This window comes from Prunus persica, chromosome G7 (genome assembly GCF_000346465.2).
Source record: "Prunus persica cultivar Lovell chromosome G7, Prunus_persica_NCBIv2, whole genome shotgun sequence".
Taxonomy (NCBI): Eukaryota; Viridiplantae; Streptophyta; class Magnoliopsida; order Rosales; family Rosaceae; genus Prunus; species Prunus persica.
In genome coordinates this window covers 10,299,853-10,371,297 of record NC_034015.1, presented here as the reverse complement: position 1 = coordinate 10,371,297, position 71,445 = coordinate 10,299,853, and the positions used below count along the sequence as shown (strand labels likewise).

The window sequence follows — 71,445 nt, the reverse complement described above, 5'->3', positions numbered from 1 at the left end:
AACGTGCACCAACATTCAGATACGCGGACTCACAAAACGCACACAAACCTTGCCACATGTAAACTAAATTAAATAAATAATAAATTGATTTATAATCGGTCCGGTTCGGTTTAGGACAGTTTTTAAAACTCTCAAACCACAGCTGAACCAAACCTAACCGGTTCGGTTTGGTTTTTCAAAATGTTGACTTTTTCTTTGGTCAAAACCAAACCAAACCAATCCAATATAATCGGTTCGGCCGGATTGACCGGATCGGCCGGATTGATGCCCACCCCTAGTCCCTACTAACAAGGAATTTTTTGTGATCCATATCATAAAGTTTGTAACCTTTTTGACCTGTTGGATACCCGATAAAGACACAACGATGAGTACAAGAATCAAATTTATGAGATGGATGGACAACAGTAGCATAGCTAAGACAACCAAAAACACGAAGGTGAGAGAGAATAGGTAAACGATTATAGAGAATCAAAAGGACTTTTATTAGATAATAAGGGAGTGGGTAAACGTTTTATAATGAAGACAGCGGTAAGACACATTCACCCCAAAAATGTAATGGGATATTGGATTGAAAACGAAGAGCATGGGTGATATTTAATATGTGGTGGTGTTTGCGTTCTACCACACTATTTTGTTGTGAAGTATAAATGCAAGAGAGTTGAAACTCTGCCATGTGAGAGAAATAAAGGTTGCATGGAAAGAAATTCAGAACCATTGTCAGAACGGGTTGTTTTAATGGAGAAATTAAATTGAGTTTGAACAAAAGCAATGAAATTTTTGAGAAGATATTGAGTGTCAGTGCATCTATTAAAATCATCCACAATAATTAAAAAAAAAAAAAAAAGAGCACCGCAATGAGATTTAATGCATTGCGGCCCCCAAATATCATAATGTAATAATTGAAAAGGAAACTTGGAAGTAATATTACTTGAAGGGAAAGGAATCCAAGTCTGTTTGGCCACAGGATAGACATCACAAGTATTGTCAAAAGGAACAGAAATAAAAGGAAACAATTTATGGAGGAGTTGGAGACGAGCAGGTGATGGGTGGCCAAGCCGTTGATGCCAAAGATGAGAAGACGGTGGGATGTGACAAGAAATTGGTGATGGTGAAGGCGGTGACATGTAGTATAGACCACCACTTTATTTACCTCAACCAATCATCTTGCCCGTAATCAAGTCCTGCAAGACACAAAATGTGAAGACCCATATTTTAAAAAAATATGAAGAATAAATATTTGGCTACCTATTTAGTTATATATTTAAATTGATTGTACATATAGTTGTTTTACCATTTTAATAATTATATGTATTTTATTATATTAAATATGTATGTAAGAAGCATGAGGTGGATAACATAAGCTGGAGGTGGCACCATTCCTTGGTTGCTTAAGGGACGTGTAAACACATAAGGTTGTTGTCTTGCTATCCAAGTGCTATCTGGCTTTACTTCATCAAAATATTATCCTAATACCAAATGTTAGCACTTATCTCCAACCTCCAAACATACCAACCAATGATAGAAGGATAGTTGCCTTGCCGACTTTATTCTAGTATAAATAGGATTACAAGTTGTTTACTACTACAAACATGCAACGTGAGAGAGAAAGAGAGAGGTGATGAAATTCTTGGAGGAGATATAGGGTTTAGTTTGTATTTTCTTAAATTGGAGCAATGATTTGGAATCGAGGTAGGGATTTTTGGGTGACATTTTACAAAGATTGATCTAATTAAATTTCATGAGCAATATATTATGCATGATATTATAATTTGATTAATATTGACATGTTCATATGTTATTGGTGATGGCTGGAATTCTTGGGTTGATAAAGAAATTATGGAAAAGAGGGTAATGGGAAGGTTCTTTTGTGTAGTTGAGTCTAACCATTGTAGGGACCAAGTCCAGGCAAGCCCGTGTGCACAGTAGATTAGGAAATCGGAGGTATAATTGTCGATTGGGTGATTTGGGCTTGGAGATCAATGGTGTAAACAAGATGACTAGCAAAAAGGGAATTATGGGATAACTGAGATGGGTGTTAGTTTATGTAATGGGGCATTCGGAATCACAGTGGTAAAATGCATGGTATGGGACATGCAGGTTTGCTTGCCCTATTATATAAATTAACGGGTTGGGTAGAATTGAAGAGCATTCATGCATTATCATTATTATTATTAATATTTGGCTGTGTGATTGCATGTCACTTAATTTAGTTATATCAATCTATTGTGGTAAGTCTCATGTCCCTACTGAGCGGTGGTTGCTCATCCCTCACTTGTTTAACTTTTCAGATGAATAAGTGGGTAAGACGAGGACTAAATCAATTATGGCTGAATTAGATGAGAGTAGTAAAGCTTTATTTATTTCTTGTACAATTATAAGATTTTGGAGCTATTTTTATAAGAGACGTTTATTTTGAACCCATGTTTCGGTATTTATTTATTTTATTTTAATTTTTATTTTCTCATGCACCGGGTGCGGGGTTTTCACATACCCCTGGTTCGGGGCGTGACACAAAAATCAGGAAATAAGATGATGCAACAACGCAATGATTTAGTGACTTTACTGTCAGATAGAAGATTCAAATTGAAAGATGGAACATGAAGAACTTCTGTGAGAGTAATGTCCTTGTTAAAAAGAATTGTGCCTATGGAATCAATGGGTACAGATGAGCCTATAGGTAAATTAACGGAGGGTACATGTGAGGGATTTTTGTCAACAAAACAAAAGGAGTCAGATGTAATGTGATCCGTAGCTCCACTATCAAGAATCCAAAGATGAGAAAAAATGGAATTAATGGAAGGGAGAGAAGGATTAAACAGACCTGCCGCATTAGCAAAAGCAGTGGAGTTGTCAGATAATGAAGGGGTGGAAAATTTTACCATAGCAGCTGTAAGTTGTTTGCACTGTTCATCAGTGAGCCCAAAGAGAACAGATTCCAAATTGGAGGCCGACTGGGTCGGTGGCATGGTGTGACCCATTGCCATTGGACCGCTTGGACTAGTGGAAGGGAGCTGACTGGCCTATTGCACTGAAGAGGAATTGGCGTCCACTTGATGGGCTGTTGGTGTTTGTCGCGTACTAGAATTACCACCATAGTTGCACCCAGAGATACGGTTGCTGCCAGAGTTACTGCCAGTCGAAGAAGTAGCTTTTCTGTCACCACGATGAAGTTTGTGCCTGGGTGGGTACCCGTGCAACGTGTGACAGGTTTCAACAGTATGGTAGTCGCGATCGCAGTAACTACAATGGAGAGGATTGCCGTTGGCGTCATGTCTGCGAGATCGATTTTGAGAAAAATTATTACTTTTGGTATTTCGGACGGCTGCAGCAATGGAGAAGTATTCAGTTGTGGATGAGCCAATTTCTCTTTGTTTCTCTTCTTGAGTAATCAAAGAATATGCTTTGCAGACACTTGGGAGAGGATTCATAAGTAGAATTTGACCACGCACTGTGTTATAAGAATCATTGAGACCCATTAAAAACTGCATGATGTGATCTCGATCTTTCTATTCATTCTATGTTTTCATACCACCGCAAGAACAAGTAGGAGAAAGATTATAAGAAACAAGCTTGTCCCATAAAGCCTTGAGTTTGGTGTAATATAAGGATACCGACATGGTTCCTTGAGTGTGAAAAACAATCATCTTTTGGATCTGAAAAATTCTTGGAGCGTTGCCTTGGGAAAATCTGTCTTCAAAATCTTGCCAAATTTCTCTTGCGGTTGCTGCGTAAACCACGCTATCTGCCAAGTCAGAGTCAACTGAATTTAATAGCCAGGAAAGAACCATCTTGTCACAACGGTCCCAAAGAGTGTAATCATCGGACTTCTTGGTAGATGATGGTCGTTCGATGGAGCCGTCAACGAAGCCAATCTTGTTCTTGGCAGTGAGGGCAATAACCATGGAACGTTGCCAGGTTGCATAATTGTTACCATTAAGCTTCTTGGAAACTAACAGAAGGCCTGGGTGATCAGAAGAGTGAATAAAAAGAGGGCTGGAAGACTCCATAACCGAATTTTTGTCGCGGAGGAACTTTCTTTCTCACCCATGAAAATAAATCAAGAGTCACCAGGATGGTGCTCTGATACCATGTAAAGTGAAATATGGAGAATATTTTCTCTGTTGAATGAATAAATCGTACAGGACAATACAAGGAATATAAAAGATACACGAGGAGCTATGCTAAGTAACTAACTAATCTAGGCTAGAAATCTGGTATGACTCACATAACATGGTGTTGTGTGCACTACAAGTAAATACATAATTACAGAAGTTAAGGGATTTCTTTCCTAACAGAAATGAAGACAAAGCTCAGGCGTTTTGGTTACCTGATAAACATCTTTTGAGGCCATTCTACCAAACATTCTTTGAGGTCCTCTCTCTCTCTCTCTCTCTCTCTCTCTCTCTCTCTCTCTCTCTCTCTCATGAACATAATTTTTTATTATCTTTCTTTTGTTTCTATTTTATAGGGTGCCATTCAGCGCGGTGAAAGGTTTGAATATGGTTATCGATCAAATAAAATCCCGGCATGGTTGAGCCGTCGGAGTACTGAATCCACCATAACAATCCCTCTACCTCTTGATTTAGATGGTAAGAGTAAATGGATAAAACTTGCTCTGTGCTTTGTTTATGAAGCAGCTCAGAAGCATGATAGTTTGGAAGATGTACCAGAATTTGATGAGGAACTGGGAGCAAACTTCACTCGCAATCACCGTATTGAACTCTATACAACTGAAGATCCTCATGAACGTCCCCAAGTAATTATTTACCACGACTGCAATTTAGCGGGACCATTTATACATTGGTGCTTTATACCACGAAGTGACCTTAAGGAAACTTCGAATAAACGCTTGATCCGAGCTTCAATTACACCTAACAGCCCAGGGACAAAAGTGACAGGGTGTGTGGGGTGAGCCTAATATACTTGGAAGATGTCCCCAAATTTGTCCAGAAATTGAATAAACACTATCTTGGCTATCAGCATCAACAAGAAGAAGATGGTATGAGAAGTATTCCGTCGACAAGCGGGGTTCAAACTCAACAAGCAGTACACGAATAAGAAACTACTACTTCAACCAGGATTGTAGGTCAATTGAGAAGAAACGTGGTGTCATTGCTTGAAAAACTATTTGAGGTTCTCTCTCTCTCTCTCTCTCTCTCTCTCTCTCTCTCACACACACACACACACACACACACACACACAAAAAGAATGACGACTGAATTACTGATATCATGAGTATGTTTGTCTCTAGGGATTACAGCTGGGCCTTCCGCATCTCTATGATTATGGTTTTATTTTTCCTCTACGTGAAAGATTACAGTGGTTTAGTAAACAAAGCAGCACGTCTGCATGCACAGTAAACTTAGCTCATCCTCAAAATCTGCACAACGATGAGAAATGGGCAGGACTTTCGCTATATGTTGTCTGCAGTCTGCCCCCAGGTGCTTCACTCACTACTCGCACCTTCTACGAGATTCATTTGTATACCCCTATTGAAGCTGTGGGCCATAACCAACTGATGCATCGCCTAATGGTATCTTCTCCCTTGGATGACAATGAGGGGTCACATCGGCTCCTTATTGTTCATCTCCAAGGTTCACAAAAAGTGATCTCCATCAAACTCCAATCCTTGTGGCGGGAATTTGATAATTTACTTATGAAGGACAACGAATCCATTCAAGCATTCTTCAAAAGTTTCTAGTTGTTAGTTTAAGGGAGAAGAGGTTTAGAGAAGGGTTGGTAGTGTTTGGGACAATAGCTTAACTTGGGAAGGAAAACTTTTGAAAGAGTAACGTAGTAGTTTTATTTTATTGATTGAAATAGGAAAGGTACAACGTTTTAATACTTGAGTTGGCTGATGGCTAGAGTTGGACAGCTGTAGTTTTTTAGCTTGATTACATTGAGAGGCTATAGGCTTATTTATAGGAATACTTAGTCGGCAACTTTGCTTTGGACAATTCGGTTGCACAGTAACCGACTTTTCCAAAGTCATTTCAGCCACAAATTGTCTTCTAATTCTAGATTTCTCTAGTTATAATACATTATATAATTAGTAGGTGTTATAAATCTAGAGAGAAATTGGAGAGAATTGAGATATAGAGAAAGTATAGAAACTGATTTCTATTCATTCAATGTTTGTTTCCAATCTCATCTGTGTCTGTGTATTACAAAGAGAAGGGTGAACCATTTTATAGACAAAGCTCCTTTCATTGGAGGTGGGCTCCACCTTATTATTTACAACACTCCCCCTTGGAGACCACAAATGATACGGAATATGCCTCGTTAAAAACCTTGCCAGTAAAAACCCAGTGGGACAAAAAACTGGTCGAAGGGAAAAAGAGTACATAACCATGCGTAACATAAAATTCTGTGTATATTGACACGCGTGTGACACTGCCTCGTTAAAACCTTGCCAGGAAAAACCCAGTGGGATAAAAACCTGGACGAAGGAAAAAGAGTACAATGTGTAAGGTCTTTCTTGACAGCACGCTCCCCCTGATGCTTGGCAAAATATTTTTAAGCCATTCTGTTGATTATCTTTCTGAATATCATAGTTGACACTGCTTCTGTGAGTCAATCTTGAGCGACACTGCCTCGTTAAAACCTTACCAGGAAAAATCCAGTGGGATAAAAACCTAGATGAAGGAAAAAGAGTACAGTGTATGAAGGTCTTTATTAATACCACGCTCCCCCTGATGAATATCTCCCCCTGAAAACTTCATGACTAGCTTTTTCCAGTAAGCGACCATAGAGATTTCCAGAGTCTGCATATCTAATAACACTTGGGATATTTGTAAGTTCACTCAAAAAAAAAAAATGCTCGTATATGGTATTATGCTGAGATAACATCAAATATGCCTCACATCATCCCAAAATGATGGTGGTGGAGTTGAGCTCTATCTGGAAAATACAATGTCCGGTCCAATATACTTCCGGAAAATCCTTAGAGTGCCCAACGGATAATCCTCATAAAAATGCTTCAATACTTTCTTAGTATAAGCAAGAATCTCGTTGGCATAATGCTCGATCTTTAAGTCGAGACAAATATTTCTTGAACTCTTCAAGAGTTTCAATACGTTGCAAACATATTATAATCAATGTACTCATTGATGCAATTTATGCGTATTTAGAATTGAGTACAGGTTTTGTGCTTCAGGCACATGTCCTTCAGGGACTTGCTTCATGCAATTTCAATCCTTTCAAGGATTTTGTTTAAAGGGATTAAACTTTATGATACATTATATAGCTTTAACCCAGCTATTTATACATCTTTAGGGAATCACTACTGGTGATATGCTCTGTGCATTTAATAGCCTCTAAAGATAACATGTTGGTCTCCGTAAATGTGCAATAAGAAGGCACAATTGAATCTGTAAATATGGAGAAAACCCAATATTTCTTGTTTCTGCCAGAAACATTGTGTCATACAAAATAGGTATATTCCCTTTTATTCTGAACACCCAAGTATAACTTTCAGTATTAACATCTTTTGGGGTTCGTACTGTGGGTTTGTTCTTTCACGTTCATTCTCATCTATAATGGAATTGCCTTATTCTATTTTGGCCAATGATATTGTCGATATTTAATAATTGAACGTGGTTCCAATCAACACAGCTCATTGATGATTTGAGTAGCTACTCCAAAACCAAACATTGTCATTCATCAATTCATGATCTCATCATTCTTATTTGCACGTGCATGCATCAATTATAAGCATTTCTTTGCTTTTTGGGTACTCAAGCCACTTCATGGGGCTTTTATTATGTGAGAATGTGGATTATAACCTCCAATGGAGCGTTATTTTACAGTAGGGCGTGGATAATCTCTATTTAGAGAGTTGGAACATTTAGAACCCATATATCTGTCATGCTGCAAGCATGCCACAGATTAATACATACATGTCAATTAATTTCTGGGACTTTAACCCATACAATTTGCTACGCATTAGGCGTGCACAATATCAATATTGACATGTCAAAGGATTGTTCTTTCGGGACTTCAATCCACATCATTTGCTACGCAACAGGCGTGCATCATATTGATCACTGCTATACCCATATTCTGTTCTTATGGGACTTTAATCTGTGCAGTGTATTATCAATGTATCCAACTTGTAATCTGTAAAATTTGCATTAATAATTCATGGATACATACAAGCCATTCTTTTGGAACAGACTTATCTCCCCATTTGGTTACCTTTCAAGATATAATATCAAATAAGTATATAAGCATAAAATAACACAAGTATTTCTTACATCCTTAGGTGGGAGAAACTTTTCTCAAGTATCATTCAAGCTCGTATCGGCCCAGTAAATATAATGTAGCGCTTGATGATCTAGTTATATCCTGCAAGAGCAAAATCACAACTCTTTTCTCTGTAAATAACCCTCAGAGTTAGGATCACTTCATGGATTTTTTTTTTTTCTTCAGATGTTCATTCTAAAGAAATAAAATCTCTTATGAACAGAGAGTTACAAAAAGAGAAAAAATGCAAAAAAATTGTGATATTGATTGCAAGAGAAGGTAAGCAATCAGGGAAGGAAGCTGGTGGGAGCAAACAACAAGCTCTCATTTCTTCTAGTCTAGAAGAACTTCCGGAGATTAGAGCATAAGGTTGCCTTCACAGTTCCCTGATGTGGCGGAAACGTGATCAGGGATAGTCTCGCTTCCTGAATGGATGATCAGAGATAGTCTTGCTTCTCGGGCATATTGAGTGCTCACTGATAAGAAAAATAAGTAGATATCGCATCACTAGGTATGGAGAAAACTGGATGTCTTCTGCAAAGAAAATTTCGTTAGTAACACATTTATACACAAATAAGAGGAATAGGTAGAACCGGTGAATTTCAAATTAACCATAAGAAAATTGCGAGATTCTCGGGGTGCTTTTGAAAAAATAGCTCCGTGAAATCCGCAAAGCAAGATCGGCTTTTGACGAAAATAATACTTTGAAAACGCCAAAAGTGCCGACAAACATTAATGGAGGCCACGTAAAGTTTTGGAATCTGGGAAAGAAAAAGAGAATATGGGGATCCGAAAAGATATTGGGATCCTGAAAAACTGTAGCCATATTTCCTCCTATAGATATTGCCTTTGCAAAACTTGATTGGAGCAACTGCGTTTCAACTTAACTTCCTTCATTTTCTGAAACTTTAGTTTTCTTAAGACTTTCTTCGAAACCTTCTTAAAAATGGCTTCCTCTTCTTCCTGCCCAAATTATTTCAATTTAAATGATACTCCCACAACAACTAGTGACGCCAAAGTTTGGCGTCCATCCTTTGTATCCCAAAATCGTCATCTCACAGTTAATGATTCTGTGATGATGAATGATGCTACTGCTGTCATAGTAGCTAGGAATTTCATTACTCCAATGGATGAAATGCTGTTAACAGGGAGGTCTGAGGAAGAGGCTATTGATGACTCAATGGCTTTTAGCATTCAGAGTGCTGCTTCTGTTTCTAACATGGCTGATCGTTTGCGTGCTAGAGCAAACGAGGTTGAGAGGCTAACAACTGAAAATTCGTCTCTCCAAAGGATGCTTCATGAGTCTCAACAGGAGGTTGAGAAACTTAAAGGAGAGAATAATGCCTTGTTGAAACTGGTGAGTTCGTACTCTGTTGATACACTGAGAAGGCTAGACATGCTGCAGGTCTCCAATGAAAGAATTTTAGGAGACCACGAGAGGCTCATGGCTAAGCTTAAGAGGCGCCGTCCTCTTCCTTCAGAGGCTTCCAGAACATAATGTAATTTTATAGATTTTACAGGGCCTGCACTTTCATTGCAGGTGGGAAAAATCTATCTGTTATATGCTCCTTTCCTGTTATAATAATTGCGCACGTTCTTAAACTTGCACCTGTGGTTTTTATGTCTTTTTTTTTTTTAACGTCTTTTCAAAATGACGGTTTGGAACCTTGTGCCTTATAGGTTCAAATAACCACATCGACTCTCCCAAATTTCATATTTCAATGTATGGAACTTTTGGCCTGGGCTAAACACAAACTCAGAATTTATTCGCCCTTTTCAAATGGACATGAAATATGAATGGAGTAAAAGCCACGCTAATATCTCATATATTTGGGTTCATGAGCTTCCGGCCCAGATATAACAAAATATGTAGGGAGCCTCAATTCATCATTCTCTTATGCCAAAGAAATATGTGGCGTACCACAATTTGCAATAATACCTCAAGGGTTGTCCATTTAATTGTTGGAACTTCAGGTTCTCAACACTGTTAGATTTTGAACCTCAAGCCAAAATCACATATTCTCATGGTATGGACATTTTTACAATTTTCTGTATATATTTCTGGACTTCAAGCCCTTACATAATTGTCCATATCTTGAGGAACTTCTGGCATCTCATTTAATTGCTCATCCATGAGTTTAAGGAACTGCAGGTTCCCTTTTGAATATAGTGACGGTTTACCCAAAATGGTTAATATTTATGTATACGTCACTATTCATATATCCGATACTATTCATTAAGTCATGAATACGTATCTATTCATATGGACAGTACATTTGCCAGTACAGTTATCATCCATGTGTACGGCATTATGAAACAATACGGTACTGTTACATCATTAAGGAACCCCAGGTCCTTATTTACATGTCAGGGATCAAGGACCCTCAAGTCCAATCACATGTTTACAAATATAGTACCGGAGAGACTACTAGCTCTCATATTAACATCATCATCAAGGATCTTCAAGTCCTGATGTAATTGTATGATGAGGATCAATGAACTTCTGGTCCTGATCTGCATACTGTAAAAACTCATCATACAACACAATTAATCCATAAAATAAATTGCTGGTAAATAAATTACTGGTATGGACGATAAACCCGCACCATACTTTAAATAAATGTAAATGTGCGGTAAAATAAATTCATAAATTAAATTGCTTGCTGTATGGACGTTAATCCCGCACCATACCTTAAATAAAATTAAATGTGCGGTAAATTAAATTCATAAAGTAAACGTGCTTGTATGGGCACTAATTCTGCTCCATACTTTTAAATAAAAGTAAAGGCATGGGCGATAAACCCGCGCCACCCTTTTAAATAAATACTGTTGTATGGGTAATAAACCTACACCATACAGTAAATAAAATAAATGTGCGGTAAAGTAAATTTCATAAAGTATGAGGGTCAATTCCACATCATACTTTAAGTAAAAGTAAATTTACGATAAAGTAAAGGTGCTTGTATGGGCACTAATTCTGCTCCATACATTTAAATAAAAGTAAAGGCGTGGACGATAAACTCGCACCACCCTTTTAAACAGATACTGTTGTGTGGGTAATAAACCTACACCATACAGTAAATAATGTGCAGTAAAGTAATTTCATAAAGTATGAGGGTTAATTCCACATCATACTTTAAGTAAAAGTAAATTTGCGATAAAGTAAAGGCAATTATTGGTGGGTTCTTATCAACACCACGATCAAATAGTATAATATTATTATACTGATATATTAGTAGAATATCACGCATGTTCCAGGCGAATCCATGCCCCTCCTTTTTCCACTGCTACCATTGTACCTGCACCAATTGGTTTATTAAATACTGTAGAGAAATAATAAAGTAATAGAAAGCATAAAGGGCGTAGAGCTTATTGGATTTTTTTATTTAAATTTATTTATTTTTCTTTCTTTCGGTGGGTTTGCTGTTCTCAAAAACAGGCTTTAGCACTTTCTGATATGGTGCTGCTCTCGAAGCCTCTTGCGTGCCCATACTCAATTATAGCGGCTTAGTGCTAGCTCACGTGATGTTCCTTTTGTTGAGCATTGAGAATAAAGAAAGTGATAACTGAGAAACTACATGGTAAGGCCTGCTGTGATTTTCATCGCAGTCGGAGCAGGAGAGGAGAAAGTGTGAGACAAGCGGCACGCCAATGGCTAAAACGAAGAAGATTGACCATGAAATACCAGTCCTCCATACATTGGACTGATCCACGAAAACCCATTTGAGGAATGCACAAAATCAAAGACGTGTTGAGCTGTTACCATCTCTCTCTCTGAGTCACCGGGTCGAGTTCGAGGCAAAAAAAAAAATGCCGAGCAGTTCACTTGGGTCCTCCTCCTCAAAGCTCGACCGAAACCAGACCATCGAAGACGACTTCCTCGGCGCCAAGGTGCTATGGGAAACAGGGGCCAGCTCCGTTAAACTTGCTCTGCACCTCCTCGCCGTCGCCGTCGCCATCATCTCCTTTGGAATCGTCTTCTTCGCTGTCGTCGGGAGCCCCGATCAAGGACGAGCTGTCCGAGGAAGCCTCTTCAGACCTCGGCAGCGCCTCCACGTTCTGCTTCACGAAGAGACGGCCGCGGCCATCCCCGATGGAGAAGGCGGGGCCCACCAAGACATCCATTCAACAGAGGTTGAATGAGACTCTGAACTTGTTGTAAGAGCCATGGAATGAAGCAGAACATTGAACTCTCTCTCTCTCTGCAACTTCAACGTCCTTGGCCATTAATGGTGTGCTTATCGTTGAGGACCCTATCGAGCACGGAGGGATCAGAGAAGACAACGAAGCCGAAGCCCCTGGGCCGGCCAGTGGTCTTGTCGCGCATGATGACGGTCTGGGTGACGTCACCGTACTGGTTGAAGTAGTCGGTGAGCTTGTCCTCTGTGGTGTCCCAGGCCAGCCCTCCTATGAACAGCTTACCTTCGTCTGAGTCCATGGCTGGCTCTCTGTGTGTGTTTTGTGTCTTGGTCTTGTTTCTGTTCTCTGAAACGAGAGAGAGAGAGAGAGAGAGAGAGAGAGAGCTTTGGTCTCAGCTGCCAATAGTTGATGGAAGACAGAGACTTGGTGGCTTATTGCTCTGCTTCAATTTTCTATTATCTCCCTCTGTCTCTCTAACACGGAGACATACAAGGAAAGCTGAAGAAATGGCAAGAGAGGGAGGAAGGTAGGGGAAAGAATCTGGGTTTCATCAGAGATTTCAATTGGTATATTTGAAAGCGAATTCGTGTTGATAACGTGTTATAAATCTAGAGAGAAATTGGAGAGAATTGAGATATAGAGAAAGTATAGAAACTGATTTCTATTCACTCAATGTTTGTTTCCAATCTCGTCTGTGTCTGTGTATTACAAAGAGAAGGGTGAACCATTTTATAGACAAAGCCTCTTCCAATTGGAGGTGGGCTCCACCTTATTATTTACAACAGTAGGATGTTTCTAGTGACTTTAACTTGTCAACTTCTCTCAATTTTTCTCGATTATTCTATATTATTTAAGACAGAAATATGCATTAATTTTAGGATGATACAATTCCAAACAAGAAAATCGTTGCGAAAACTTTACGAAGCCTACTTATACCACCAAAATACAATCATGTCGATGCCGCAATAGCATAATCGAAAGATTTTATCTACTCTTGCTTCACATGAACTAATTAGTTCAGTGGAAGCACATGAAAAAGATGAACAGACAAATCCGTGGAGCAAGCTTTTCAATCCAAAGTGAATTTCAAGGACAAAGTAAGACAAACAAAAAGGAGTAGAATCCAATACAATGGATCGACCCTTTCATTGCTTTTCCACAATGAAAATAGAAACCAACTGATTCTTATAGTTTATTGGTATTCTCTTATTCATGTTGGAAGAAGTCTCAAGTTTGCATCTCTCCTCTAAAAATAATAATAGTAAATGTTACCCTATGGTCTAAGTTGTGCTTTGAAACTATGACTTAACGGTTGATTTGGTTTATCATTTTAGCACCATGACATGATAAAATTTCATAGGTTAGATTTTTCTGTACACATTCATCTTTAACAAAAGAGACAAGCTGGTCCTACGAAGTAGGTCTTCGAACCAAAAGGAGAAGGGCTTAAATTTTAGATTGGGTATATGACATAAAAATGTCACTAGAGGCCCAAAGTTGAGCACTCTTTGGGCCCTATAATAGAGTTTGGATCCTACCTTATATAGATGATAAGTTATTTCTGAAATTTCAATCGTCTTTATGGCTTTTTGGTGTGCTTGACTATTCTCCCTTCACCAGAAAATTTCTTGGAGATGTCGAAATATGCACATTTGTTAGTGCTAATTATGCGTTCGATTAAATGTCTCCAAGAGACTTTGTCCACTATGAATCTAAGAGAATTTTTATTGTTTAAATTCTAAAGGTATTTAGTTGTATAATTTTTTTTGTGTGGAACTTTTAACCTTTTAAATATTCTCCATTTTCTAAAAAAATTCTGACTCTGCCTGCACCAAGTCCATAGCAGCTGCCAAATAGAAAAAAGCAGGCTAGTACCTTCCATATAGCTGCACAGCAGCATGTGAAATTATGTGTGAATAGGACCTACCCAAACTGAAAAGCACCAACAACCAAATCTCCCACTTGCCCTGTGTGGCCTCATTCAGTACTCAGGGTCCCCCACTGAACTGGTAGCAGATTCATACTTTCACATGTATATGCTGCAACGGTCCTCACTGCAGAAGTTTCTCATATGGGCCATCTCCAACTTCCCTAGATAAAATACCTATATGATGCCCCAATTGCCCATGCCCCCATGTCCCTAACACAATTGGCAGTTTATGGCATGTATAGATACTTGGACCTTATAAAATTATAACCCTTGGTTTCTTTGCCCCACTAGACCAAACCAACCCTGCAAATGAAGCATATATAGCACTGTGATCCAGCCTAGGGACTGTTTCGGAACCCACATGAGGCTCCACTTCAAACCATGACAGCTATGGACTTTTGGTACCTTGCCCTTTTCTATTGGCAAATACGCCTCCTCCCCTGGAAATAAGAAATCTGTCAATTACAGTTTGACATATTTTTATTTATTTATAGTGAAATAAGGGGAAATTTCGACAAAACAACAACTAAACACCACGCATGGGTCGAGACCTAGCAAGACTAAGCAAGTCATCCACCAAAAGACCCAAACAGGAGCCTAATCAAAAAAGCAAATTTCCATGTTCAGATTATAACTCCAGTTTGCCAAACAATCTGCAACATAATTCTTTCTCTGTAAATACGGACAAAGTGACAATTTCCAATTTGCCTCCTGAGATCACAACAACTATGCACCAAAGCAGCAAGAGGATGACATTGCAATGAATTGATTTGTTGAACAAGTGAGACAACAACAACAACATTCATTTCAATAGCAAGGTTAGTGATACTTTTCTCAACAACAAGCTTTAGATCAAAATATAGGCTCCAAACCTCAGCCTCCAGGATATGACCTTGGGCCAAATTCACAACAAAATAATTTGACATGTTTGTAAAAAGATAGTTTGTGTGTTTTATATAAATTATTTTTGTATGTGTGTGAAACTGTAATTTTTAAAAGCGAAGCAGTGTCATCTTTTTATTTTAAGAGCTCATTCCTAGGTCAATTCACAACTGAAAACTACATTAACGGCCATTGTTAAATATTCTGGGAATCTAGATGATAGAAACGTCCATCGGCACACTTCTCATCTATCTTGATAATTGTTTCAAGACTGATTTTCTCTAGAATTTTGTCCTTGATAGAATAAATACTCCAATACTTCTTTGCTGCGAATTTGAACCACTCAAAAGCTGGTGGTGGCAAATGACCGCTACGTGATGTCAGCCGCCCACCAATAAAACCTAGCTTTTAAGATTCTACACGGAATTATTTGGTGGCTCGTCTCTAACTAGATTTCAATCTATTAACTATGTTAAATTGTTATCCAATTTAATAAGTCTGATCCTATAATTTATAAGCTTACCAAATAATTGCTAGAACGTTAGTCTAATTTAATTGAAATAGTCTAAGTAACTTGTATTAAATACAAGTATTGAAATACATTCTTGATCCCTACGTTTTATTCGGATTTTCAATTTTGTATTTTCAAATTAGGTCAATTTATTCCACGAGTTTTAATTTGTTAACAATTCGGGTCATTTTTGCTTGATTTTGTGCCCTCACAGATCGAGCAAATTTACGTCAAATGAGACCAAAATTGTTAACATGACAAAGCACAAGACCAAATTCGTCAATTAAACATGGGAACCAAAATAAAAATTCACATGGGTCAAATATGGCATTTAACCCTAAATACGATGTCGACATAATTGGAAGTGTTGGGAAATTTAGACATCATGTTTGTTAGATTGCAGCTGGTTGATAGTCACATATGTATATGTAGGTGGCATTGTGCATTCTAAATCTAAACAAAGGGACTTCCGAGATACATCCAGTCCAAAACCCTCTGGAAAGTTGGCGACTTATGGCAATCGTGTATCCACAGCTGTCCACCAAACACCAGCTAACTAATTTGACCGATTCTCCATTCAAAAGAAAAACTAAACAAGCATATTGACCGATTCTTCCCGACCTTTATGACTAAGCGACCCATTCTTGGAGCTGTTTTGACTTTGTCATTGTATCTAGACACTCTTAAGTCCAACCTCGTGTTTCACTAATGTACTATGCCCTTGCTGTTCTTTTTCGAGTGGGGAATCTAAACACGGAATCTCGGATGCAAGGATTTTTGCTCTTAATCATTTGAGCTACAAGATACTTGCAAATATTATGAATTCCCAATTGAATACACCTTTATTAAGCCACCGTATTGTAGTAATATGGTTAGACAGGCTGCTTTCTAGGTATTAAAAATGTCATGATTCACCATTACCACTAATATTACGGTTGCACAGGCCGAGTTCTAGGCATGAAATATGGTATGATTTTGTTACGATCAGTCGCGCCCATGTGACCGGGCAAGCTTTCCTTCATATACTATCTATTGCTTCAAAGTATTCCTCTCTCCTTTGTCCGACCCCATGATATTATGGAATCCCTGTAAAACCCTCGTGTATGATGTTGGCAGCTACAAAGAACTAACTGCATCAACCTGGTTTAGTCTGACTAAATTAAATTCGGAGTAGTTTTCTAAACTGGTAGCTACAACAGTTCAGAGTAATGTTTAAGGCATCCTCGCGGATGGTTTTCTTAGATCGATATTCAAATTTGCCGAACAAAACCATAAATCAGCTCTCATTTGCCCATGTGGGGTCATTGTAATTGTTCAACATTGCTCCAAGTCTAAAGTCATCTCTGTTCTAAACAAGCAAAGAATGGGGAAAAAAAAAAAAAAAACCAATCTATGCGATGATCTGACACAATCATATATGAAGCTTCATCACCACTTTTTCTTTAAGACTAAAATTGAGAAAGATTTGAAAATACGAATAAAGAAATCAAAGAAGTCGGTCGCTATCTGGGTTGAAATATTTGGCTCAGTGATTGATACAAGCCAAACCATCCAAAAATGAGTCCATGGTATAAATGTCTAGCCCTCTAGTCCGTCCAGGGGCCCCTCCTTTGAGGGATGACACATCCAGCACAATCCTGCTAAGACAGCGTAAACGTGTAAACAAGCTGAATATCTTATGCATAGAAGAAACTAACAATGAAAAAGATACTTGCATGTTCGTAGATGCTTTTCCCATTTCCGGAGTTTTAGAGTTTATGATGATTCTGTGATCAATTTTGGCTACTGAATGGTCCATAGGCAGATCAACCACTTTAGGAGCTGAAATGGAATTTTTAACACGTTAAATTCAATTAAATTAATTGCATATGAAACTAATAAGAACCAAGTATACAGTAGGACTGAATTGAACCATTTCTTACATGATTTAGGAGGAGCAGTGACAGTTCCATCTAGCCCCAAGAGTTTCTACAAAAATGAGGGAATATGTTATCACTAAGCAGTAAAAACTATCAACTGATAAGGAAATTAGTAAATATTTAACATCACTAGAAGCATTGGTGAAATTTTAAGAAGGAAGGAGCATATACCTTAAGACTCTTGTAACACTCTTCCAGGTTATCATTATACAGCATATGATCAAAGATGCCTGACGATTGCCCTTGCTCAATCTCAGCCTTGGCATTTTTAAGTCGCTTTAGGACCTGTTCCTCTGTCTCAGTTCCCCTGTTTAGCATATTTAAGCGTACTCAGAATTGGCAATGTGGAAGAGGAATTTGAGAATGAGAAAAATAAAATGGCATCTCAAACTACCTTGCACGAAGGCGCTTCTCAAGCTCCGCCATTGAGGGTGGACATACAAAGATGAAGATAGCTTCCAGTGAACTAGCCCTCACGGATCTTGCACCTTGAACATCAATGTCAAGAATGCATCTCTACATAGAAAGCAAACAACATTACAGAATGAATAACCACAAGAATCTCAGTAAAGAAAGCAGTGCTTGTGAGAGAGTGCCACTAACATAATTTAACAATATGACGGCGAAATCTAAAATACATAAAATATCCTCATAAGCTTTTCACAACTTTGACCATGACATTAAGGATTATATGAATTAGCCTCTAATTGTATCCCATAAACCAGACTACAATCTAGAAAAGTTGTTCCAAATACAACTAATCATCATGCAGATGCTTTGATTCACCACATGACAGATCCATATAGCAAGTTTGACATGATAAAGAAAACGACCAGGCTCCAACAATAATCAAAATAGAAACCACTGATCAAAGAAAGTTACCTTCCCATCATCTGCTACCACTTCTACTGCTTCAACACTAGTTCCATAGAGATTTCCATGCACAGAAGCAAACTCAAGGAACTTCCCATCTTCTATCTCTTTCTCCATGGCACTTCGCTCAATGAAATGGTAATGGACCCCATCCTTCTCCATAGCTCTAGGAGCACGGGTTGTGTGGCTCACAGAGAACCCAAACATGGAGGGATATTCTTTCATGAGCATGGATATTAGTGTCCCCTTACCTACCCCAGAAGGACCACTAATAACAATTGGCTTCTCAGCATAGCCCCTCACACCCTTACTCCAGGCAACCACGTCAGTGCCCAAAATTTTCTTCTGCTGCCTCACATATTGGGTGTCCACCTAAAACAAAACAATTTTAGATTTCAGAATAACATAGTAATCATCTAAACGTAATACGTGATGGACAGAATGGTGTTAACTGAACAATTCCACTTTATTTAACAGCAACAAGGACAGGAGTTGTTTTGTTCTCGCATCAATTGAATATAATTCTATTTCCAAACTTATTGTTTGAAACTCCTACTATCATTTGGTGCAGTCTCATTTTATCTTCCATTGTCTGTCTCAAACTTAAACTATTACTAAATGAGACGACATTGTGACATCTTTTATTCTGTTCAAATGAACTCTCCCTTATCATATCTGAATAGTTTCACAGGTACCCACCTCAAGGAACCAAGCAAAATCGTCTGGGGTGGAACCATTCTTAGTAATCAATATTCGGTCTTCACTTAAAAGCACTGCTGAAAGGCCCTTACAGGTTTTGGGTTTTGTTCCCAACACAGTAGGATATATCCTGCAAATTTAAACCAGATATCAGTAACAAAATCAGACAAAAGCAATTCAATACCAAGAGTCATACACTTACCATTCACCAGTAGATTGGTCAAAAATCTGAACTCCAATGGACAATGGCGATTCCTCACAGGCTCCACCAATCACATACTGTCAAAAAATGCATTGGCAATATGATTGACCTGGTGGTAAATCACTGAAGAACAAACAGGGACATTGGATGACAAAATCATATTGATATGTTAAATATCATACAGTTCTGTTGCCCATGAGAATGGCTGTTTCACCGCCTTTGGATTTTATATCAAATCCATTTCCATATCCCTTCTGCAGCTCATCAACAATGAACGCTGGGGCTTCTCCCTGATGACAACAACCAAAATCAAATCACATCAAAGGAACCATCTTGCTTCACATGCAGACATCATTTCTAATTACATTCCTGATAAAAGTTAATTTATTAACCAATATTAAGTATAAACTAAGGATGAGGTGCTTACCATAGAGAAATCTGTTCCTGCAATTCTAGATTCCCCCTGATCAGCAGAAATGGAGAGAGATGAGAGTAATTCAATATTTTCTGGATCTAAGAAATATATGAAAAGTTCAAGCCAGACGAGGCATAAAAGGCAGAGATTGCAACTAAACGTCTCTCTATTGCATTTGGAGAAAACAAAAACAACAAGAGTTTGAGCTGGAACCAGGTAAATACGATAATGAAGTTCAAAATCAAAACACAAATGCCCATGTCCTAATCCAAGATAGAAATACACATACAGAAAAGAACAAAAATCGGGGAAAGCGATGCAACAAAAATACAATTGTTGGTTTTTTGTCCAAATCTCTTTAAACCCATAACAAAAACAAAACCAAAACCAATTAGGAAGAGAGCAAAGAACATCAAAATGCAAACAAACATAAACCCACCTCAATATAGCTAAAACATATGGATCAAACCACTAACAAAGGGTTAAAACAACATTTGGAATAAAAGAAAAGGCTGAAAATATCAAACAGATTAAGACCCAGGTACCTTTGTGCAAGCAGTAATTGCTCTATAACCAAAAATAAAAAGCAAGCTTATTTCGTGGCAGGGGATGTATTGTTCAGAGGGCCAAAGAAGGATTTAAAAGCCCACTTTGGGTGTATCTTTTTCAAGCTGAAGTTTTGTGAAGGCTTGCAATCAAATCAACACGAACTTGGGATGGAAAAAATCACAAGGGTGGTAGAATAAGTTGCAAGATATCCCATGAAGCATTCTCATATTTGTAGCATACAAAAGAGGGAATCTTTAGTCCAATAGTCCTCCCTAGGAAGAAGTAGTGGGGAGAGAGAGAGAGAGAGAGAGAGAGAGAGAGAGAGAGAGAGGCAGAGGCAGCAGAAGAAGAAGAGAGAGAAAGAGAAAAGGGGTGGCCTTGTGGTCGCATTCAATTCACGACACAAAGAAGACCTGCTTTCGTTTTCTTGTAAGGTGCTTATGAAGTTTCTTCCCTTCCCCACCACCGCTACTCGTCCTGTTTTTCTTATTTTAATTTTAGGTCTTCAAAGTTTTTTATATAACCTTTTTTTTCTTGGGAGGAAAAAAGAAATCCCTATTTTTTTTTTTAAATATCCAAAAATAGAAAATAAGAAAAACCCCATGGCATTGGCATACATATGCAACATGGTGACAAAATTCTTGAGTGAATGTGAAGCAAAGGCGTTGAGATCTTTATTGGTGGGATGACACGTGTAGTGTTAGAATGATTAAAAGAGTGACTCGTGCGACTGGATTCTATGTGACAAAATTGTTCCTTAGCATTTGCTTTTGCCAAATTGTTGAAAAACAATAAGAGAAATAGGGAAACACCTAGAAACTTGCTTGGCAACTTTTTTATTTGCATCCAATCCTTGAAGGATTGAAGGATTGCCCCTCACTTTTAGCTAAGAAATCAGAACAGAACTTGTGTCAAAATGCTAAAAAACCTAGTTGTCAAAACTTAGGCAAAGAGCATAAATATTGTGGTCACATTGGCAACAAGAACACTTAAAGGGCCAAAGAAATTGAAATGGAGTAGATAGAAATAGCTTGAAACCACAAAGCACATGGACTATGACTTAAATAAAAAAAATACAAGTGATAGTCTAAATTATAATAGGGAGAAGGATTTTTCATACACACTATCACGGTGTCATAGATGTTCGAATCTAAGACCATTGGTCTTCAAGTAAATGTCATTTTCTACTAGGTTAGACCTGTTGGTGCACATGGACTATGATTTTGATCTCAATAATAGAATGAAAATCTAACTCCTCATTGTTGGGCACTTAAAACTGGACCACGCCATTTATTTTGCTCTATGTTGATTCATTTGGCCTATGAGGTTTCAATTTATTCTTATTTGAATTGAAGACACACACTTAGCATTCATCTAACCAAACTATTTTTTCATATCCTAGCTATCCAAAATGTTAGTAGTGGTCTTTAGATTTAGGCTTGTTACCTTGATTTTTAATCCTTATTGGTCATTACCTTACTCTTTTTTTTTTCTTTTTTTCTTTTTTGGAATGAATGAACATATCATTACCAAACAGAGATTACAAATAGCCCATTATAAAGTCAGAAAAAGAAAGACAATGGCTTTAAAAAATCTCAATTCCAAGTACAAAATATAGGACCAAAAAATACAAAAACCCTAGAATCAGATTCAGACCCTATAAACAAGAAGTCACCATTGCTTTATTTAAGGAAGAAGGAGAAACTAACAAGTGGGATATGTAGAGCATGAGTTTGGAGAAGCAAGCCACCAACAGTCATCATACTCAAACGATCTAAGTAAGGGTCAAAGTTGACCATTAAGACAGGGACCACATCTCCATAGCAAAAATTCAAATTTGAGGATGTGTTGTAGGGGAGAAGCAGATGCAGCAAGCTAGTAGATGACCAAGAATATCATAGAAAGAGATTAGGATTTTACGGTTTCAGATTTCATGGGAGGGGGTGAAGAAGGAACTGATGTGTGGGTGAGGGGAGGAGAGGAGGAGGTGAGAGAGGTGTGACTACTGAAGTGAAGTTGGAGAGGAGATGCAAATGGAATAAGGAAGGACATATGGCCAAAATTTGGAAACGCAGGGAGATAGGGCACATCAAAACAAACAATGAGGAAATGGAAGAGGAGAAGTCACACCAAAGGTGGCAGAGGTGCTTATCCTGGTTGGGGTAAGAAGAACCCTACAATTTAAAATACATTTTCTTATACTTTTACTCTTAATTCATTTTCTTATCCTTCCTCCCTTGCCACTTACAACTTAAAATAGAATTCTTATTTTGCAGTAAAGCAAACTTGCAAAATTATTCAAGTTGTGAAATGCACGTAGTGGCATCATTCAAACCCAAGCTAAGTGGACATGGTGCAATGAATCTTTATAATTTCATAAAGTAGAGTACATGTTATGGGGCCAAGATCAAACTTTCTTCTTGTTGACCAACTCTCCCACCCAAGAAAGTGCAGCATTTTATTGTAGATAACAAGTCGGCAGATCCCATCCTTTACGCTAAATTGTCAAAATCAGTACGACCATTTTGCTTGTTCGTCAAGTTGAACATCATGCAACGCACACAATATCTAAAACACAACGTTTACAATAATTTACAGAATTTTGTAAATACAGCTTCAGCAAGAATACAAAAAGGACGTCCTGCTTCTTGTATTTATATATCTTATTTTAGGTCAGAAATGGTTTGGTTTGGTCAAAAGAATTGAACCTTTTTTGTGCAGCATGAGACTTGGTCTTTTGCTCTTTGGATAATGCTTTGCTAGAGCAATTTTTTATTTTTATTTTCAAATTTAAAAAAAGGAATGATCATGGGATTAGGGTTTCTTTATTTGTCTCCCACTTTGTCTTTAATTAATGAGCACTCTTATGTTTGGAGTTTTATAGAAATGTCAAATGTTTGAAAGAAAAATGTAGAATAATTTATCTTATAATGTTTCTTTCATTTGAAAATACTATGATCTTTGAATGTAACACTTGGGCTAAGAAAAAGAAATGAAAAAATAAATAAATAAATGTTGAAATGAAGGATACCCTTTGATCAAAGTGGGACTTTGGCCAAAGATTGTTTCAAATATGAGGACAACATGTGGATTACTGGAGATTATTTTCCTATAAAGCAGTAGGGCCTTCTTCCAAAGTCAGATCCATTCCCTATGCTCTCATGAGATTCAATATTTTGTTGTTGTTGTTGTTAATGGTTTGTAAATTCAAACTCACATGGGCTATAGGTTAGACAAAATGTAGGACCGTCCCTGGTTTGAAATTTTATGATGTTTTTTATCAATAGGGAAAAAAAGGGTTGGAATTTAGAATTCCATTCAAAATTAAAACGAAAGTAAAATTAGACCAAGAGTGTTTGGGCCACAGATATTCAAGTGGTTAACATAAAGAGATACGGCTATATTTACGTAATTACAAAGGAGAAGAAACTTTGGAGGAGGATGCAATATGGCAAGTGATAAGGCCGAGCTTCTTTTTTTTTTTTTTTTTTTTTCCTGGGAGAGATCTCAAAAATCATGTCCCCCCTTTACAAGAACTCCTACTCTATTTATAGGGAGAGCAAATAATGAATTAATTTACAACCCGGCCACCTCGGCTCGGAGCCGAGCCGATTGTGTCACGTCAGATCTGTTAGACAATCGGTGGTCAGGGTTTGTCCACGTCCTCTGCTCATGATGACCCTCTTACATTTTCCACTTAGGAGGCGAGCGTGAGCAGAGTAGCCTTTGCATACGGTGCAGTCCCATCTGGTGAGGTAGCGATTCAGGCAGTTTACACCTGGCTTTCGAGGGGACATGGACACTCTTTACGAGGTACGGCGGGTCTGGGGTTAGAGGGGTCTTGTAATCAACGCGATTGGCTTACATCCCTTCGATCTTCCTGCGATAGCTCGGAGGCTGAGGCCCATATGTTGTTTTTATTGGGCAGATGGACTCGGTGAGTGCTGAGCGTCAACAAAGAGTGCTTAGTAAATTATTTAACACAAACTAAAAATAAATAAAAATCAGAGCTAGCACATGACCAAGATTGTTCTTAACACCCGACATTAGCGCCTATTTATTTGGTGCTTTATATATGCAATAATCACCCACATAGGATTGCAATACCCACTTCTGAAAATTTTATAAAGAGAAAAGGCATTGATCATGACAAGAATAGTTTTATTTTTTCTTTTGTTTTTTTCTGATTAAATTTAATTGCTCTTTTATAGGGGTCTAGCCCTCATCTCTTCCCTATTCCCCATTCAAGTTGGATCGCTTTCAAAAATCTTTTTGGGGGAAATAGCACCCAATGGCCAACTTGGCATGACCCCAGTGGCCAACTTGACATGAAAAGCACATAGACCTTTCTCCAAATGATCTAGATAAAGCCACTGAGGGTTTTCAACTTTAGGACTTTTTTCTCACTGTTATTAACTTATTATTTCATTCCAGTATTGGAAATTTTTCCCAAATTGTCGGCCGAAACCAGATGTACCTAAAATCATTTGACAAGATTTGCACGATTGATTGCTTAGAAGAAATTCTTGGATGTGGTAATTCACCCAATTAACACACTTACTGAAATTCTAAAATTCTTAACTCCAATACAAAACATTATATTCGGTAACTACTTTATAATTTGTGTGAATTTTATAACATTCATTCAAGCATGCCACGTAATTTTACCGTTAGCCGTACATAAGTTTTTATTGCATAGACCAAATAACTTAGAAAGATTATCCTATGTGACAGTAACACCAAAGTCAAATGCCATGTAACTTACAAGTCCAAAAAATTATAACACCAGATCATTACCACTGCGCTAAAAAAATTTCATGAACTTTACACACTAATTTATTCACCAAATGATCCGGCCGTGTTTTACTTATTCAATTCTGAGCCTACTCTGAACCCCATATTCTTATAACAAAGAAAATAACATTACTTATATCACCCTCAATTTTCCAAAAGCACCATTTGCAAATCCCAGATTTCCATGGTCCATTAGCACTTTTCTATGATAATTAGTTTTGGAAATGAAGTATTTTGTTCCATGATTAGAGCCATTCCACCGAGCAGCCCAAGCCCGAGGCTGGGGGGGCTACGTGAAAAACCCAGTTCCAGCGGGCCAATCTTGCCCGGGCTAGGAGTGGGATCCACGAAGAAGGGCTGGCACGAAGGCCAGTTTCGCCAGAGCTCGAGCCCGAGAAGGGATGACGTCATGTGCGACGTTAGCGCGCAGTTTCAAATTTTTTTTACTGTGGCGCGTGCAATGCACGCTCCAACAGTTAAAAAAATTTGACCTGGCGTGCGTTGACGTCAGCCCTACGCAATCTCCAACGGCTAGAAGACATGTGTCAAGGCTTGGGCGCTCCGATCTGCTTCTCCTCCTCTAATCCAACGACTGGCATTTTTTTGACAATAAAATTATGAACAAAAATCAAAAAATTTTATTAAAAAAATCAAAAAATTCTGAATTTTTTTTGCTATAAATACCTATCAATACCCTTCACTTTCAACACCAATCCTCATACATTTTCTTCTACTTCTACTATTATTCACTCTTTACTCAACATTTTCCTCTCTTTCAAATTGTATTTTTATTTCTTATCTTTATGGCTTCTTCTATCGAAATCGGAGGGGCGTGGAGCACCATGGAAGATGTTTTTTTTGTCAGAGTCTTGGGTCTAAATTAGTCATTGTCCCATGTCAGGCAATGAGATGAAATTTTGTCATATGTGGAAAAAAATTCATGCCGAATTTTGTGAAAAAAATCCGGGGTCTACTCGAACGGAAATGGCGTTGTCGAGTAGGTGGAAAATTCTCAATAAAGAGTTGGCAAAATAGAGAGATGCCTTAGCAAAAGCGAGGGACAACCATAGAAGCGGGGAAAATCTTAGTAGCAAGGTAAATATTTTTAATTTTCGTTTTATTAAGTTTAATGTCCTAATATATATATATTTAATGTTTCTTGCATTTTCAATATTTGTTAATATTTCTTGCATTTTCAATATTTTGTTAATAGTTCTTGCATTTTCAATATTTTGTTAATATTTCTTGCATTTCCAATTGTTTCTTAATATTTCTTGCATAAATAATATTTTATTCATATTTGTTGCATTTCCAATATATGTGTAAGGTTAATTGCATTTCCATTAATTTTTTTTTAATGTTACTTGCATATCCAATATATTTTAAATATTTCTTGCATTTTCATTATTTTTTTGTTTAATAGACGATTCAAGCACAGATGTGGTTTAATGCAATTGGGCAAGGCAAAAAAAACGTTCAACCATCATGAATGTTGTGAGGTGGTGAAAAATTACAAACGCTTCATAATTATTCCCACGGGTCTCGCCGTTATGTTAAACAAGATGCCACTTCGTGATTCAACAACATCGGATTCACCTCTCGATTCCACTATGAGTCAAGACTCGCCTGTCGAAAAGGAGCCGAGGCCCATTGGCCGAAAGGCTGCGAAGGCGAAGAAATGGAGTAATTTTAGTAGTAATACATCAAAATTTTTAGACATAGTGCCATAAGAATTGAAATGGAGCGGAAACACCAAGAAAATGAGATGGCAATTTGAGCAGAAAATCTTCAAGAAAGGGAGTTTTTGCTCAAAGAAATCATTGACAAGAAGGATCGGGAAACCATGGCTATGGATACAGGCCATATGTCCCCTGAAACAAAACAATTTTGGAAGCTAGAACGAAGGGATGTTATGAGAAGAAGACTTTTCCGTGACGATGAGCCTAGCAATACGGATTGGTTAAATGATCAAAACCATTAAATTAGTTGGCATACCTTATATTTATTTGTATTTTTCATGTTTTGTATTAAAGTTGTTGTAATTCATGTATTTTATTTTAGTAGTAGTAATTCTTAATGACTTGTATTGGCTTTCTTTATTTAATAAACAAAGCATTCAATTAAATACCTTTTTATTCAACATATTCCATACATCAAACAAAACATAATTAAAAGGAAAAACCACAACCAAAGCATAATTAAAAGGAAAACCACCTCCAAAGCATAATAAAAAATAATAAAAAACTACAACCAAAGCATAATAATAATAACAAACCACAACCAAACCATAACTAAATAAAACCTAACCAAAGCATCTATGTTCCATCAATCACCGTCATTGCCTTTCATCGCCCATAGATGCTCCATCAAGTCAAGTTGGCGCCTTTCATGAATATACGAAGATTGCATATCTGTATATCGATCTACCATACGACTCATGAAATAACCATCCCTAACCAACGGATCCGGCTCAAATGGTTCTCCACTTGGCCCCATGGGCCTTTCATAAATTTGTGTCAAGGCCGTGTTCATGGGATCCTATTCGTGGACCTCTGCAGCATCGTAATCATACTTATCCTCCACAATCATGTTATAGAGAATGATGCAAGTCATCATAATGCTTTTGAGGACCTCCTCATTAAACATACGGGCCGCACCTCGAATAATCAACCATCGAGCTTGAAAGATGCCAAAACACCTTTCAACATCTTTCATGTATCCTTCTTAATAGGAAGCAAATAATTTTTGCTTATGGGATTGGGGATTCGGAATGGATTTGACAAATGTGGTCCACCTCGGGTAGATGCCATCAACTAGATAATACCCCGTCTGGTAGACTGTATTGTTGACTTGATAGGTGATATTGGGGCCTTAGCCTCTCAAAACATTGTTGAAGATCGGAGATTAACCCAGCACGTTGAGGTCATTTTGGGATCCGGCAACTCCGAAGAAAGCATGCCAAACCCATGTATCGAAGCTAGCAACGACTTCAAGGATGATACTTTTTTAGCCTTTTCTATTTCCGTAATCTCCTTGCCAGGCAGTTGGAAAATTTTTCCATTGCCAGTGCATACAGTCGATGCGACCAATCATGCTTAAGAATCCTGGAGCTTCGGCTTTTTGTAAAAGTCGTTGGAGGTCCCTAGGAGTAGGCCTGTGCAGGTACTCCCGAGTGTACAGAGTTTCGACTACATCACAAAATCTTACCAAGGCCTCTAACATAGTGGATTTTCCCATCCGGGTAATTTCATCCATCTGATCAGCAGATGAACCATACGCCAACATTCGTATAACAGTTGTAAACTTTTGCTCCGGAAGAAGTCTCAAAACCCCAACAGCATCACACTTTTGAACAAAGTATGCATCATAATTGCAAATATCATGCATGACTTAATTGAACAAATGAGGTTGCATTCTATATTGCCTTCGAAAATCAACATCAGAGTACAAAGAGGTTTTGATAAAATAATCTTTCAAAAGATTCTTACCCCGAGAATGCCTATGTTTGTCCACATTCGGGCCACAACTGACTTGTGAACCACAACAGTGACCTTAGTTCTCTTCATCAAGAAAAGCCACTGCTATGACAACTTGTTCATCCTCTTCTCTCTGCAACCTTTGCCTTTCAGCTCATCTATGACTTGTCTGATTTGTTTCTCGCTCTTGCCTTTCCAAGCATCTCCTCAAATCTTCTATTGAGAATGAAGTATGAATTCTAAACTTTGAGAAATGAAAATATAGAAAGATGTGGTGTGAGAGGTATGAGCTGAGCCTCTGGTTTTATAGAAAATTTTGGCCAGATAGAAATGCCACGTGGCTTGATTTGATAGATGAAAATCTTATCTGAAAATTTGAATTTTGAATTTTGAAATTCATCCGAAATTTGAACCCAAAAATTTTATCCGGATATTTTATCCGATTATAAATAGTCTTAACACGTAGGAACCTGAAAATATTATCCGAAAATATTATCCAAATTAATTATTAAGGTAAACAAAATTTGTGAAAAAAACAAAAAAATGAATAGTAATTGCCCTTTGCCATGACAACGGGTGGAAAAGGAAATGGCTTTTTGCAAAGGCAACCACTATTCACGTGAATAACGGCTACCCTAACACCCCCTTGCCATGACAAAGGACAAATAGGTGGAGTTGCTCTTAAGCCCAACTATGGAACAAGGCTGGACTTAAGTGGGTCAATAGTTGGTCTTGGACTTTATTTAATAAAAGCCCAAGGCAATCTTTATCTAGACTGTGGGCTTGGCCAGAATTTCTCTGGAGTATTAATCATAGTGGTGCTTCTAGTAAGCTTGCTTGTTGGACAAGAAATAATATGTGATTTTGTTTTTTTTATTTATTTTGAATTACTTCATTTTAACCATCATCCTAAAAGTTCAGCAGTCTTCTTCTATCATCATCCCAACGGTGGAGTCCTGCTTGAAGTTTTCTCCGTCACACCGTTGTCTTGGTGTGTTGGTACGATTTTCAATTGATGACCAATCCTAATGGTGATTTTTTTGTAATCTTAATTACTTTGATAATTCCAGAGTCATTGAGCCACCAAAATTCCAGAAACTATTGGCACCCAAAATCATCTGAAATCACAATGATAAAACCCAAAAAGAAATCAATCACATTGAAAATGGCTGTGGGTGAATCCCATAAAATTAGGTCGTAGAAGTGAATTTGATAGAATATGTTTTCTACCTTAACCAAGTATTACCCAGAACACGAATGTTATTCAATAAATTATGAGTCATATTACAATTCTCTTCAACACCACTTTCAGCTTAATGAGTTCCCTTAATAAATCCATGGTGGCAAGGGTTCGCCTTAAGTTTTTGAGAACCCGGGGCGAAAGTAAACAATTAGGCCCTTTTCTAGAGTCACAAATCTACAAACACGAAAAAAGTTATTTCCTTTTGATTAGTTATAAAATGGTGTAAATTACCTCTTGATTGATTTCCATTGCAAAGCCCCATTCCTCGAATAAAATTTAGATTTTTGAAGATTTGAAGTATGAGAATCAAAAGAAAATGAGGATGATTATTCAACAAGTGTAAAAGAGGTCTCGAAATTAGAAGAACCGAGTTTGGAACCGGAAGAAGTGACTTAGAAAAGAAGAATAAGAAAGATTTATAGCAGGGAAAAATCTACCATGGGCCGAGAATATTGGGTTACAATTTTGGGCTTTGAAGTCCAACTTCTGGGTTTAGGCTGTCATGGACTCAACTCACGACCCATGATGTCTTTGGGTTGAGGCCATTTTACCATGGTCGTGGGCTTCACAGCTCAACCATCTTTATCTTGCTCTTGGGCTTGAAATTTGTCACTTGGGCCACAAATGTGGCTTGAGTGCCAATGCCACATCATCAGTTCTTGTAGGGCCTAGGTGGAAAATTTCAGGTATAAACACAAAGTTGAATATAGAAATATGAATCTGACTAAAATACCTAATGAATTTTAGCAATACTTTGTTAAGAAATAGATACAATAACATGTAATCCTTGAGAGCCGCATAGGGGCAAACCAGGTGCTCCATAGAATGCCCTAACCAATCTACACAAGTCTTCAGTAGCACTAGGCTCGTGATGCTTCTTTGTTTTAAAAAAGGCCTGACCACAATGACGACGTTTAAGCCATGTCTTTTTATTATTTTTTTATTTTTTTAAAAATAAAGTTCTTGAGCCTTTCTCCTGAATTTTGCTCAAATTTAGCCCATAAATTCATAAATGTTAGTTTTTTAAAAAGTTTCAAATATAGTAAAAAACTCACTTAAATTGTCCTAAATTAAGTGACCCAAAATCTGACTCAAGTCACCCAAAATACATATTCTTATCTTTTTCTTTTTCTTTTTTGTCGAAAATACAGATTCTTATCACAACCCTAGTTTATGAAATTCAATAGGAGCAATTATATATCAAACAAAACTTCCAAGTTCCATGGAGTCATATATAAAATCTACATTTGGTAATCCTAGAAAGTTGCAACCTTGCTCCATCTTTCTATTTTTCTTATATTAATAAAAAAAAATTGTTTTGGTTAAGATGGATTACGTGGAAAATACATTTTTTTTGGTCGAATAAATTCAAATATAAGTTTATGACACTATAGGATTATCATTTCTCTTAACTCCAAATTAAGCAAACATAATCTAATTAAAACTCCTAAAACCTCGTTCCATATAACTTGCTACACTTGTGTTATTTTAGAAAAAAAAAGAAAAAAAAAACAGTTTAGAAGGAAACCAAATCCTATATAAACATGGACCGAAACACCAATTCTCCATGCTCAAGGCTTTTTACACCTGCAATTTTCAAGTATCTTCCTATAATAGGCTTCCTAATCTTAAATTAGGAGCTTCGCATTCGCGTAATCGCCATGGGAGAAAACAATCGGTTCATCAACGATCCGATTCCGGAACAAGTAGATTTGTTCATCAACGATCCAACCAACGATGCATATTTTAATTCTCTTCCATGTGGCTATCGATTTGCCCCAACTGATGCCGAGTTGGTTTCAAGCTACTTAGAGGGGAAGGTCTTGAACAAGGAAATCCCCAAAAACAGGTTTCTTGACCTTGACATCTCCTTGTATCATCCTAGAGACCTCACTGGTTAGTTTCTTGTGTCTTCATCTATATGCTCACTTTAGGTTAAAAAATTTTATATTCTTTTTCTTTTGCAGTGAGACAACTTTAACTTTTCTTTTTCTTTCTAGGGCGCATCACTTTAATTAGAGAAAGTGAGTGGTATTTTTTCACTTCTAGGAAACGAAAGTATCCGAAAGGACAACGGCCAGATCGATCAGCAGTCGATGGATTTTGGAAGGCAACCGGAAAAGCTCAGGACATCGAAGATAGTAATGGTAAAGTAATTGGGTCCAAAAGGACTCTAGATTTTTATCAAGGGAACCATCAAGATGGCAAGAGGACAGAATGGAAAATGCATGAATACACGCTCGATGCTCCTCCTAATGAAATAAGCAATACTCGTGTTACGCAGGTACGTAAGGAAATGTAAACGTGTGTGCATAAACTTTTATTTTATTTTATAATTTTAATGAGTTATTTTTGCATATAACTTGATTCTAATTAACTTTACTCTTGTACGTTTTCTTTGCAGCTGGATAATTGTGTTTTGTGCAAGATTTACAAGAATAACAAAGGCGGGAACAATGACTCGAGCACTACACAATCTGATCAAAGAGCAGAGCCATCTACAAATGTTGTAGCATCTCAAGCTTTTCCAGACCAACAAATCCAGCCCGTTCATCAGCATGATCAATATCTTGTTAGTCAATCTAGCGGTGCTTCTTCTTCCTCCACTGCAAACAAACGACCTCGTGGCAGGCCAACCCCAACAATATTGAACACCTACGTTGGAAACCCTACATATTATCCTCACCAGCAGTACCCTTTCCAAAATCAAACGTCTGGCAATCCTCCGGGACCAGTCCACAACAACTATCAAAACCTCACCCAATACAATCAAAACGATCAAAACCTCACCCAATACGATCAAAACGATCAAAACCTCACCCAATACGCTCAAAACGATCAAAATCTCACCCAATACGATCAAAACGATCAAAACCTCACCCAATACGACACGCAGTCTGCCAATATTGAGAGCCATGTTCAGCCAAGGGAGTCGTTTTCTTCTCAACCTGGATTTTTGCCACACATGGAGACTTCCACGTATGCGGATCAAATGCCACTGGTTGATTCAAGTTCTATGCAGTTACCTGTGCATGTCAGGCTATATGAGCAACTACTTGCGGCTAGAAACAAGGATGGTGATTTCGACAAAAGACTAGAGCATTGGTATCATCATCAACAGCAGTTGTTTAGGCAAAACCCTAGCAGTACACCAAATTGTAAATTAGTCTAGGTTAGAATTTGGTTGGGCGGATTCTTTCTTTTTGGCTAGAGTTGGTTTTTTGTTTTTTGTTTTTGGTGATCATTTCAAGTAAATTGTTTCGTTGTTGTGAAGTTGCGGAGCTCTCCTTACCATTGCCAAATCAACATAATACTCACCAAACTTGTCACACAAAATTTTTGTTACCAATTAATTTGACAATTTCGTACTTACTGTGAATAAATAAGTTCCACAACTTATTGTCGGTGCGATCTTGTGCTAACCAAGAACACTTTTTCATTACCTATGTATTTTTCCAGACTCTCATATTGGCTTGTTGTTGGGTTTTGTTCATAGACTCATATAGGTTTGGGAATGTCTTATATTACCTATATTTTCCCACTAGTAATGCTATTCAGACACACAAGATTGACCACATTAGTTGACCACAGTGGCGGAGTCATAATTTCACATTAAAGGGGGCCCTTCACAAAAAAAATTAAAAAGTAATTCAAATAGTAGCGCTCAAGTGCTAAATAGGTTAATAAGTTAATAATATTATTTCATATTGATTAATAATTTGTTCATTTATTACAATCATAATTGTCCTGAATTTTATATGTTAAAATGGTTGAATATTAATCTCATCATCTATACTATTAAAGACTCAAAATTTAATAATTTATACTTCAACAGAGAGAAGAAATACAAAAAATGTTCATAAATCCCAATATTAAGGTGTCCTATTAAGCTCAAGTGCTATTCACGAAGCGTAAGTTAATCAAAAGAGGAAGGGAAAGACAAAAAATCTTAATAATTTTTACTAGAAAAAGCAAACATATAGCAACATATATAAGTAAAAATATGAGAAAATAAAAAATATGAGAGGGGGCTAGGCTCATTATGGTCCTCAGGTGTCTCCACCACTAACTGACTACCTTATGTGGCAATTAATATAATCACGCCATATCAATTAATGAATATTACCATGTAAATTCTACTTTTATTTATTAATTTCTCTTTTCAATAATCATTAAAAACAAAAACTAAAGGTGAAATATATGCCATGCAATGCAGGCAAGGTTTTCGCTTGGTTCATATACTCATATACATTTAGGAATGTCTCCAGTTGCTATATTTTCCCACTTACCCAAAAAGAAAAAAAAGGCCCTTCCAATCTTCTCGGTCGTTGGAGGGTGGAGAAGAGAGAGGATATGCCATGCATGCATGGTTTTCTTTTCATTATTGGCTGCTTTTAATTAATTTCTATTTAAAATTTTCTGTAAACATTGAATATATTGGGCGGTCAATAAATCGAGAATATTGTAGAAATTGATTAATAAAATAATCAAGTAATAAATGCAAGGTGTGTTAAACCGATAAACTCAAATTCGCAAGGCTGTATGCTTATTTTGAAATTATGAGCCCCATTAACCAAGCGCAATGCAAGCTCCAATCCTAGACAATACACCTGATAATATATCTGAATTTTATCTATTTTTTATTTTTATTTTTTTAACGATTAAATTGATTATTATTATTATTTTTTTTTAATACAAGCAATGATCTAAACTAGAGGGGAGATGAGAATTTCCCACACCCAAAAAAAAAAAAAACTCTATAATGCCATGGCTTTTTCACTGGGCTAGACTCCCATTCAGTAGCCATATATTTTGATATCTCCTCTATTATATTATACTAGCCCCTTGACACATGCTCACGCATGTGCCAATTGGTTTTCTTTTTCTTTTTTATTTTATTTTTAGAATTAATAAAAGATAACAGGGTAGTTATGTTCCATCAAAGTAGGACCTATTATCTTATTTTGTTTTTAATTTTAATTTTTTTAATATTAAAAAATATGAATTTACTATATTATCCTCATTTAATTAATAATTTCAATTCTTAATGTTTGAATTAACAAAGGGCATTTTCTGGTATTTTGAATGTTTCACCATTCTCTGCCTTTTGCTTTATATATATAGATATAACATACATAATTAGTAACAAACAACTTATAATTTAAGTTAAAATTCCTTCTAAAATAGATTAGACATGACTAAATTAGAAATATTTAACTTTAAACATGTAATTATTGAATACTTAGGTGTTTTATATATTTTTATTTTCTACTTTGACCCCCCCAATTTTCAATTCTAACTCGCCCCTACTTCCGTTGGCAAATTAATTATTGTTTAAATGTGTGTAATCCATGAACCAAAGAAATTCATGTGTAATACAAATTCTCTGTTCAATATTACTTGTCGTTAGAAAATTATTATAGTTATTATCACATATAAGATAAAATACGGAGTACGGATTAAATAAATACAAAATAAATAAAAATTACAGAGTACGGACCCAGTACAAAGAAAGTAAAGAAACCAAATCCCACACAAACACCTAATGAAAACACCCAACACCCCACCCACCCCCTCCCCCTTTCAACTATATTCCTACATTATAGGCTCCATAAAAAATAAAAAAATTAAGAACTCTATACTTGTGAGTTTCAATGGAGGAAAGCAATATTCAGGTTTCTCATGAAATTTTTGATGAAGCATGGTTAACCGATAAATATATTAATGATCTTCCAAGTGGTTATCGATTCGTCCCAACCAACGAAGAATTGGTTGAAGAGTACTTAAAGAAGAAGATCAAGAATGAGCTACTGCCCATCAACAGGTTTCGTGAAGTTGATGTTTACAAATACCATCCTGAAGAGCTTACTGGTTAGTGTTATGATCCTCTTCTATATCCATTAATTATTTCTTCTTTTTTACTGGTTACCTTAACTAGTTTTTCGTGATATTGATATGCTTCTTCTAAGCTACACATGCATCGTTTAGAACTTTAGGAGTAGCATATTTAGTTAGAAAACTTTTCAAGAACAGCAGAAAAGAAATTAGGGTTCTTACAAGTCGTCAAGTTTCGTGCATCCTACTTTAAGTTATTATTCAAAAGGTTTATAGAAAAGGATTTACTCTTGAAAGAAGGGGTATGTAATCTTTTGCTAATTTTCTTGAAAGCTCTTTAATTGTTTGCACCACTTTAGTAGAAGTTTTTGCATGACGTATGATATCGAAGTTTGGAGAAGTTCGTATTGAAAGAGATTATAAGTTCGTATCTCCAGTTCTCCCTTTCATAAAAAGAAAAAAAGTTGTTAGTACTCTTAGTAGTTATTTTGTTTTTAACTCACAAATTCAAGACTGAATGGATTAAGAATTTGGAGCACTGCGTGCAATTAATATAAACCACACTTCATGTACCAACACTAAAAAGTAAGAACGACTCTTCGTAAGTCTGGAAGAGAGCAACTAGGGTTTTATTTCTAGGGCAGAGACAAATCACGTTTGAGTACTGATATCGATTTGCCCTAATGGATTCTGAATTTTTGGTTTAGAGAAGGAGATTAATATTTCAATATACTAAACGGTTTATACTAATTGTTAAGTAACTTTTGCTCTTTCTTCCTGTTTTGCTTTAGGGATGCACAACTTACTCAGAGAAAACGAGTGGTACTTTTTCAGTTCAAGGGAACGAAAGTACCCAAATGGATCTCGGCCAAATCGAGCAGCAGACAACCATGGATATTGGAAGGCAACTGGAACCGATGACAAGATCAAAGTTAACAATGAGGTAATTGGGCAGAAGAGGATTCTAGATTTTTATGCAGGGAAACACGGGGAAGGAGTTAAGACAGAATGGAAAATGCATGAATACGTTCTCAGTGGAAATATTGCTCCTTCAAATGGCCATAAAGCCAACGGTGACATGAAGGTATGGGATATACGTGTGTGTTTTTATGGGAGAAATTCTTTGGTGTGTTATGACTTTTTATTAGTAGCATACACTAGCTAGGTTCATGAAAATTATGTAGAGTCCACTCCGTATTGTATTTCACTAATCTAAACAGTCTATTTTGTAGATATTCATTCAAAGATCATCTTTACAAAAAAAATCACTTAAATCCGATATTATTTGACCACTCAATTGAATTATTGAAATTTTAGTACTTTCTTGAGGCACCGTGTTCATTGATTTTGTAGAACACAATTAGATCTTAAAACGGTTTCTGATTTGTCTAGTTTTTTACAAGGATGCTCTATAAATGTAGACTTAAAAAATAGATGGTTTGGATCATTGAAAAAAAAATCGTAGGGGACCCTTAAATAAGTTTATTTGAGGGATCCCTCAATGGAAGTTCTGTGTACAGTTACGGATCCACAGAGGCGCAAGGAGGTGCAACTGCAACTCTCCTCGCCGGAAAATGCATTGGAGATGCTGGAATTTGCACATCTGCTTGTGCCCACTAAGTGTTTGATTAAAAGCCTCAAAGAGGCTATTTTGTTGCTATTGTGTGAGACCCTAAATATCTACCTTAGATTGTTGGGCTCAATCTCACGGTCATGAGAAAACGGTTTGTCAATTGGACCTCCACAACCAAAGTTATAAATTTGAGAAGATTTTGAAATTTTTTCATAAGTTGCATACTAAGTCGAAGAAGAAGACGACTGGAGTGTGAGAAGTTAGAATCCGTGCTTCTCAACTTTAATTCCTTTTTAATATGGTCCTCTATCAAGGCGCCAGTGTCAAATTTTAACTAGACTTTAAACATTCATTAAAAATTCTTATGTGTTTCGAAAAATTTACCAAAAATTACACCGAACTCGTAATCACATGTACTTTTATCTTGTGACCTCCAAATCACATGTACTTTGCGTTAGATTAATTGGTATTGATTTTAGTTAGATTAATAGATGATTTCTTATGAATTTTGGTAGACTAGTAATTGACATGCATTTTGTTCATATTTGATATGAATTTTGGTAAATAATTGTGTAACCTAAATTTTGTGCATATTAATTGATATACAAAATAGACCATAGTCAATTAGACTTAGACGTAAAACTCATATTTATTTTAATTATGAATAACATTAGTATTGTTTAAATTGTAAGGCTATTTGGTTGTTTTATATTTTTTTTTTGTTGACCTTTTAGCCTTCTTAATATTGCCTCTTCCTTGAAAAATTCCTAAATCCGCTATTGTCTTTGTATATGTGTGTATATATATGTATCCTAATTCATATCAGTATATCTCATATGCCTATCTAATTATTAACTTGTATATGTTTCTTCTGTAGTTGAACGATTGTGTTTTGTGTAAGATTTATAAGAACAAAAGAGTCAAGAAAAATAAAAATAAAGGGATTGCAGATTCAGTTCAATCAGCTCATCAGCATGATCATCAAGAATATCCATCTCCTCTTATTGCCAATTCCAATTCATCCTCTTCATCAATAAATCATCATTACACTGCTGCTGGTATGTCTTCCACAACAGTGAACACAGAATTTGGTGAGCCCCCGTATTATAATGAGTCTTTCCAAAATGGAGCTTGGAGCAATTATCCATGGCCCATCACCAGCTTCAACAATCATCGAACTTTAGACTCTGCATATACAAGTCATGGGCTGCCTATGAACACCTTTTCTTCTCCATTTAGCACAGATTTGGAGCCGGCAAATGACACGGCATTGGCTGATCCAAGTACTTCTTCTCAGATCCCTCACGATCATGCTGAGGAAGATGACAATAATTCATTTGATATATAGCTCAGTTTTCTTAACATATGATGAGATTGTGTTTTGGCAGCTAGTCATTTACACCAAATAGGATTCAGAGGTGAGATTTAATTTGATATTATAACTAAAGGGATATTTTTCTTATGTTGTTGTATTTAATTTCGATACATTATATATATATATATGTTCTTTTTATTGACATTTTTTTTTCTCCCTAATACCCGTATAATGTTTGTTTGTTTGTTATTTCACCATATTTTTAACGTATTCTTATGTGTCATATATTTTCATGTATTGAATTTATTAACCTGTAAAACAATTGCCGTCCAATTTTTTTTAAGTATAAGCGATTGGGGAGTGGGGTTTACATAAGTATTCATTTGTTGTTTAGGGGTTTTAACTTCCGCTCATATAGATAAAGGTGAAAGAGCTTAACTAACTGAGTTATACTCTATTGACAGCGTCTTAACCCTATAAAAGATAATAACGTATGATATTTGGGTTCTGGTTTTTGGAGTAGTACATTTTGGGTTAACTGGGTTCATAAGAAACCCTACGATAGAAAAAAAGTTTCTTGGGCTTGGACTAAACGCACTGGCGTTCAATAATGTAGGTGCCTGTTGCCGACATCATCCATTTGCAATTTTGATAATGTAAAGATTTTGTTTTGTCCAATTGATGCTGCTTTGCATGATGAAGACAAACAAAACAATGCTGATTGATAATGATACATGGAAATTGACCAACAATTACACAATTTCTATATAATTTGATCCAATCCTAATTCTACCATTCTAAAGTTATTACCTGCACCCATGGGTGTGACTTTCTCCAACAAATAGCTTGTAGCTAGAGGCTCTCTCTCTCCTATCGTATCTATCTATTTTTACATGTCTTTTTAACAACTAAACATAATTACTGACGTAACAACTAAATATAATTACTGATATACCCATGAACTGTTAATTTAGTAGTATTTCTCTTTTTCAGAGATTTCAAACTCGAGTCTTCTCTTCTTATTATTGATAAGAAAATATAATAATTTACGTATAACTGAATACAGTCACATTTTTAATTTTTTTTTTTAAAAAAAATTGTTGGAAGAGGAAAATTTTCAAACAAAATATATAGAACCGAAGGAATAACATAATTTTCAAATTCTGACATTGCTTCATTCAAAACTCTTGCATCACATTTCATGTTCTTTTGGTCAGTGCAAGCACATTACTCGTTGAAAATCATAAAGATGACCAAAACTAGCTAGTGCTAGAATCATAAACTATTATCCCAATTATTGGCTACCAATTGATGTGCAACATAATGTGTGTGTGTGTGTGTTTTTTTTTTATAAAAGTGATATTTTAAACCACTTTAATCTACTCTAATGTGAAACATCATATGTTAGTTTCTTACTTAATGTGAAGAAATAAGATCCATATAGCAAGCTCTATAAAAAAGAACAAGTAATGCTAATGGGTCTAGCCTAATGGAAAATTGTCTTAATTTGCATATTAGAGCTCTCAAATTCGAACTCCCATAACATTTTGGTTATTTATACGTGTGAAAATCCTCTATCTTCTGTAGTTTAAACTATCAGGTGAAAAAAAAACCAAATAATATATTTCCACATCAGTGGGTGTAATTAATTAAACTTATATTTGTAATCTAAAACTATGGCAAGTTCCAAGTCTTTCGGCTTTACAAATATATATTATCTTGATTTCACAATAGACAGATGAGTGGGTTATTTTCAGTTCCAAATTTCCAATCAAGATGCAAACAACTCAACACAAAACTTTGATATTATTTTAATGTTAATGGTGGACACTTGTCTAATTCCACTTCCCCCTTTACACTTCTATTACATCATTAAATAGCTCCAAAATTAGCAAATTCCCAAATGTTGAACCCTAATTGGTTGCCAAAACCCCACCCAAAAAAATTAAGTTTGGAGAGAGTGAAGTCACTGGCCCATTTCTAAATCAAATCGAAGCATTATTCTACATGTCACCAAAAAAATAAATAATGGTTTTATTAAGTGTGGGGCTTAACTAATCTATCACGTGAGACGTGGGCATTTTGAAGACCTAAAATGAATAACTATCCACCACCGTACACTTGTCCCTAATCGGCTGGTATGATGTCATGGCTTGCATGGAGAGCGAGCTTACGTAGCACATACGATGGGCTCATAGTCCATTGGGTTTCTACCACGTGTACTCCATAAACAGTAGCTTGATAGTTACTGTGTGACGCGTGATCGGCGTTTGAATCGTCAATGTCCACTAACCTAATATTTGGTGGGCCCTCCGAAAATCCTTCCTTTTCTTTTCTTTTGTTTTCTTTTTAATGTACCCCTAATAATCTGTCGGCCGACACTAAATAAGGAGTTCCTAAATAAATTACAGAAAGATTTGGATAAACAGTTCTTTTGCTGTAGTACCCTTGTATGGTACTTATTTCAACTACCTGCCCAAGGAATTCTATGTTTTTCTTGGGGGCCCTAGAAATTCTATGTTCCCTAGAGGCCAAATACCTTTTGAATCTTTAATTGAAAGCATTTGCAATTTCTATATTATCTGAAATACTGCAAACGATAGTGGATCAAAATATTGTAAATTTTCATGATTTTATATGTTCATTCAATAATTGTTCAACTAGTAAAATTAGAACTTCCGACAATGATTAAACTTGATTAAAGTGATAGAAACCAACTATTATGGTTATACCTTATAATCGATTTATAGAAATTATGAAAACAAAAATAGGGAATGTAACAACGTAGTCTACAATATCTCTGGGATGCATTGAAATTACCTGTAGGATCACTAATAATGCATAGAAGGAGTTAATAGGTCAATTTAAAATTAAAATCAATAAATAAAAATAAGCTTCTGTGTATGATTGATATGGCTTATCAATCTTAAAATGTGTAGAGCATAAAATAAAGGAACACACAGAGAGTTATTTTATGTGGCAAAACCCCATCTTTGGGGAAAATCAACGGGATTCCTCCGTTCAAAACAAATCCACTATAGAATAATGATTACAAGAAGTACTCACACACTTATCCTAGACACATTCTAAATAATGTTTACCGACTTCTTCGTAACTCAACTTTTGTCATGGGATGACCTTCCAACTCTCCTTGTGTTGAACCCGATATTAGTCACGATTGATTCAAGCTCACTGGAGAAAAACAACCACCGCAGTCTTGGTGCTCTCAACCATATTAGTCACTGAACTATGCAAATGAATGCAATATGAATGATAAGGTGTTTGATAAATCACCAAGTAAACATGGAACACTTAATGATTTATCTCAAATAAAAAAAAGCATCTTTCTTAAACGTTTAAGCACACAAAACTACGGTTGAAAAAGCTATGTAAAAGAAAACACAAAACCTTATTTTTATTGAGGTTTAAACCAAATCTCCATTCTTCCAGGCTAGACAAAAATCACAATAGAATATTTTCCTATTCTAAATGCAAGTCATGTATAAACCAAGCACTCAAGAAAGGAGATGCTCAAGAAAGAAGATTTTGACCAATCACAATATCAAAGGAATCCTTCTATGTTTAGATAAACTATTAATATCATCTTGACTCCTTAATATTATGATATAATTGAAAAAATGATTTCTAAGCAACCAAAACATGTTAGAAAATCAAGGGGATGTTAAAACATGAAGGCAAAATAATCAAATTGATTGGGTAAAAATTGCCTACATGAGATGCACTCCCACAGGGATTCTAATTGATTAAAAATCAAGAAAATAAAATCATATTAGACTCCACAAATACGTTCCTTTCATGAGTGCATGAAAAATAACATGTCTTACCCTTCAGATTATGTGCCTCATACGTGTTAAGTCATAATACTGGTATACGGGGATTGCTGAGCTGTTTCAATCCTGTAATTCTAGAAATCAGAGACATCAATTTTGCTTCAACCCTACAACTAAATGAAACTTCCAAACCTATACTAAGTTCTAGGAAATGTCAACATAATTTCATACTAACAATCTCCCCCTTTGGCATTTCCTAGACAAAGCACCTATTACAATCAAAAGAAATTACATGGGATTTAACAAATGAAATTCTATCTAAACTCAAAGCTCTTAATCCCTGCACAACATGAAACAATAAAACTAGTGAAGTAAGTGGGAGAATAAATGTTATTTCAAAGCAAAATTAAAACACCATTCCCTCTTAATTCTACATCATAATCTCTCCCCAAAAATATAACACTACTCTCCCTTAGTTCTACATCACAATATCTCCCCCTTTTTGTCAGGAAATCCAAAGGCAAGAAATATGTCAAGTATGGAAATATGTCAAGAACAAAGAGAAAGAGATAATGGTAACATGCATGGATAGGGCAAAAACATAAGAGAATGAGTATCACCAAAAGCCAAAGAAATTAACCCATGATGCTCTTGAGGGATTGTGTCTTGTCGTGACTAAGGGAGAGACGGATACGAGAGGATCTATGAATCTGTAGATTGCTAAACATGTGTTGCTTCTTGAAAAATCCATTAAGGCACTTTTGACGTCCATTTGGTATGACAACCAACAACAAGCAGTAGCCTCACTGATTCCAAATATGCAACGGGTGCAAATGTCTCTTCTTGCATAACCAAGGTCCAGTCATCATTTACAAGAATAACATATACATTTTAGGTTCAATCATGGAAACACATAACACAAGATTCTTACCTCTTTGTATCCTTTTCATCTTGACATTTTGTCATTCACGTTTCCAAATATATAAGAACAATTGTCTTTTTGAATTTCCTTTCCTCCAAGACTGCAAATGACAAGATTGAAATGACACTGCAATTCAGAGAATCAGTTTTTGTGGCTTCCTTGTCGTCAATTATGGAGTAGAGGAAGGCGATAATGCTACAAGTAAGTTTGAGGTGCAAGATGATGTGAACTCTAGCTGCACCATCAAACAATAAACATAAAACGACATCATGTGGGAAAAAGTGTGATTTTTATTTATTTATTTATTTTTTAATAATTGAAAGCCAAACAAAAATTAACGTCAAAATAAAAAAATAAAACACTAGCAAAATTAGAGGAAATATCTGCACTTAGAGAAGATTGAGAAAACAAAACAATAAAGTGAAAGGAGCCAAAAGTAAACACCAATGAACATGAAATAGGAAAAAAAAAAACACAGTGGGAAATACAGGAATTGACCAGTGATTATTTCAATGCCATACCAAGACTCCCCCTTCATATATGCCAAGGGTAATGTTCATGAGTAGATGCCAACATGATGCTTGAGGATAGAAAAGGAGAACCAATACTAATATATGTCTAGAAGCATTTGAAGCAAAGCCTTTCAAGATCCAAGGCACATCGAATCACAAAGATCTAATCAAACACAAGGATTGTAAAATGGGGAATCAAAAGTATTTGTGAGAAATAAAGTCCATCGAATGAGCAAATATTAAAGCCCAATCTCGTGTTATATGACTAAGCTTGCTTAATAACAAAGAAAAAATCCGACCAAGAATGTAGGATAAACACACATACATATAATGCATACAGAGCTCACCACTTTCATATATTTATTTATTTATAAATGCTAACTTTATTAAGCTTTCTATAAGACCCACATAACATGTATTTAATCAGTGCTCAAGTCAGTTGACTTTAAGACAATAGGTGTAAAAGCACCCCTCGGATATACTAACCCAAGTCATGTAGGCTACAAAAAATCAAAGATTTTTGACACGAACCTCAACATCGGTTAGACAAGAGGCTTGGTTACTTGGCTAGGATCACATACTTATTTTAGTTTACTTTTAATTAAAGAGAGATTATGAATTTGTAATGAGCCCAATAGTAAGAAGTACACTGCAAACCTAGCATCCAGACAATGACAAGGTGAAGATTCATTCAAGATTATTAAGAACCATTAGAGTGTGTGTGCCATGAGTGAGATATGAGTTTTCATATAAAGAGAATTTTATTGACTTTATAAAAAAATAAAGACAGTCGAAAACCATTCACATAAACCCAATATTGATCTACCCAAGGTGATCCAACGCCAAAAATTCAATCTAATCAGCAAACACTCCAAGACGTTAGTAAGATTGAATATCTCTTTGCAATCCCTGCATATGCTGGACAAAATACTTAGAATATAAACGAAAGGATATTTGACCAGAAAAACACAAACAATGAGAACCTTTTGGCATGCATTAGAACACAAGCAATTATTCAAAGGAGCACATACCTAAAATTTTTCTAAGAGTGTCAAATGGAAGATTATCTAAAGGTTTTGTGACCAGATATTTAACATTCATATTTTCTAAAGCAGCAGGTTCATGCACAACATTAGTGGAGGCAAACATACAATTATGATTTTCCTCCAAACTAAACTGGTTTTCGGTAAAGAACAAAAAGAAGATAGTTTGGATAAGTGTTTTACCTCTTTTATAAGATTTGTAATCTTATGTTCAATACTTAACTTTCTCCTATGACATGTGAATTTGAATTTACAAAAGTTTATTGCATCTTTTTTCTTATGTGGCCATGAGTGTAAAAAAAAATGACAAATTTGAATGAATTTCTTGAATTCATGAGTGGATACAGGTTTAGCATGTTCAACTAGTAGAAAGGATTTGACAAACTTCGTTGCAGAAACCGTGAAAGGCTTATTGCTTGGTGCAAATCACAAACCTCATTTGTCACCATCTCTTCTTCCCATGCTAATCATCTTGTCAGTTTTTTTTTCTATACCAATGGTTAAAGAAACAATCATTTCCTTTGCATTTTTAAGTTTAAGTTCAAGGGCTTTGTTGTCAAAAATTAGAAATGCAATTAATTTATTATGATAAGTCAACTTTTTCTGCAAAAACATCAATTTTTCGTTCATACCTTCATTTACCTTTTCGGCATCTACGTCAGGGGATTGAACCTCGTTTGCAATCCTGCTATTTTTCAACTATAATGCAGCAATAGATTTGACAAGCTCACCATTTTTATTTATTTATTGAGATTTTGTGAGGCAACCAACAAATCATCATATTTCTTCATGATAAACTCAATATGCATTTCTTCACAATCATCATCCTTCTTCGTTGGTTCATCCAAGCTTATAGTCGTAATAAGTATAATGGCCTTCTCATCATTTTCAAAGTCAAAATCACTATCACTCAATGTAGTATTTAGTGCCTTATTCTTATCATCCTTTTGTTTCTTTAAGGTGTTGGCACATTCCGAAAATATGTGACCATAGCCTTCATATTCGGAGCATTTGACATTTTCTTTTCAGTTCTTTCGTTCATTTGACCTGTGAGATTTAGACACACCATCAATAGAGTCAATAAAATTATTTTTTGAATTTATATCTGAACTATTCTTTGAATCTCGATTCCTTGAGTCTTGATTCTTGAGAAAGTTCATGAATAGTCTTGTGAGAATCGCCAATTCCTCATCATTGCAATCCTCATTTGAATGCCCATCATCTTCTTCATTCACAACTTTAAAAGCAACACTTTAAACTTGCTATTTTTAGGAGTTAGATGTTTCATCTCATAAGTTTGTAAGGACCCTATGAGTTCCTGAACTTTCAAGGTGTTCAAGTCACGAATCTCTTCAATGGCCGTGATCTTTGGTTGAAACCGTTGAGGCAAGGATCTCAAAATCTTTTTCACAGCCCTATCTTATAGTATTTTTTTAACCTAAACTTGAACATGCATTCACAATGACACAAATTTTAGCATAAACTTCAGAAAAAGTTTCATTCACATCCATTATGAGTGTCTCAAACTGTAAGGTGTGCATTTGAAGCTTGGCGCCCTTTATAGTATTTGTTCCTTCATGAGTAACATGCAAAATGTTCCAAGCTTCCTTAGAAGTATCACAACCAGATATATATTCAAATTGATCAGAAGAGACAACAATAAATAAAATATTTAACCCATTTTGGTTATTAGTACTGTGTATGACTTCTGCAGTGGTCCATTCCTCTCTAGTTTTGAGGACTATTTTTTCTTCCTCATCTTTCTGATTTTCTTTGTAGGTTCAGAAAATCCATGAACCATTGTATACCATACATGTTCATCTATAGACTAGAGGAATGAATTCATTTTAGCCTTCCAAGCACCATAGTTGTTGCCATCGAAATATGGTGGATGTACAACTGAGCCCGCGATACGATCCATCCTAAGGTATGTTTGATCTTGTTAAGTGTGTTCAACAATCTGCTATGCCAATTGCAATTACCTGTAGGATGACTAATAATGCATAAAGGGGGGTGAATAGGCCAATTTAAAATTATAATCAATAAATAAAAATAAACTTCGTTGCAGAATTGATATGGTTTATCAATCCTGAAATGTGCAAAGCATAAAATAAAGGAAGACACAGAGAGTTATTTACTTGGTAAAACCTCACCTTTGAGGAAAATCAACAGGACTCCTCAGTCCAAAACAAATCCACTATAGAATGATGATTACAAGAAGTACTCATACGCTTATCCTAGACACATTCTAGATAATGTTTACCGATTTCTTCGTAACTCAACTTTTGTTGCGGGATGACCTTCCGACTCTCCTTATGTTGAACTCACTCAATACTGGTCACGATCGATTCAAGCTCATCGGAGAAAAACCGCCACCACGGTTTGGTGCCCTCAATAGTATAACTCATCGAACTATGCAAATAAATGCAATATGAATGATAAAGTGTATGATAAATCACCAAGTAAACATGGAACACTTGATGATTTATCTCAAATAAAAAACACAGCTTTCTTAAACGTTTAAGCACACAAAACTATTGTTGAAAAAGATATCTAAAGGAAAACACAAAACCTTGTTTTTATAGAGGTTTTCTTCACATGAAGAAACTTATGTACCGAATCTCCATTCTTCAAGGCTAGACAAAAATCACACTAGAATATTTCCTATTCTAAATACAAGTTGCGTGTAAACCAAGCACTCATGAAAGGAGATGCTCAAGAAAGAAGATTTTGTCCAATCACAATATCAAAGGAATCCTTCTATGTTTATGTAAACTATTAATAGCATATTGACTCCTTGATATTATGATATAATTGAAAAAATGATTTCTAAGCAACCAAAACATGTTAGAAAATCAAGGGAATGTTAAAACATGAAAGCAAGAGAATCAAATTGATTTGGGCAAAAATTATCTAAATGAGATGCACTCCTAAAGGGATTCTAATTGATTAAAAATCAAGAAAATAAAATCATATCAAATTCCACAAAAACATTCCTTTCATGAGTGCATGAAAAATGACATGTCTTACCCTTCAGATCATGTGCCCCATACGTATTAAGCCACAATATGGTGGATGTATAACTGAGCCCGCGACACGATCCATCTTAAGGTATGTTGGATCTTGCTGAGTGTGTTAAGCAACCTGCTCATATGCCAATTGAAATTACTTGTAGGATGACTAATAATGTCTATAGAAGGGGTGACTAGGCCAAATGAAAATTACAATCAATAAATAAAAATGAACTTCATTGCAGGATTGATATGGCTTATCAATCGTGAAACATGCAAAGAATAAAATAAAGGAACACATAGAGAGTTATTTTACTTGGTAAAACCCTACCTTTGGAAAAAATCCACGGGACTCCTCAGTCCAAAAAAAATCCACTACATAATGATAATTACAAGAAGCACTCACACACTTATCATAGACACATTCTAGATAATGTTTACCGACTTCTTCATAATTCAACTTTTGTCGCGAGATGACCTCTCAACTCTCCTTATGTTGAACCCGATACTGGTCACAATCGATTCAAGCTCATTGGAGAAAAATCGCTACCACGGTTTTGGTGCCCTAAACTGTATGAGTCACCGAATTATGCAAATGAATGCAATATGAATGATGAAGTATGTGATAAATCACCAAGTAAACATGGAACACTTGATGATTTATCTCAAATAAAAAACCTAGCGTTCTTAAACATGTAAGCAGACAAAACTATTGTTGAAAAATCTATCTAAAGGAAAACACAAAACCTTGTTTTTATAGAGATTTTCTTCATAGGAAGAAATTTACGTACCAAATCTCCATTCTTCAAGGCTAAACAAAATCCACAATAGAATATGTCCTATTCTAAATGCAAATCATGTGTAAACCAAGCACTCATGAAAGGAGATTGCTCAAGAAAGAAGATTTTGACCAATCACAATATCAAAGGTATCTTTCTATGTTTAGGTAAACTATTAATAGTATCTTGACTCCTTGATATTATGATATAATTGAAAAAATGATTTCTAAGCAACCAAAACGTGTTAGAAAATTAAGGGAATGTTAAAACATGAAAGCAAGATAATCAAATTGATTTGGGCAAAAATTGCTTAAATGAGATGCACTCTTAAAGGGATTCTAATTGATTAAAAATCAAGAAAATAAAATCATATCATACTACACAAAAACATTCCTTTCATGAATGCATGAAAAATGACATGTCTTACCCTTCAGATCATGTGCCTCATACGTGTTAAGTCACAATACTGGTATTCAGGGATTACTAAGCTGTTTCAATCTTATAGTTTTTGAAAATCAGAGATATCAATTTTACTTTAATCCTACACTTCCAAACCTGTACTAAGTTCTAGGAAATGCCAACACAATTTCATGCTAATATGCATGTGCCAATCCAATTTCCTTTCATTTCTCAACCCAAAAAAGGAGATGATTTTCAACAGTTGATTATCAACCATTTTGGAATAAACTACATACTTATTAAGGCGGGAGTAGGGTCTTATCTCTTAGCATAGGGGTGTATATAGACTGGCCCCCACACCCTTCAAATCCCCTTATCTAGTAATTTTCTTTTTGACTCTGGATGCTAGAGGTAGGGTAAATTAATAGTAATTTGAGTGACTATTCCATTATGCATGGTGGATTAACTTTTTGAAAGTTGTATGAGAATGTTATAATTAATTCAAAACTAATAAAGATATCACACCCCAAGCATACATTTGATGGGAATCAATGAAGGTAGGGAAGTAAGGGTGTGAATTAAAAGAATCTATACAAGGTGTGGCAACAAAAGAATAAGACAAACTGAAGGGTCTTTAGATAAATAAAATTTTAACATATCCTGAAAAGATACCCTAACTCAAAGCCCCTTTTTTTTATTACCCCATTTGGATAATTAACATCCCTTGGCCTATTTACATTATGGGCTTTCACTTCAAGCCTCTTTTTTAATCCTACTTCTATTTCCATGTGTGTGGCTTAAATTTCTCTTTGAACAATGGTCGACAGTCAAGACCCTTATACAAGTCTTAACTTAAAGCCCTTACTCTCTTGGTCACAATCCCATTTCATTTTCTAATACACTTGACAAACACTCTGCTATGAATGATCAAGGGGCTGGCACAAGCCAAGGAATACAAGATCATGATGATCATGTTGAAGATGAGCAAATCATCCGGGACATCCACGCCTTGACACCACCTCACGCACCGCCGCAGCTGGCTAATCGCGGCCGAAGAAGGGAAGCTTGGGAGACTAGTAGCCATAGATCATCATCCTTGTCCATGGCTAGCTCAGAAGGTGCTCCAAGTGAGAATTTCAGTAGCATAAGTAGAGAGTTCAGTGCTCTAGTGGTTGCAGGATCAGCTATTGGGACTAATAATAGTACCAATGAAAATGATAGTGCTGTAAATCATGGGAACAATAACTTGGGCAGGATTGGAGAGGAGGACAATATGCCTGAGGAGGAACTTAACCCCTTGGCTATAGTACCAGATAATTACAACCCATCGGATCCAATTGCTTCTCCAAGACAAGCTGGGGCTAGGAATTATGCAGTTGGGTCTTCATCAAGCATTGCTGGGACTCAAGATCATCAAGGAGGTGATCAGGTGATTTCTGTGCATAGGGTGAAGAAAGAAGAGGTGGAGACGAAGATATCAGCTTGGCAAAACAACAAGATTGCCAAGCTTAATAACAGGTTTAAGAGGGAGGATGCTATCATTAATGGTTGGGAAAGTGAGCAGGTTCAGAAAGCTTCTTCTTGGATGAAGAAAGTTGAGGTATGTGGGCATAATTAATCTTGATGAAAGTGCTATTATTGTTCTGCATGTGGGTTAATTATTTCCTAATTATCCATGTTGGAAATTTTGCTCATGATGGTTTCTCTGACTAGTTGAGATTAGGATGGTTTGCAACTTTCTTTTTCATTGATTGCATACTATTTGCCATCCAATATTTTTTGAGCATGTATTTGGTCAAACAAATAATCAGAATTTTGATTATCAAACATTAATAATGACAATAATAAACATCATCATCTTCATCATCATAATGTTATGACATACTTTCTTTTGGTGAAACTATTATCTCATCAATTTTTGTGCTTGTCTAATTTGTGCAGAGGAAGTTGGAGGAGAAAAGAGCAAGGGCCCTAGAAAAGATGCAGAATGATATAGCCAAAGCTCATAGAAAAGCAGAGGAGAGGAAGGCATCAGCTGAGGCTAAAAGGGGAACAAAAGTGGCAAGAGTTCTTGAAATAGCCAATTTAATGAGAGCTGTTGGAAGAGCACCTGCAAAAAAGTCCTTCTTCTAAGCCTTAAATTACCATTTTCCATATGCCATACCCCCCAAAAAAAAAAAATCATTAGGGAAAATAAATGCCCCACAATCATATAAGGGCCTTTTCCTTTTGAATGAAAGCACCTCAATATGATGAAATTGGGCAATGAAGAGTGGCATTAAGAGAAAAATATAAATTAGGGATTTTGAGTGCTTATGATTGATGGGTATTTTTGAGTGCTTTTAAGTGTGCTGGAATTTTGGGATGGATCTGTTAGTTGTAGTGGTGAAAGAAGCTTCTGGATCTTGTACAGTTTTCTTATTCTTGGTCAGGAGTTAGTGTTTATTGTTGTAATACATGTAATTTTCTAAGCATAATTTGGTGTATCTTTCACCTATGAAATGCAATGGTAATTTGTTTACTGTTTATTATTATTTGAAAGAAAAAATTGTATTTAAGAACCAACCAAAAGATGGTTGCATAACACATAATCAGATTAGTTTGAGTTGGCTTGACTAGCCTCTTACTTACCTAACCACAACAAATGAAAGAACTTATGTTAATAAAATGCAACACCAGATCTAAAAGCATAAGATAAAGCAGACGTGGGTTAGGCAAGTTGGTTGGAGCAATAAGCTCATTCCGTTGTACTTAAATTCGAGTCCTTCTCGTAAATTAGATTAATTTAGAGTAATTTATACTATTTGAAAAAAGAAATACACAAAAGATTTTAACAGTATAAAGCATTTTGTGTTCAGTATGTGACAACAAACTTGGACCATTGAGTGTTGCCCAATGCTTTAGCAATTATCAAAATGATATATCACCGACATGTCACGACATTGGACGTATTGTCACCACTTAAGTTATTAGTTGTTTAGTTAAAGAAGGCCCAAAAGAAAAATCTCTCTTCGAGTTCGAACAAAGAAGATCTTCAACAAAAAATCTCCCTTTCAAAGTTGCTATGCATTGCAAATAATTTCTTGGATGGCCATATCACTTTGCGACAAAATAATGAAACTTATTATCTACTTTCAAGCATTCAAAACACTTCTAACTAAGAATATCAAGTTCTACATTGGAAACTTGACAAAATAACGTACAACACATAATACTAATAACATCGAAATTTTTTGTATAAAATCTTACACCTGCCGAATATATATGTGGTTAAATTGAGAACAATATCAATATTTGTAGTATTGAGTCAGGAGTTTGTCCTCCTAAAATCTTAAAACCAGCATCGTCAAACGTTCCTCTAGCAAAACTTTGTTGTGAGCTTCCCTTTCTTTCTTTCCACGAGTTACAGTCGTAGCTTTTCTAACTTTTTACCTCTTACATTGTCTGTCTAAAGATGCAATTCTAGTGGTTCTCACTCATTCCTTGAACTGATATAAAGTTGTCCTTCAATCATGTTCTAATTATGCGTGCAGGCAACACTTTGGCCACCATGATTCTTGACATTGTTTCTTGTTAATTATTTTTGCTTTTTGCTTTTGGACTCAACCAATTTTTGGTCTGTCAATCATATGAAGAGACAAATTGGTATGACAAGAAAGGAGAACGATCCAAAAGTGCAAATTGCGTTTAAAAAAACCGCAATTTTTTTCGTTTCCTCTGAATCTAAACACTTCGACAGTATGATAAATGGAGGAGGGAAGTTCTTACATCATTCTATGTCTCAAATGTAGAAAAATAAATTTACACTACTTCTGCAAGTTCCTACATCCCAATTGTATCGTAAAGATGAGGTAGAAGACAAACAGCAAGAACTAAACATGATCTACAACAATTTATGCACCTGTTCAGGGATAGTCATGAGAAGTCATCTCGATACCTTTCTGAAGGTCCCTCTTCGTGAGGCAATTCCTGAAGATAAGTGATGAAAATCTGGTCATGAAAGTAGGAATTGAAAGTTTGAATAAAGAAGAGTACCTACCCAATTTTCAGTGGGGCTCTCCCGAATTTGATCGTTATATTCAGTAGGAAGAATAGAAATTCTTATAAAGCAAGAAACAACAAAGTACAAAAAGAACAAAGTCAGCAACATTATGTAGTGCCAGATGCTCTAGAAGACAATATCATGTCGGCAACAACTGATGTAGCAAGCAATCATTAACAGATTTTCCACTAAGAGGAGAGAAAAATCCAAAAGAATCTCACAACAATTGTGAATAACACTATTCAAATCTTTTACTAGTTCATGCATGCACACACACTCACTAATTTGATGGTGGATAGCTGGGCCTAAAGGAAACTAGGGGTTTTGATAACAAAAAATTAATAAGCAAATCAAAGTACGTTAGGAACTGGGGGAAATTTAAAATTAGTTAAAAGACGACCTCTTCTTGAATGAACTTCATTGCAACAAAAGCTTTATATTCCACCCTCCTCGGCTCAACTCCTTGTGTATCATGTCATGTTCCAGCCATGAATTATACAGTCAACTGCAAATGTGCCACAATATGTTAGCAGCTTATACAAGAAAAAGTAACAAAATATAATATTATAAACTCGGGTTGGAAAACATACCTAAACATAAGAGAATTTTCTAGTAATACAGCAGATGAACACGAGCCTCACCTCTATAAGCAATCATCCCATGCCTTTCTCACATGACCATACACTGAAAAGTAGTTCATAACCGTTTCAAATCCAGACCCCTCATGGTAGGCCTTAAACTAAGTTATCAATTGTATAATTTGGAGGACAATGCAATAAAATTGGGCCATAAGGAGCATCTAAACAGTGTTTCCTTGAGGATAGATCATACTTGAACCTCAAATTCCTCGATTGATTTGAAAACCATATACCAACACAATTTTTAGCAAGGTCTCCTCATGGCATAATATAGTATCATCAATTTTGAAGTATGGTCAAGTTTTTCAGTCTAAAAACAAATTTAACCAATTAACTCTGCTAGGCATGATTCCTGTCTCAAAACCAGTCTGTCCTAGGATCTATCCCCACAACACAAGGTTTGCTATCACCAATAGTCTCTGCAAGAACACAAGCCATCCTTAAAATGATGAAATCTGTTGGCGTCCCTCAATATGACCTCTCTTCCCATAACTTTGGATATTAATTTAATTGCAGAATGGCAGTCACCACAAATGCGAAGATTCTTCATCACCCGAATGGGCATCCCTTGGGGTACCTTCAAGAGTCCATATGCTATGGCCAGTTTCTCACTGTGATAACCTAAGCTGTGTGCCTTTTCTTCTTCCTCCAAATCATGCAATACAAAGCTGGCATCAGGGCAGTAACCAGCTTCTCTTAACAATACACCTAGTTTCTCTAACATTCTCATGATCATCGCATGGTCCGGGTGTCCCGTGCTCTCTCCCCCAGTAAACATATGAACGTTTTTCTCCACCTCAATCCAGCTACAGCCAGGAGACTTGCTAACGCTTCTTGTTCTCATGTTTTTCCTCAGCTCTGCGACATCATGCCATCTACCCTGTGATGCATAAATATTTGATAGCAAGACATAAGGCCCTGCTTTGTTGGGCTCAAGTTCTGTAAGTTTCTTCGCTGCAACTTCTGCCAAATCCAATTTCATGTGTTGTCTGCATGCACCTAATAAGGCACCCCAAACAATGGCATCTGCCTCAACTGGCATTTTCTTAATTAAATCCATTGCCTCCTTTACCTTTCCTGCTCGACCAAGCAGATCAACCATACAAGCATAATGTTCAGTTCTTGGCTCCACCTGGTACTTTGATTTCATTGTCTCAAAAATTTCAAGACCTTGTTCTACCTTCCCACTATAGCTACATGCTGAAAGAACTCCAATAAAGGTTATCTCATCCGGTGATATGCCCAAGGAGCACATCTCTTGGAAAATTTGTAAAGCTTTCTCTCCTAAACCATGTTGGGCATAACCAGTGATCATTGAGTTCCACATAACTATATCCTTCGCAGCAAACCTGTTAAACACCTGGTTTGCCTTCACAAGGTTACCACATTTAACATACATTGTCATCAAAACCGAGGCAACATATACATCATGATCAAATTGGTTTCTCACCAACTGGGCATGAATTTGTCTACCATAATCAAGGCTGGCCAAGCTGCCACAAACAGATAGAACGCTTATCAAAGAAGGGAAATTCGGCCTAACACTTTCTCTTTGCATCAAAGTAAACAAGTCCAGTGCTTCCAATTCAAAACCTTTCCGTTCATAAACTTTAATCATCGCACTCCATGTCCGATCATCCCTCTCTCTCATATTATCAAAAACTTCCCTTGCTTTAGCTACCTCTCCATTTTGGCCATACCCAAGTATTATTGCATTACAAGCAACAACTGACTTATCCGGCATGGCATGAAAAAGCTCTGAAGCCTCTTCAATCCGTCCACACTGAGTGTAACCTATTAGCATTGCCGTCCATGAAACCTCATTTTTCTCTGGCATCACTTCAAAAAGCTTTCTAGCAACATCCACCTGGTTGTTATGCACATACCCAGATACCATTGTAGTCCAGGAAACAACATTCCTTCGTGGCATCTCATCAAAAATCTCACGTGCTTCTGCCAAACGGCCAACTTGAAAATACCCACCAATCATATTAGTCCTTGTAACCACATCCTTCTCGGGCATCATATCATAAAGCCTACGAGCCTCATCAATCCGACCCTCTTGAATCAGGCCACCCAACATCACTGTCCATGAAACAACATTCCTTTCAGGCATCTGCCAAAAGAGTGATTCAGCCTCTGAAATTATACCCTCTTGAACATACCCCCTAACCATCGAAGTCCACGATACAACATTCCTTTCGGGCATCGAATCAAACACTTTCCTAGCCTCAATAATCATCCCATTCTTGACATAACCGGATATCAAACCGTTCCAAGAAACCGTATTCCTCTCCAGCATTCTATCAAACAGTTTTCGGGCTTCTCCTGGCTGATTACTTTGGAAGTAACCTGCAACTATTGAGTTCCAAGACACAATAGTTTTGTCAGGCATTTGATCAAACACCCTTCGGGCTTTCTCAATTTGGCCAAGCCGAGCATACCGAGAAATTTGAGAATTGGAAGAAATTGCAATACTAGTGCAGTATTTCCGAGATAGAATAAACCGAACCCGCATTGTTCGGCACAAAATTGCACTGCCCACATCAATAAAATGCCAATTATTCAGAGATTATTAAATAGTACCGTAAGTTAAATTCAAATAGACTGAAAATATGCCCAAACGATCAAATAATAGAAATATAAAATTTTACATTCGAGATTAAGAGTGAAGAAGCAACAAGGTAACGTCAGTTATGATTTTAAAATAAAATAAAAAACCTGGTGGAGTGGAGCAGATGCAGCAGCGCAGCTTTCAGCGGAGAAGAAGAAGTCCGTTCGACATTCTTTTTTCTTTCTTCTTCTGGTTCTTTGAGTTGGTTGGTGCCGCCGTTTATTTTCAAATGGGAAAATCTGGCCTCTGCGTCTTTCTCTGTCTCTCGAGAAGAGGCTGGGTGTGACTTGGCCAAGTTTTGAACATTAGATTTTGACCCTATATTTATTATAATTTTAAAAAAAGGCTACAAATCTTTCAACTAATTTCAAAATAACCCCTATCCGCATCATGCATCTGGTTCAAATTTGCAAATGTGCAGCTCTCTTTTTGAAATTTCTGATCCTTGGATTATATGCATATGGATTCCTGCAAAACATCTTGAGTTTCTTCAGACACAATCTGCATATTGGCATCACATATGGTTTGGTACATTGGACAGCTCTTGGTTTCTTTGGGAGCTCCACTTGCAGCCTCAATTCTCTATGGCTATCTGTTCTTATGTTGGCCTTCAATGTTAATTGTACAAAGAGTTTTGAGCATACATGGGAAGGATTTTTATTCGAATCTCTCGATTATATAGTCGCGGGCTTTAAACTGTCCCTTCCTTCTGCAACAATGGAATGGTAAGTGAACATCCTTCAAACTTGTATACTTTTATCCCGAATCCCGAATAATGTTATCTTGTCATACATACATCAGATGAATAGTCTCACAGCATAACAGTTAGACTCTGTGACACAATAACATTTTGTGCTACTCCTTCAAGTTCTCTATTAATTGTTGACTCAGTTCAAGGTGTATTTTCAGGTTGAGATCACTCACATTTCAACTTTGTTCTTCTTTTTCAGGTGTGGCTAGAGGATGTGAACTTGGCAACAATCTAGATAAATGTTAGGCAAAAGAAATAGTTGTAGCAACATAGACCATTTGAGAAAACCTAGTTTATTATCCAGTCAATATCATAATTAAACATGGGTTAGTATTAACCTTGCAAAACAAGGACTGCAACAACTGAAATCTGCTGATCATTCACAAATCTTACCATTAAGTCTTACATGTAACATGTCTTACAACTGAAATCTGCAACAACTAATAGTTTACTCATCACTGCAATGCCAGGTTCTCAACTACATAGCCCTGATACTTGACACAAGAGGCATCCAATACAACATAACTATTTCCTCGGAAAATATGCATTTTCATTCCACCGTGCATGGCGTTGACAAGCTCAAAAACCAGTGTGTCCCCAAGTGAAATGTTGTTTGCATAACAACATTCTGACCACCCTTTTGTCATGAGCAAACGACCACCGTTATGTTCTTTTTCATCAAGCCTTAGTTTAACATCCCATGATATCCCATGTGGGTCTTCAACCCTTACACTCTTCTTTCTAATGAGACCTTTAGCCACAGCCAGCTCCTTCGGAAAATTCTGCAAATATGAACAATATTGAAGGGAAAGAAAATGGTCAGCCACTTGAGTTGGACATTTTTCAGTCCATCAAAAGGTTTTCTGAAGAGTTCTTTTACCATTTTTTTCCATTCAGTAACAGAATTGGATTATGGATTGGGGTGACGAAAGTACTCACCATGCGATAGCGGTTCTTCCTCATAGCTCGAATGAAGCATAGATGCTTCGATCTGAACACAATAGGTGCATTTGATGTTTCATTCCCACCATCAGTTCTTGCAATCCTCTTTCCAGACTTGAAAGACTTGCCTACACAATTCCAAACAGAGCATGATCTAAAAAGAGCCTATAAAGAAAACTAGCACATATAAAAATCCCCAAGCTTTAAAGAAGTAAAATAGTATACAACTTACGCTTCCTTATGTTTGACATACGAGCATCTTCTTCACTGTCCTTGTCAGGTTCTTCAGTGTCAAGCTCAATGATCTCCTCCTTTACTCGAGCTCGATTTCCCCTTCTCTTCTTGGCTGGTTCTAACTCCTTCTCAGAGCCAATTGGATCATACAGTGTGACATCAAACTTGGACTTGCCATCATAATCAAAAACCAAAACATTTGCAATTTCCAAAGAATGGTCCTTCACAAAACGCTGCCAACCCTCATGGAAGAAAAATCTATCCCCTCTCACTTCCAAACCCACTGTCCAACAGTCTCCACTAGGATCTCTAAGAGTACATTTGGGAGACAATCGTCCATTGACATGGTACATAAATGCAGGTGGTATACTCTACAAAATTCAATAAAACTCTAGCATAAATATAGCATAAATAATTAAAACCAAGCAACTGTGGACATCAGCACATCCTGAACAAAAGTTTTAGGCTATGAGATCAACAAAAGGGTCAAACCACAATCAGTTAAACAATCGATCAAATTGCAGTCATTCTAAAGCAAAAAGAACAGAGAAAAAAGAAACAGAAATGGAAGAAACAAAAAAGGCAATCCATGATATGCAGCAGTCGTTTTAAAAACCAAAAAGAACAGAGAAAAAGGAAACAGATCTGGAAGAAAGAAAGAAAAAACTAAGGCAAGCCATGATATTGCAGAGACAAAAGAAACAGAAATGGAAGAAAGGAAAAAGGCAAGCCATAATATTGCAGTCCTTTTAAAACCAACAAGAACGTAGAAAAAGAAACAGAAATGGAAGAAAGAAATTTAAAAAACAACACAAATCCTGTTAGGAACCTAGAAGATCAGCAACTTTCAGTTGAATCAGTCAGGTAGTTTCATTTAATTAGAGGATTTCGTATATAAATCCCAAAAAAAAAACTCTGCTTTTACAGAACAAAACTCTTTTTGGCAAACCAACAAAAACAGACAATTTACATAAAAATCTACTAAATATAAAGTGAAAGAAATAGAGAGGTAGGACCGGATGTTACCAAACGCTGAGAGAATTCACCAACCAGGACCTTGAAAAATGATGGTATCTTTGGTGAAGGCTTAGTTGGTTTTCTACCCATTATTTGGATGATAAGCTGGAATGTTTTGAAGATGAAGATTAGAGATTGAACAAGCAGTGTGTTTAGTTTCAGTTTCCAAATGAGGAGCTCTCAGGAACAGCTTTTTTCTGGTTCTTCAATTGTGGTGACGACAACTGTTTGGTTATGGAGATTTTAAGGAGAAGAAGCTCTTCTGTAACTTATGTATTAGATCTTGTGTGCGTAAGCTCAGTTTGGATTTTTGCTTTGTCTTGAATTCGTTTGTTTTATTCCTGCTGGATTTGGAAAGTACGTCTAATGGGCACATGCATGGGAAAGTGACTTCAGACCTAGAAAAAGAAAAGGATACAAAAAAAAAAAAAAAAAAAAAAGAGAGAGCAAATTTCTGGTGTTCATGGTTTAGTAAAGTAAAAGTAGGGGACTGTATACGAAAAATATCCGTGTGTAACTTGAATTTTATTTGTACTATTCAACCTTTTATAAAGAAAACGTGAAAAATGTATAAGTACATGTATAATACATATATTATATATTTTGATTATGAAGAACATGTATTTTACTGTATGGGTTCTTTCTTTTCTTTTTTTCACGCATTAGACCGTTTCCTTTTCTGTTTTAATATGAGACGTGATTAAGGTTAAAGATTAACTACATGTGACATGTGACATGCAACCTGTGACTAAAGAAACAAATAAAAGAAAGGAGGAAGAACTCATCAACTAAAGATGGTTTCTCTAGTTTCTTATTGACTTCACTTATGATTTTAGGTGAATTGAATATATTTGGTACCAACTAATTTCATCCATTCATAACTCTTCACTTTTTTCCGAGTCCATACATTTGAAATCGAAGATTCACAATTGCATGTGCACTTCTTGAATGAAAGCACATCATATACTCAATATAGGGTTGACAGTCTTGCCTTAAATATATATATTTGATGTAAACCAACTCAGTGATAAGGCCATCTTGCTAGTTGTGAACTTGTGGTGTTGGTGTCCGCAAGTTAATTTCCTTTTCTTTTTTGGTAAATTGCTTGGTAAAAGTGATTTGTCCAAAAATGGAGAATGAAATTGAGATCAACATCAACCAGCAATGCATGGGATTCTTTTACCTTCTCATCTCTCACCTTCCTCAATCAATTGCTCCACTCATCAACTCAATGCTTTCATGTTACGATATCTCTCATCCATGTTGTTAATTTTTGTAAAGTGTTTTTAAGTACTGTAGAAGGTTATTAGAGGATAGGGAGCAACTCATTATTTCATAGATAATTACTATGAAATTATCAATTTATACAATGATACAATATTCTGAGTCTTCTCTCTCTCTCTCTCTCTCTCTCTCTCTCTCTCTCTCTCTCTCTCTCTCTCTCTCTCTCTCTCTCTCTCAGATTGTGTCAGTCTCTCTAGATTCTTCCGAGATACTGACTAGTATACTATGTCAGTTAGATTTCAATTGTTGATAGATACTAATTGATATGAATGACTTGAATTAGGCTATAAAATGAGTGTAGAATGAATCTGGAATTTTATGGAACAAAACTCCACTTCTCTAGAATGACTTACCTAAGTTTTAGACCCTTATGCACTTGTGAATTAGTGATGGTGAATTTGTAAGCAATTATAGGTGATGTTGCAATACAACCTTGCAGATTGTGTTATACTGTTTTAGAGCCTTATTTTGAGTTTTGTTTGATAGGTTTAGCACATATCTAGGGCTCTTTACTCAAATTAAATTTGTGGTTTGCTCACTAAAGTGTCCTAGACTTGCTTTGGAACCATGATAAATACGTATGTGTCACTCTTAGGGGTGGACATTTGAACAGGTGCACTGAGTCGAACCGAGTAACAAAAAAAAAGAAGGAAAAAACCATATTGACAAAAAAATTCAACCTATGCTCAAAAACTGAACTAGACCGTTTTGGATCGGTTCCCGTCCCAGTTATTGTCTTGAAAAATTGGTATAAACCTAATCGGATTAGTTATGTTAAGTTTACTTATTTATTTATATCTAAAATTATTAGTAAGCCTAATTAATATTCAAATCACATTAGTAACTATAAGTAATATTTTAGCCCAATTAATACCAAAATATCTTAGTTCCAATTTATATCCAACTAATAACAACTCTAACCCAACTTCTTTTTCTTTTTCGTGAACCATACCCATTTTTCTCTCTTTTCCACCTATTTATTTATATATCTTCACCTCTCTCTCTTCTACCTCTTTCTCTCTTATTTTATCTCTTCTACCGATTTTTCTCTTTCTTCTTATTTTTCTCTCCTTCACATCTTCATGTTTTGCAGGTTGTCTAAAACACCTCAGCACTCACATTTCTTGACTCCAAACATACGACAACATAGAATTCCATCAGATTCAAATAATTTCATGAACATTGAAGATGTTGGTCTTTTTGGTAGTAACTACAATCCATTTCTCATCCAGCCTTCCAAATTTGGAAAATTTGTATACTCAAGGCTCGTCATTGTTACTTACGGGGAGAACCAGAATTAATTTTGGTTCCTTATTTATCTCATTTCTTAACAACTTGTAAATGTCGTGGGTAAAAATAGAAATTGCATGTTCCTCTAGAGATCGGAGGTGCGTAAGAAGGAGTGGGTGTGAATTCTTCGAATCAAAGTCCTCCTTCACATTCTCACTTCTCAACTTCAATAGGGATCTTTCATTCTGCGAGATACACTTCACTAACTTTATACCTCTACCAATTCCATTCTTCAAGTTCTTATGCATACCCTCAACACATTGTGTGGTGGTATTCTCACCAAATAAATGCCCCGAGCAATTAGCTTCAACCCATCTTTTTCGTTTGTGGTACATCATTTTGATCTAATCGCCTTTTAGATCATGCGTATCTATCATATGTTGCCAATGTTGTTCGAATGCCACTACTGTCAAACCACCATGCACATAATAGCTTAACTCCCTTACAATTTATGGGTTATCTACATTGGAGTTCACATTCCTCATGATGTGCCATGAACATAAACGATGATGTGCGTCTGGAAAAACTTCATCAATCACAAAGTGCATTGCCTTATCCCCGTCTGTGGCAATAGATACTGGCTTCTTGTCCTTTATAGAAGTAAAATATGAATGGAGTGTGAAACCAGAGAATGGTTTTCTTCGATTTGATTTCTTTTCACACCAATTTGGAGTTACATAAATAGCTATTAAAGTAATAGTTGTACAATGGATCAGTTTACAAAAAAAAAAAATAATAATAATATTACAGCAGTCTTCATGATGATGGCTTCTCTTTTTACATCTTGCAGCATCTCCTTTTACATATGGCAGTATGTTGTTTCCATCATGATGTTTTCATCATGGCAGACTAACCATGTGTTAACACTCACCCTCAAGTTCGTGCATAGATGTTTTGAATGCCCAACTTGTCGAGGCATGAATGAAAACTTCTATTTGATACAACTTTTGTCAAGATGTCGGCCAATTGATCTTCAATTTTAATAAATGGAAAGTCAACAATTCCATCATCCAACTTCTCCTTAATAAAGTGTCTATCCACTTCAACGTGTTTAGTACAATCGTATTGAACTGGACTGTGTGGCAGCTTTGTTATCACAATGTAGATTCATACGCTTGACCTAGATACCACCTTTTGTTTCTTGCTACGCCATGTAACCAAATTCCCCCCAACAAAGGTGAAGAATCCAGATATGGATCTTCTATCAGCAATGAACCCGACATAATCAGCATATGTATAGGCTTGAACATCTAGATGACCATGTTTAGTAAACATCAATCATTTTCATGGTGCTGACTTCAAGTATCTAAGTACAGCTTCCATATGACTCTCACTAGGGCCATGCATGAATTAACTAACCACACTAACAGCATAGGCTATATCAGGTCATGTATGTGACAAATAGATTAATTTCCCAACTAACTTCTGATACCTTTCCTTATGTGTTGGAATCTGATCAAGGTTTTCTCCTAATTTATGATTTTGTTCCATTGGAGTGGCTGCTGGTTTGCAAGCAAGCATACCAGTCTCACTTAACAAATCTAGGATATACTTTCTTTGAGATAAAGAGATGCCATGCTTAGATCTTGCCATCTTAATTCCAAGAAAGTATTTTAGTACCCCTAGGTTTTTCGTCTCAAATTCTTGAGCCAAGTAATTATGAAGTTTTATGATTCCTTTTTCATCATTACCTGTAACAACCATTTCATGCACATAAATAATCAACGTTGTCACTTGTCCTTTTTCGTGTTTCAGAAACAGTGTATGATCAAAATTGCTCTATTTGTACCCAAATATTTTCATAGACAAACTGAATCTCCCAAACTAAGCCCTAGGTGACTGTTTTAGTCCATATAAAGATTTTCTCAACTTGCACACCTTACCAACATCAGTCTCCGTAACAACCCCAGGTGGAAGATTCATATACATCTCATCTTTTAAATCACCATGTTGGAAAGCACTTTTCACATCAAATTGATGTAGCGGCTAGTCTATGTTGGCAACCAGGGATAAAAGGACTCGAATAGTGTTGATTTTAGCTACTAGCGCAAAAGTCTCTGAGTAATCAACACCATAAGTTCGAATGTAGCATTTTGCTATCAATCTTGCCTTGTATCTCTCAACTGATCCATATGCTTTGTGTTTTACAGTAAACATCCATTTACAACCAACGGGTCTCTTGCCTTTAGGCAAGTCAACAAGTTCCTAGGTACAATTTTTCTATAGTGCCTCCATCTCCTCAACCATAGCAATCTTCCACTTTGAGTCACCAAGAGCATCATGTAAGCTACTAGGTGTAGACACAGAAGATATGTGGTTTGTAAAAACAATATAAGAACTGGATACACAATAGTTAGACACATAATCAGATATTAGATATTGAACAGTTTTCACTTTAGAGTAGCCAAACCTTTATAGAGGTATCCCACGATTTTTACGAATTGGAAAATGAGGAGAATTAGAGACATATATAGACTCATTTGAGTCATCTAGATTATCCCTAGCTAAAATATCATGGTTGACAACATTATCAATATGTATGGAAGATGGTCGGGATTGTGGAATTACCTCAGAATGATTTTCATGCAAAGCAGCATGTTGATTTGGAACATGGTCAGGAAGTGGAGGATTTGTTACTACCTCATGTCTCTTCCTTTTTTGGTACACTTGCAACTCTTTTCATATGTATCATGTATATCATTATTAGGTGATGGTACATATCCAATATCAAGGAACTACTCTTCCTTTCCATCAATCTCCCCCAGACGAGGAGTGACCGAAAATAAGCCTCTTCTTCATAGAATGTAACATCCATAGAAATAAAAAATTTCCCAGATGGGGGATAGTAACATTTGTACCCCTTTTGTGAGACAGAATAACCGACAAACACACATTTGAGGGCACGGGGATCTAGTTTGTTATGACTATGTTGGTGAACATGAACATAGCTAACACATCCAAACACTTTAGGTTGAATATGAAGAACTAAATGAATAGAATGATATTAAAAAAAGGGTCTGAATAGGTGTTTGGTACTAGAGAACCCGAGATGATACACGATTTATAAGGTACACGACTGTGCAAATGGCATCTCCCTAAAAACGTTTTGGAACATGCATAGCAAAGCATAAAGAATGAGCCACTTCCAAAAGATGATGATTTTTATGTTTTGCTAAACCGTTTTGTTGAGGAGTATATGGATTGGAAGTTTGGTGTAAGATGCCATTTTGCTATAAATAAAAAAAAAAAAAAGGGTTCTAGGTTTAGAATTCAAATACTCACCCCCATTGTCAGATCGGACTACTTGCATTGGTACATAAAACTGTGTTTGAATCATATGATGAAATATAGGAAAAATGAATGAAACGTCACTTTTATTTTTCAACAAATAAACCCAAGAGACATGAGTACAATCATCAATGAAGGAGACAAAGTACTTAGCACCAGTGTAAGTAGGAACATGAAATGGACCCCACACATCGAAGTGAATAAGAGGGAATGGAACATGACTTTTATTGGAGCTTACAGGAAATGAAGCACTATGACTTTTTGCAAAAATACAGGTTTCGCAATGAAAGTTAGACACATGAACTCTAGCAAATAAAGAATTAAATAGATGTTGTAAATATTGAAAGGATGGGTGACCCAATCTTTTGTGCCACAACCAAACTTCAGCGTAAGCCTTTTCTGTACTAACTTGATAACCACTTCTTATTTGAGGATCAAGCAGTTTTGAGTCCAAGTAGTGCAATCCTCCACTTTCCTTACCATGACCAATCTGCTCCTTTGTCTGAAGATCCTGAAATAAACAAAAGGTAGGAGAGAAAATATCCAAACAATTGAGATTTTTAGTAATTTGACTAATAGAAAGCAAATTGTGGGAGAGAGTAGGGACATGTAAAATAGAGGACAAAGGCAAAGATGGAGTTAGGGAAACAGATCCTGCTCCTAAAACCGGAGTGGAAAGACCGTTAGCAACTTTAACACTTTTTATATGTGGATGACTAAGGGAAACAAACCAAGCAGTATTATTAGTCATATGATCGGAAGCTCCTGAATCAATGATCCAGAGTTTATCACTAGCATTGAAGGGCATGCTCACTGCTAAACCATAGTGACTATTACCTGGATATGGTGAGGAAGTGGAAGTAGTATTGGGGGAAAATTGAGAGCAGATTGATCCATATGTGGTGAATAACCATGAGGTAGAAGTTGTGAAGCCAAATTTGCAACACTTTTTTTCTTCTCTTTTTCCTTTTCTTGTTTCAATTTTTCTTGTTTGTCCGCCCACCAATCTAGATATCCAACCAATTCGAAACAAGTTTTCCGTATGTGTTTTTTCTTCCCACAATGGGTACATTAGCGTGTGTCAGGCTCCTTTTGTCCTGACCGAGGATGACCACTTTTAGGTATAGGGTGATGTAAAGTGGTTGTCATAGCTAACCCGTCAACATGTGAGCCAGCTAACATAGTTGCTTGCCTACTAGCTTCAGAGCACACTTATGCATATGCGGCTTGCACACTTGGGAGAGGATCTTCAGCTAGACCTTGTCCTCGAATTCTATCCAAATGATGGTCAAGTCCAGCCAAGAACTCATGTAATTGTTCATCCGAAATTTCCTTTGTGCATGTAGCAATATCAGCAGAACACTTCATTTCGCTTGGTCGCAAGACATCGATTTCTTGCCAAATTAACTGTAAGGGACCATAATCAGATAAAGACGTACCATTTTGACGATTTGCGAGTGCCTTATACCGAAGCTCATATAATTTTTATGTGTCTTTACCAATAGAATAGGTCTGGGTAACAACATTCACACTTCTTTCGCAATAGAAAGGCTAAGGAAAATAGCCCTTCAATTTCTGGTCATGGAATTGAGAAGCCAACACTGAACCATGACATTTTCTTCTTTCCAAGTAGAATACAAAACATCAGCTTCTGTTTGTGTCACTTTTATGCCAGTGATATATCCCTATTTTCCTCTTCCAAGAATATAAAGTTTGACACTACAGGACCAAGAAGAGTAATTGGAACCATCCAATTTATCCTGCATGATATGCAATGTCATGTCATTTTGGGTGACAGAATTGGAAGTCGATCGAGAGCTGCATTTTTTTTTTCTTCAAAATCACCCATGGTAGAGTTGCTGAAACTGTCAGCAATTTTGAGAAAGAAGAAAAAAAGAAAAAAAAATTAAACAATATTTGTTGTTATTTTCTTTATCTAGTTGTTTTTATTTCTTTTCTACTCCTAACATATATTTAATTTAATGTAGGACAGCAATCAGTAGCAAGCATCAAAAGCAGATAAACCTACACTGGAATCATGCACCCAGTAGCAAGTCTCCATTAACATCAAAGGCAGATATTCCTATACTAGAATCATGCACCCAGCATCAAGTCTACTAGATCTACAACAACAAAAGTTGCAGGGATTTGAAATTATACCTACGAGCTGCACATATCTGGGGTCCTCATGGCCTTTTGCTATTTTTGCCCTTTGAGCTTGTGTGTTTATTGCACTTTCCCTTAAATCTCTCCTGGATTCACAGACCTTACACAACGAGCACCAATTTGAGTACATGCAGGGACATAGAATAAACATCTCTGCAGATCAGGATCCAAAAATAAATTCTGAGATCTCCGAGCTGTTCATGTCTTTAATCTTTGCACCTACCACTCACGGAGGTGTGTTTGTTGCTGGGGTGTGGGTTGCAAAACGAGTGCAGTGTTTAGGACGAAGAATAAACTGTAGAGAGATGGAAGGTTTGTCATATCGGATGAAATAATGAGATTAGAGTGGAAGAGAATGTATTGTATGAGTTATGAAGAAGCAGTAGAGGCGTGAATGGAGTAGGGGTCTCACGTGAGTGGATAGATGAGTGGGTCTAGGCTCTATGCGTGCTCAGGAATCCAATACTCAAGTTTTTCAAATAAAGCAAAAGGAGGCATTAAAAAGCAATATCATTATTGCTCTTATTCTTTTGCAAAATGAGATGGAGTGGACAACTATCAGTTTGTGAAAAGGGATTGGACAAAGGAGAGCCGCTGGGCTCTGGGCTCAAGGCTATTGAACTGAGAGCAATAATGCTTTTCTGACACAGAGAGAGGCTTAGGCTTTTAACACAAATATTATTATTATATCATAATATTTGTGTTCCGAGATGTTTTTCTAATTTACAATAAGAGATGCGAGCAATAAAAGGAGATGCGGGTGGCTCTTGGCTAAAGGTTGGTGGAAGGGATCCAATGCATGTTCCAGAATAGTTGTTTTTCAAATGACACCGCAGCTGCTATACCATTATAGTGTAGTTGTTGCTCAAAAATGACATAAGTGTGGACTTGTACGAGTCGGTTAGCGCCTCTTGTTTCTTCTGTTTATTTACCACACATTGAGGACAATGTGTGATTTAAGTTTGGGGGTGGGAGGAGTAATTAAGTACACTGATTACACACTCTGAATCCTAGCCGCACTTTGATCCCCTTTCTCCTTGCTGACAACCAACCGTGAGGACGCTAAGGAGGGGAAGTGGCCACTGTCCCTCCTCCCCTCCACCCATCTTCCCCTTCCTCTCCTCATCTTCCCTTCTTTTTCTCCCATATTTTCCTTTCCTCTTATCCCATCTTCTCCTCCCATTCCCCTTCCCAGATAGTCTAGATCTGTTTGGATCTAGGTCTGTTTGTTTGTTTGTTTTGTTTGGTTATTTTTGCAGTGTTCTAGGTGACTAGTGTTGTCTTTGTCTTGGCGACAGCGACAGTAGTGACGCTAGATTGTGTCTCTCCTTGGGAGAGTTGTGATACTTGGTGGCTAATGTTTTGTTTCTGTTTTAATGGCGGCAGCAGCAGCAACGTTGGTGGTGGTTGTTGGAATGTGGTGCTCTTCTCTACTCTACACCGACCGAAGAACTATGCTTAGTCATAAGAGGTTTTCTTTGTCAAGGTCTGAGTTGAAGTGGAGTGCTTCTCATGGGGTCTTTTTACTGTTGTTTCTATGTTCGTCCTCTGTGTTTTCTCCTAGTTTCTGCTATGATATGACTAACAGTTTGTATGGGTGTCAAAGGACTATGATTTTGCTCATAGAAGGCTTCTTTTGACAATTGGGATGTTCTGCGGTCCTCTCATGTGGGTTTACTATTTGGAATTTCTACGGTCCTCTCATCTGGGTCTACTGTGTTGGTCTCTAGTTGCGGTTCTCATCGGAGGTTTTTGTGTTAAGTTTTATTTTTGACTTGTTCTTTTATTGTAATGGTCCAAAGTTACCTGAATTGGACTCTCCTGTTAGTCCATGACATGTGTGGTACTCTTTTCTCCTACGCAATTCTTGTCCTAGGAAGGTTTTAACGAGGCCACTGTATCATGTCGCTCTTTATACGTCTACAGTTTTATGAATGAATTCTCATTCTCAAAAAAATAAATAAATAAATAAATAAAATTTGGGGGTGGGAAAGTGAATTTTAGATTATTATTTTTTAAGTTTCGTTTTTAAGTTAATATCCATATATTATTTTAAACGTTAAGATTAATCCCACAGTAGAGTCTTTTCTATTTATTGTTTCTTAGACACTAATTCATGAATTATACTTTGAAATTGGCACCTCACACCAACATGCAATTTTGGTAGGAAGGCTCCCTGAAATTGATGATGGCTTCTTGTGATTAATAATTGTAATTTCACTTAAGATGAACACCACGTCTTAAGGGTTGCATAGTTTTTTAAAGGATTTTCACAAAACATAATGAGTCTTTCATGTTCAAATTTGATCTAAATATCCGGACGGGTTGCATGTTGGATATACATTCTATGTTGGAGGTTCCAAGTAGAATTTAAATTAAGAAAACCTAACCTTCAAAGTGGCATGTGCAAATCATAAGTAATTGGTAAAAAATCATAGGATTGCTAGGTGCTTTCATAAATTGGTATTTAAAACTCTTTCCTTCAATTGTAATTATTTTTGTTTAAAATTTGTTTTTAGTATCAAACAATTTCATAATCATCTTTCTCAACTTTTAATTTTAGGTAGTTAATTGGCAATTATTTTTACATAAATTGCTAAATAGTCCTTGAGGAGAACGACCTTGCATGAGCATCTATACTACAATAGCTTGTATTCTTGTAAGTATTTTATGTGATTTTAACCTTATTTGCATGGATGGTAAAAATCGTATCAGTACCCTATGGTTACACCCTTAAGACGTGTTAGTCTCTATCTTTTCAATTTTAACAATCACATACCTTGGTCTTTTAAATTTGTTACAATGTGGTTCTACCGTTAGGTTTCAGTCAGATTTCTCCGTTAGTTGCCTACATGGTACTATGGGTTCCACATTTTTTTTATTTTTTAAATTTTAATATGAATAAAATATTAAAAAATCGAAGGAATTTAAAATTTAAAAAAAAAAAAAACTCTCTCTCTCTCTCTCTCTCTCTTTCTCTCCTTCCAATTGTTTCCCCTCAATTCCTCCTAATTTCTCTCCTCCCCCTCCCCGATGATGGCGTCAGAAAAGTCGAGATCAGAGGGGAGCGAGATAAGGGGCTGGTGGTTGAACATGGAGAGGAGCGAGTCGACCTCGGAGGTGAGGTTGGAGGGGTTGTAGACAACGGCGTCGGAGGCGAGCTAGGAGAGGTCGTTGGGGTTGCGCTAATCAAACTGAAGAGAGGAATTGGGTGGTGAGGACGGATTAGATACGAGGTGGGTGTTTGTGGGTTTTGGTGTTCATTTCCATTTTCGTTTATTTTTAATTTTTTCTAATGTTTTAATATTTTATTCATATTAAAATCTAGGATGAGGGGGAAGAAGAAATCAAACATGGGGGAATAAATCTGTGTGGGGGGAAGAAATTGGGGCGGTGGGGTGGGGGGGAAGAAATTGGGAGAGGGAGAAGAAATCTGGGTTAGGGAAAGAAATCGGGTCTAGGTTTCTGGGTTTATGGGGATGTGGTTGCAGGCTCTATGGCCATCACCAGAACTTTGGAAAGCAACATCAGATCCATCCCCAGTAGGTCTATCACTATTGGACTTCACTATGGGAGACCCTGTCAATTGACTTGCAACTCTCTGGATACATTCACCAATCTTAAAAGATTGCTTTGGGATATATGTGATATTAGAAACTTTTGAAACAGAAATACCTATCCTTCCATCTTGCATTGTTAAGTCATCAGCATGATACTCAAAACCCTTCCGTCGTTCTCCAGAGGATAGTGAAACCGAACCACCACTATCCTTCCTGCTCACGCTAAATCTAAACAGATAGAAATAAAGCTAACATACAGGTGATGTGGATGGTTTCGACCCGAGAAGCCTTCGGTCCGTGGTGTCCTTCCTTAAGGCATGATGCTGGATTCGGCCTGGGGAAAGGAACGGCAGGCGAAGTCTTAAGACACCGGTGTGGCGCCAGCCAACGACCCTCTGATGCCAAAGTTAGCGACCAAGAGCAATTCTATTGACAGTGTGAAAGCACAAGTCAAGTAAACAGTCTTACCTCTTAGCTAGGCCAAGGGGCTCTATTTATAGAGAGCACTTAGGATGCTCTTAGTACTTAGTTTCGATATAGGACTTGTGGGAGTGTCTTCGAC

At 36.5% G+C, this 71,445-nt stretch overlaps 7 protein-coding genes across 10 annotated transcripts; 3 read left to right on the top strand and 4 right to left on the bottom strand.

Annotated features, from left to right (window-relative positions):
- LOC109950384 lies at positions 3,021-4,007 on the bottom strand. The gene is made up of 2 exons (XM_020568959.1): positions 3,530-4,007; positions 3,021-3,448 (listed from the first exon to the last, which is right to left on the bottom strand). The coding sequence occupies exons 1-2, from the start codon at positions 4,005-4,007 to the stop codon at positions 3,021-3,023; spliced, it is 906 nt and encodes a 301-aa protein (XP_020424548.1).
- On the bottom strand, positions 16,914-20,836 carry LOC18769265 (guanylate kinase 2). 2 transcript variants are annotated; one of them, XM_020568769.1, is made up of 11 exons: positions 20,361-20,833; positions 19,828-19,863; positions 19,583-19,690; positions 19,401-19,477; positions 19,199-19,328; positions 18,509-18,871; positions 18,021-18,142; positions 17,798-17,933; positions 17,630-17,675; positions 17,423-17,528; positions 16,966-17,344 (listed from the first exon to the last, which is right to left on the bottom strand). In XM_020568769.1, the coding sequence occupies exons 2-11, from the start codon at positions 19,828-19,830 to the stop codon at positions 17,233-17,235; spliced, it is 1,203 nt and encodes a 400-aa protein (XP_020424358.1). In that variant the 5' UTR covers positions 19,831-19,863; positions 20,361-20,833; the 3' UTR covers positions 16,966-17,232. The 2 variants fall into 2 exon arrangements, with proteins under 2 accessions (XP_007202134.1, XP_020424358.1); XM_007202072.2 differs by having other exon boundaries at positions 16,914-17,528; positions 20,361-20,836.
- On the top strand, positions 31,539-33,049 carry LOC18769283 (NAC domain-containing protein 26). The gene is made up of 3 exons (XM_007202124.2): positions 31,539-31,773; positions 31,878-32,161; positions 32,282-33,049. Exons 1-3 carry the CDS (start codon positions 31,539-31,541, stop codon positions 33,047-33,049), a joined length of 1,287 nt encoding a protein of 428 aa, XP_007202186.2.
- On the top strand, positions 35,532-38,762 carry LOC18770004 (NAC transcription factor 29). Its single transcript, XM_007202142.2, has 3 exons — positions 35,532-35,748; positions 36,504-36,796; positions 38,163-38,762. Exons 1-3 carry the CDS (start codon positions 35,532-35,534, stop codon positions 38,631-38,633), a joined length of 981 nt encoding a protein of 326 aa, XP_007202204.2. The 3' UTR covers positions 38,634-38,762.
- Positions 49,821-51,591, top strand: LOC18771194 (remorin 4.1). The gene is made up of 2 exons (XM_007202463.2): positions 49,821-50,657; positions 50,999-51,591. Exons 1-2 carry the CDS (start codon positions 49,977-49,979, stop codon positions 51,188-51,190), a joined length of 873 nt encoding a protein of 290 aa, XP_007202525.2. The 5' UTR covers positions 49,821-49,976; the 3' UTR covers positions 51,191-51,591.
- On the bottom strand, positions 52,747-56,598 carry LOC18769429 (pentatricopeptide repeat-containing protein At1g56690, mitochondrial). Of its 3 annotated transcripts, none has more exons than XM_020569524.1 (4): positions 56,459-56,598; positions 53,690-56,274; positions 53,097-53,604; positions 52,747-53,026 (listed from the first exon to the last, which is right to left on the bottom strand). In XM_020569524.1, exon 2 carries the CDS (start codon positions 56,253-56,255, stop codon positions 54,144-54,146), a length of 2,112 nt encoding a protein of 703 aa, XP_020425113.1. In that variant the 5' UTR covers positions 56,256-56,274; positions 56,459-56,598; the 3' UTR covers positions 52,747-53,026; positions 53,097-53,604; positions 53,690-54,143. The 3 variants fall into 3 exon arrangements, with proteins under 3 accessions (XP_020425113.1, XP_020425114.1, XP_007204168.2); XM_020569525.1 differs by having other exon boundaries at positions 53,500-53,604; XM_007204106.2 differs by having other exon boundaries at positions 52,747-53,604.
- On the bottom strand, positions 57,416-59,624 carry LOC18770785 (putative B3 domain-containing protein At5g66980). The gene is made up of 4 exons (XM_007202296.2): positions 59,305-59,624; positions 58,277-58,649; positions 58,042-58,172; positions 57,416-57,884 (listed from the first exon to the last, which is right to left on the bottom strand). Exons 1-4 carry the CDS (start codon positions 59,383-59,385, stop codon positions 57,558-57,560), a joined length of 912 nt encoding a protein of 303 aa, XP_007202358.1. The 5' UTR covers positions 59,386-59,624; the 3' UTR covers positions 57,416-57,557.

Excerpts from the sequence above, each read along its gene's own strand:
- LOC109950384 (XM_020568959.1), bottom strand. The coding sequence starts at position 4,007 with ATGGAGTCTTCCAGCCCTCTTTTTATTCACTCTTCTGATCACCCAGGC. Across the intron at positions 3,449-3,529 it reads TCCTACTTGTTCTTGCGGTG|TGCGTGGTCAAATTCTACTT; the intron begins GTATGAAAACAT and ends CTTATAACACAG.
- LOC18769265 (XM_007202072.2), bottom strand. Across the intron at positions 17,934-18,020 it reads GAGAAGCGCCTTCGTGCAAG|GGGAACTGAGACAGAGGAAC; the intron begins GTAGTTTGAGAT and ends TATGCTAAACAG. Across the intron at positions 17,676-17,797 it reads AGTGTTACAAGAGTCTTAAG|AAACTCTTGGGGCTAGATGG; the intron begins GTATATGCTCCT and ends TCATTTTTGTAG.
- LOC18769283 (XM_007202124.2), top strand. The coding sequence starts at position 31,539 with ATGGGAGAAAACAATCGGTTCATCAACGATCCGATTCCGGAACAAGTA. Across the intron at positions 31,774-31,877 it reads TCATCCTAGAGACCTCACTG|GGCGCATCACTTTAATTAGA; the intron begins GTTAGTTTCTTG and ends TTTTCTTTCTAG. Across the intron at positions 32,162-32,281 it reads GCAATACTCGTGTTACGCAG|CTGGATAATTGTGTTTTGTG; the intron begins GTACGTAAGGAA and ends TTTTCTTTGCAG.
- LOC18770004 (XM_007202142.2), top strand. The coding sequence starts at position 35,532 with ATGGAGGAAAGCAATATTCAGGTTTCTCATGAAATTTTTGATGAAGCA. Across the intron at positions 35,749-36,503 it reads CCATCCTGAAGAGCTTACTG|GGATGCACAACTTACTCAGA; the intron begins GTTAGTGTTATG and ends GTTTTGCTTTAG. Across the intron at positions 36,797-38,162 it reads AAGCCAACGGTGACATGAAG|TTGAACGATTGTGTTTTGTG; the intron begins GTATGGGATATA and ends TTTCTTCTGTAG.
- LOC18771194 (XM_007202463.2), top strand. The coding sequence starts at position 49,977 with ATGAATGATCAAGGGGCTGGCACAAGCCAAGGAATACAAGATCATGAT. Across the intron at positions 50,658-50,998 it reads CTTGGATGAAGAAAGTTGAG|AGGAAGTTGGAGGAGAAAAG; the intron begins GTATGTGGGCAT and ends TAATTTGTGCAG.
- LOC18769429 (XM_007204106.2), bottom strand. The coding sequence starts at position 56,255 with ATGCGGGTTCGGTTTATTCTATCTCGGAAATACTGCACTAGTATTGCA.
- LOC18770785 (XM_007202296.2), bottom strand. The coding sequence starts at position 59,385 with ATGGGTAGAAAACCAACTAAGCCTTCACCAAAGATACCATCATTTTTC. Across the intron at positions 58,650-59,304 it reads GTGAATTCTCTCAGCGTTTG|AGTATACCACCTGCATTTAT; the intron begins GTAACATCCGGT and ends TGAATTTTGTAG. Across the intron at positions 57,885-58,041 it reads GGAAGAACCGCTATCGCATG|AATTTTCCGAAGGAGCTGGC; the intron begins GTGAGTACTTTC and ends TCATATTTGCAG.